Source organism: Chroicocephalus ridibundus, chromosome 1 (assembly GCF_963924245.1).
Source record: "Chroicocephalus ridibundus chromosome 1, bChrRid1.1, whole genome shotgun sequence".
NCBI classification, from domain to species: Eukaryota; Metazoa; Chordata; class Aves; order Charadriiformes; family Laridae; genus Chroicocephalus; species Chroicocephalus ridibundus.
This window is the reverse complement of record NC_086284.1, coordinates 106,340,041-106,412,129: the sequence shown is the minus strand read 5'-3', so window position 1 is coordinate 106,412,129 and position 72,089 is coordinate 106,340,041. Positions and strand designations below refer to the sequence as shown.

At 44.0% G+C, this 72,089-nt stretch overlaps 1 protein-coding gene across 1 annotated transcript; it reads right to left on the bottom strand.

The window, feature by feature from the left end:
- Positions 1-44,473: 44,473 nt before the first annotated feature.
- ADAMTS1 (ADAM metallopeptidase with thrombospondin type 1 motif 1) lies at positions 44,474-52,943 on the bottom strand. The gene is made up of 9 exons (XM_063347142.1): positions 52,398-52,943; positions 51,672-52,018; positions 51,082-51,214; positions 50,478-50,645; positions 49,694-49,980; positions 49,263-49,449; positions 48,990-49,165; positions 47,925-48,100; positions 44,474-47,550 (listed from the first exon to the last, which is right to left on the bottom strand). Exons 1-9 carry the CDS (start codon positions 52,933-52,935, stop codon positions 46,809-46,811), a joined length of 2,754 nt encoding a protein of 917 aa, XP_063203212.1. The 5' UTR covers positions 52,936-52,943; the 3' UTR covers positions 44,474-46,808.
- Between the last annotated feature and the right edge of the window lie 19,146 nt (positions 52,944-72,089).

Genomic DNA, 72,089 nt, shown 5'->3' with positions numbered 1-72,089 from the left:
AATACCTCACTTCCTTTTTGTCTTCTGAACAGGTAAACGAAGCCAAATACCCAGCTATAAGAAACGCCTTATTTCAGTCTTGCTAATTCCAGGTGTTTCAAGTTATGAATTTTTACTTTCTTATGACCACGTGCCCTTATTGCCTTCAAAAGGGAAATGTGATTATTTTAGGTATATAAGTAGCTTTCTGTTTATTTGTTTGGTTTTTGGTTTTTGTTTGTTTTTTTTTTCCTTTTGTACGTTGAAATGTGGTCTTACTTTCCAGTTTCTGTCCAGACTCATGAGGTTTGGAAATTTTTATTTTTATTTTTATAAATGAGATTCTCATATCCACATGATCCAGGAGGTATGATATCAAAGCAAAAAATGAAGCCATAAAACTCAGTAAAATTGGTGGATTCAATCACAGTACTGTCAATCAAAGAGCAGATATGCTTACAAAACTGATTTCCCAAATGCACTGAGGTGAACCAAAAAAAGTGTGCTATAAATCTCTGGTGCTTTTAGGAATAATGTGTCTGGTCTGATTGCACTGTTGAGTGTTGCAGAATCCTTTGCCAAAATGAACAGAGTTAAATGAAAGGTGGCTGTACAGGATTACCTAAGGGCAACCCCTAGGGAAGGTGAAAAAATGGACTCCACAAGGAGCATTCCCGTACCTCTAATATCTGATGTTTATAACCACAGAGAAGGCCTCCGTCTTGCCCTGTGACAGTGCTGATTTACATGAGAGAAAGAAGGTCAGAGTGCTCTGTTAAAAACTGGGTCTGCAGAACAGAGGAGGCTGTAGATATAATCTGGAAGGCTGGCAAACTTTCTGCCAGCAGAGGCAGCGGCAAGCTTGGAGGCAGAGGTGGGACAAGGCAAATCTGCCTCTGCTGCTGCTACGGAGTTCAGTTTAGGAAAAAGAAATTATTAACCTTGGTCTTTCACTTCATGCTGATTTTATTGTGCTTTGTTTTGAAGAAGCTGTCTATGCCACCTGGCCAATTGTCATAGCTCTAAAGGGAGAACATGCTGCTGACGCTGGGCCAGCTGAACTCATCTGCGGCTGGAAGCTGTAGGTGGGGAGGGAGGAAGGTGCAGTGGACAGTAAGGCGGGAGGTGGTTCAGGGCTCACAGCCAGTGAAGATAAAGGGATGCAGTCCTGTGACTGGAGGGGTGTGTTTGGTGGCACTCAAGGAGCAACATGCAACAACCACTGCACTTCCCCTGTTACCAAATATTCAAAACTTTTGCAGATTACAATATTTAACTTCCCTTCAAATATGAAGTTGCCAAATTCATTTTGTGTATGCTCAGGTAAAACAGAGAAAAGGGCCAGAAAAGTTCTTCAATGTGGAATTAATAAAGTGTTTCTTTACCCTTTCAGGTAGCCTAAATGGAGTCTCCTCCACAAGGCGCCCTGTAGCCGACAGAGGCTAGCACGCATAGATGCAGAGATTCTGTGAAGTCCAACGTAGGCATAAGTGACCTGAAAAGAGACTGAATAGTGAAGTGACAATATTCATTAAGGATATAAAAATCAGCTTCAAGGTAGTTAAAGAGCAGCAGAGGAATTTCCTAGCATGGTGATTTAAAAAAATGGCAGCTGACATTCAGTATAAGTGAAGTACATGTAAAATGAAATAACTCAAACAACACATGTATAGTGATAGGTCCTCAAGAAAGAAATGGTCATTTCATGGAGACCTTATAGATGGTACAGATGGTTCTCTAAACATATCTCATTGCTGCACATTGACCAAAACATGAGCACAAGGTCAGAAAATTTTAGGAAAGAATGGAGAATAAAACCAGAGGACAGTGTTATGCTACTGTTCACATTGTCGGAGAGAGGAAGAGCAGCTTACAGGAAAGATGGCTGGAAGACAATACAACAAAAGTAGTTTATAAACTCACAGGTGATATGGGCAAAGTGAATATGGAATTTGAAAAGTCACATGAAGAGTTAGGGAGCACCAGTGAAATTACAATGTAATTACCAAATAATTTCTAAAATTAATCAGTGAGCTTGATATGCAACCCAATATAAATACCCTTCTGGTCTGCAGCCTTCCCATACTTGAACCTGCAGAAAAATAGCTCTGCAAGACATGAAGCTACATCTCTCCCTGCCGGCATAGATGTGTGCCTGGCCTTAAAGTCCGTGTCTTCACCAGAGGTTTGGCAGGTAACCCGGGTAATGGGTATGGGGTTCAGAAGGACCATCTCCCTGGGCAATTTTCTCTGGTTCATGGGTCCTCAGCCTCATGCACCTCCCCTTTAGCAGTCCTGGGAAGGAAGAAGATGTAGAAGAAAAGGACTCCAGAAAAGGACTTAGCCAGTCACCAGAGGTGTCCCTCAGGGCTCAGTTTTGGGGCCAGTTTTGTTTAATGTCTTTATCAATGATCTGGATGAGGGGATTGAGTGCATCCTCATAAGTTTGCAGATGACACCAAACTAGGTGGGAGTGTTGATCTGCTTGAGGGTAGGAAGGCTCTACAGAGGGACCTGGACAGGCTGGATCGATGGGCCAAGGCCAACTGTATGAGGTTTAATAAGGCCAAGTGCCAGGTCCTGCATTTCGGTCACAACAACCCCAAGCAACGCTACAGGCTTGGGGAAGTGTGGCTGGAAAGCTGCCCAGCAGAAAAGGACCTGGGGGTGCTGGTGGACAGCCAGCTTAACATGAGCCAGCAGTGTGCCCAGGTGGCCAAGAAGGCCAGCAGCATTCTGGCTTGTATCAGGAATAGCGTGGCCAGCAGGAGCAGGGAGGTGATCACGCCTCTGTACTCATCACTGGTGAGGTCTCACCTCGAGTACTGTGTTCAGTTCTGGGCCCCTCTGTACAAGAGGGACATTGAGGTGCTGGAGCGTGTCCAGAGGAGAGCTACCAGGCTGGTGAGGGGTCTGGAGACCAAGTCGTATGAGAGGCTGAGGGAGCTGGGCATGTTCAGCTTGGAGAAGAGGAGGCTGAGGGGAGACCTCATTGCCCTCTACAACTACCTGAAAGGAGGTTGGAGAGAGGTGGGTGTTGGCCTCTTCTCCCAGGTGAATAATGACAGGACCAGAGGAAATGGTCTGAAGTTGCGTCAGGGGAGGTTTAGATTAGATATTAGGAAGAATTACTTTACTGAAAGAGTGGTCAGGCACTGGAACAGCCTGCCCAGGGAGGTGGTTGAGTCACCATCCCTAGAGGTATTTAAGAAATGTGTAGATGTGGCACTTCAGGGGATGCTCTAGTGGCAGAGATTGTAGGTTGTCTGGTTGGACTCAATGATCTTAAGGGTCCCTTCCAACCATGAAGATTCTATGATTCTATGACTCTGAAACAACCTGCCAGAGACTGAGTAAATTAATAATAGGATATCTTTCTTCTAGCTGTTCTCTCCTAGCTAGAAAGTCCAGCTCCACGCTGTCTTTCTTCTCAGGCAATGTAGCAGCAGACTGCATGAAAGTTCCTCAGGGTTTTTTTTTTGAGGTAGTTTCACCTTCCCAAGCAGGAGGGAGGAAGAACCGTGGCACAAGATTTCCAGTGTTTGCCAGGGCAAATTTTCAGATACTTTTAGTCTCAGTGAACATCAGCATCAGATTCCTTTTTTAAGGAACAAGGACTGTCATTGTGCTTTATAATCCATCTGATTTGTAAAAATCATTTTCCATATGCTGAAAAACATTTTATTTTCCACCATACAACAGAAAACAAAGAAGTCTCTTCCTTAAGATCCAAAGTAGGAACTTTTCAGCTGTAGATTTGCTACAGTTTAACTACTTCAAGAATCATATTAAGTTTCTCATTAATAAACATCTACATTTAAGATGTCTATTTTACCTTTATGTAGAAGTCATTTGTCTTCTCCTTAAATTGTAGAAAGTCTGAGCAAGACATAAAAAGTGTTTAATAACTACAATGCCTAAATACGAAGAAAAATCCTAAATCAGAGGTCAGAATAAAACTTTTCCTTGGGGCAAAGAAACATAGAATCACAAAAACATAGAATAATTTGTGTTGGAAGGGATCTCTGGAGACCACATGGAGCAATACTCTGCTCAGGGCTACCTTCTTACCTGGCATTGGTTGCCAGGGCTATGCCCTGATCATCTGGTTTAATATCACCAGTCACTCCGGAGAACTGTACTGATATTAAGGTTAATAGATTATTTTAAAATAAAATTTCAGCAGGGTAGATGACATTCAATATAAATAAAGTGCAGCAGATGGAAAACGAAATAACTTCACCAATACATGCACAATGATAGGTGTATAAATACCTTAGTACAATGGCAGGTACCTAAAACGGGTGGCTCTAACATGATTCAAGCTCATCCACTCTCTAAAAAGAAACTTTAGAACAGTGTAAGCTGTAAATAGGCTAAGTAGCACATGGAGTTTTTCTGATTAAGCTTTTCAAAAGCACTAAAGCCTGAACAATTCCAGTCTCTCTGCAATGTCCAGCAGCTTCCCACTGGAGCGCCATGTCAGGTGGCAATGTTCAGCAACATTTCAGTAGGGGTGAAAAGTGTCTTCACATTTTATAAAGGATACATTTTGTAACTGTAAGAAGATTTTTGAATAGTAATGGAATAAAAGTCTTTGCTATATACCAATAATTATTGCAAAAAGTGCCACATATGTTTAGGTTTAGGGTATCATTTCCTATTAAATATGTGCATGATGTGACTACAAAGAGACACACTCTTTTAAAGAAATAGCTGTAACAAATAGCTGCGTCTTCAGAAGCGATCAACAGAATGTTGAATGCTATTGTTTAATGCAGGCAATATCCAAATCCAAACATATGTTATTAATAAGATCAATCTAATTATTTCCATATCGTGACAATATGGAAATGATTGTCATATGAAAACGACAATAATTTCAGAAAAGACCATTTTAAAAGAGAGAAGCTGTAGCAGTAGAAACACTGAAAACAGAGATCTGCCAGCTTGAATGCAAATCTCTCTGTCTCACAAGGCAGGAGAGAGGGATGGGATAAAGCTGTGTCATGCAGACTGCCTGTACAGAAATGCTAACATGGCCGAGGCAGGCAGGCAGGCGTGCTTTGACGCTGCTCACATGAGGCCACTGGGCTATAGTCTCTGGAGTTAACCCATCCCAGAAGGAAAGGCAAACACTTACAAACATCAGTGCCCCCAAGTTACTTCCTACTTGGCTCAACGCAGCGAAATGTGGGGCATCCCCCCCGCTGTCCCCCGCCACTGTCTCCCACCACAGAACCACTGATCAGGAGGGGAAGGCACGTGTGAAATCTGCCCGCAGCATCCCTGCCTTCATCCTGAGCCGTGCCCGGGCCGGTCAGGCAGCCCGGGCAGATGCTGCACACGTAGGCACTGCCGTACCCATCCTCAGCCCCCCGCACAGCTCTGCTCTCTGCGGCAATGCTCTTCTCCTCTACTCCGCTCCTCTCTGATTTACCCATCGGACTGTTTCCCCTCACCGCTGACAGAGAGCCCGTTAATTAAAAGGGCCTCTCAGATCGGTCATTTCATCCGAAGGCATTCAGTGGTCAATATTTACCCGTTGAGGTGGCGCTGGACTCGTGGTATTTATTCGGCACTCACTGTAATAAGAGGTGATATTTAAAGCTCTATTGATCACTGCAGCAACAGGTCTCGAGGAGAGGGACGGTATCCCGTGTCACCGCATTCAGCTGAGTTTGAACATTGTGGCCTTTATGCTCAAATACATGGAGCCACTGGTGTGTGTAATACACTGAATACAGCACATCTGCCTGGCTTCAGTGAAGCTGGGAAACATATACGCTTCAGGAAGGAAAGCTGGTGGAGTTATAGAAACTTGATTTTATTTACGTCCACCGATATGGGATGAAATTTACCATCACTGCTACTAATGTGGGTTCGTTTCTGTTGCACTGAACTAATTAAGGGCCTCATCCTTAGCCCTGGTATCAGTGGGAGGGTTTTCATTGGTCTCAGCGAGCACTAAATCCACAGTTCCCACCGTGCTTTTCTCTGCCAGAAGAAAGCAGTTGCAGACATTAGACATTCTGCAAGGGCGGCCGCGGGGCCGGGCACAGCATCTCTTGTCATCAGTCGAATATGAGAGAGCAGTTCGGTTTATAAAAATAGCCTTCCTGTAGCACAAGGATCATTTTGCTTGTGTGTAAGCTTCGAGACAGCAAAGTCAACCTTCATCTGAAATCATGAGAAAGGAAGATTTTCAGAAATGAACAGGGAGTTTTGCAAGATTTTCCATGAGAAACAGCTAACTGTCTTTGAAAATGTACCCCCAGAAGTATATGCTACTTTTTCCATTTTCTTTCCCCTCCCTAAGCTTTCCCTTTTGATCAAATTAATCAGCCATTTTACTAACAAACAGCTGTGGAAAATATCCTTACGTTCATTTTCAATATTAGTTAAATCAGATTAATTAGTTTTAACTTTCTCTCCTCCATAACCCTATCAAATTCTCTTTCAAAGATGTTTTTATCTTTAGCATCTGTCTTATTATATTTAAAATGATCTGTTCTCATCCATTAGAATTTTATACTGGGAGTCTTACATGTCCACTTGTTTAGAAGTCTGTCATATAAGCAACCCTCTGAAATATTAAACGGGACTAGATGTGACCTGACAGTTTCAAACTGCCAATTTCTTCCTTGAGCAAAGGGATTTTAGTTAAGCAATGCATTTCTTTCTCCTCCCAGCTTGTAACAAAGCTGCCTCTTTGCACTTGCCAAGTTATCAAAACATTCGGAAGGACTTCTCCTCAGCTCCGCTGATGTAAACAACTGGAGTGCCAAGAAGAGGAAAGCAATTATTATAAGACAACTTAAAACATCTTATCGAACTGTAGAGCTGTTTCCCAAATAGAAGACGAGGGAGACACATTACCAAAGTCATCTCAGTACGGACTGGACCAAGCATTTAAGAGTACACAACAAGCACCAGACTTCTCGACTGGGTGGCAAGTAAGGAAATAGCTTCATACTCCCAAGTCTTCTCTGTCTGTTGGTATAGTCCCATGGAAGTTACTATGCACTTTATTTGTGTAGGCACATCTCCTGTGTAAAAAGCTTGGAGATGGATGCTATATCAAATACCTAATCTATATCTACGTCTGTATCTAAATATAAAATATTTAGAAAATGATGAATATACTTAAATTCATTACACGATTTTCTTGAAAGTGACAATCAATACCAGTGTTGCTCTCGGCAGTGAAGAGAGGTGGACAAGGGAAAGGTGCCTCCCAATAGACCACTAACATTTTCCGGTGTTTCATTGCCATGCTCCCCATCGCTAACTTTTTTCTGAAGATTTCTGTAGCACTGCAGAAAGAATAGATCAGTCCTCTGAATATCACCACTGCTGGGTATATACCAGGGACACCCAGGTAAAGTGACAAAGTTTGTATTTCAGCAGGGAGTTCTCAGTTTCCCTTGTGTCAATGCTGACAGCACCTTCGTGGCGGTGGTCCTGACAGCCCTTATGTAGATTGATGAATAGGAGTTTGATGGATTAGTTGTTTAGTCCAATGTTAAATTATTCCTGAATGTCTTTGCATGGAAGAAATCACCACTCCAGCAACAGAGTAGGTTCCATCTATCACTCAGTCACTTTTCCTACAACTCAAAAGAAGATCATCTGCAGACAAGAAGAGATGCTGGGGAAGAAAGGTGGGGCTTGACTGGTGGGCAGCCTTACCACTTGGTTAGGGAGAGAGGGAAGGTGAAAATAAAACACTCTGAGGTTATTTTACCAAATATTGTTTCAAACTGAAAAGTCAAAATATTTCATTTTCAGTTTGTCAAAGCAAATTATGAATTCCTCCTTTCCACCCTTGGTTTCAGAAATATTTGATACATATAATCTCCATGAAATGGAGATGGGGGCAAGAAAAATTTGGTACACAATGATATAGATATATTTTTACTCAGTTCTGTTTGCTCCTAGCAATAACGGATAGTTCAAAAGCCAGCTCATACATTAGGTAGGGACAGAGAGAGGGTGAGAGGACCCAAGAACAAAAAGCATTACTGCTGTTCTGCAGGCTGTTTAGAGTAAAGGAGTGGTCTTAATACACATAATTACTTATTTACTTCAGTTAAAAAAAATGCAATGGCACCTAAGATGGCCATGAACAATGTCTGGAAGCTAACTACCATGTCACAGGATGTCTGTCACCTGTTGGAATGGATTGGGAGGGTAATGTTGAACTGCTAACAAGTGCAGAGAATGGCTATCAAACACGTCGTTCCTTCTTTAGCCTATATGCAATGAAGCATGCTCTCACAAGGTAAGGACTTAGCACAAATGGTAACTGAGTCTAAAAGAGCGGGAAAAGTACATTTTCAAAAATGGTAGTTAAGAAGGAAAAAAAAAGGAAAAACAGATCACAGAATGGTAGAATGGTTTGGGTTGGAAGACACCTTTGAAGATCATCCAGTCCAAATCCCCTGCCATTGGCAGGGACGTCTTTCACTAGATCAGAAAATATAGATATTGGAATAGGGACAGAACACAAGGCTTTAGGATTTAATTTCTCCATGGGAAAATCTTAAAGGAACTGTCTCTTTCTGTACGCTATTCCTGAAATGCGAGCTCGGGAAAGTGGATATAAACTGGCAGAAAGGCATAACCTTTCACATAACCATAACTACTGTAGAACATGCCCCCATGCATTATGTTGTAGTACAGATACACCAAAAAAACCCCAAACCAACCACAGAACCTACTCCAAAACTGAAAGGGGGAAAAGATGTCTCTCAGCTTTGAAGGGCCTTTACCCTAAACCCTTTCTTAAGCCTCCACGATCCAGAGAGCTGTCACAGCCATTAAGACAGGAGCCCCTTCAAAGTTCACACGCACCTTTTGGGTCTCCCAGAAGGCTACTGCTAAATGTTTTACTCTTTTATTCCTTTAAAAAAATCTCTTTTTCCCAGCAGCAGTACTTTTAGTGTTTCTAAAAGAAAAATATTCAAAAAAGGATAGAATAGCTAAGTTTTTACTATGCATGACCCTACAGAGTAAGTAAACTAAACCCCCAAAAGTCCATGCCTGCTGATCAGCTATTATACTTAATTAGTCAATTCACTCAGCTGGGCTAAGGAGGCTGATATGACCAGCTTCTCCAAGATGAAATGGGCCATCTAATTATGCACTTTTATCACTCATTATACCTCCTTTTCAACTTGAAGCACAAATTAATTCCGGGGAATTCAGTGGCTGTGTTAAACTGAAGGCCATGTTATTTAATCATGGAAGCCCTCACTGATATTAAAAATACATATCTCTGAAGCTATCATAAATGGATATACCCTGACATTTAGCATTATTGTTCTATTTTTAACCCTTTCCTTGAACCAGTTCTTTGAAGCTGCAGCCTGGGGGTCCCTGGTGATGCAAGTGCAGCGTGAACGTGCCTGGCTGGTGCAGAGACAGGCAGCCCCTGTCCCAAAGGGTAGCCATCCGTCACTGAGTGACACGGGAGAAGGAAGGCCAAAGGGAAGGAGGGAGACTGGCATCTCTCCATGGCTGTGCCGCTTCCAGACACATCCATGTTGGTTTAGTGCTTGCACTATGGGCTGGGCAGGTGTCCCCAAGATACCAACGGGGTGGCCAGCCACTGCCTGGCCCTGCCACATGCCACTGACCCCCATGGACTGTATCTCCAGCAGGGGAAAAAGTGATCTTCCTACCCCTTGGGCCCTTACCCCCCCGCTCAGGTGTGCTGTTGAGGGAAAAGGTCAGCCATCTGGGGAGGGGGTTGTGAGCGGCAGCCGTCAACCCCGGGATCGAGAGTAGGCTGAGGGTTTGAAGGGACTAACGGACATGGAGGAGGATGGCTCTGTATGGTTTCCACACTGTGCTCCTCCAAACCCCTGCAAGCTGAAACTGGGACCCTGCAAATATCAAGGGCAAATTCCTCCAGAGCCAGGGATTTTGGGGCCAGAGCTGCCTGGGATTGGCCATGCGTTTTTTCCTCTGCCCACGCAACGGGGCAGAGGCAGGGCTGACAAGATCAGCTTCTCTGCCAGCAAAGGGCCCACATCTCCTGGGGGGGATACAGAGCCCAGCGAAGCGGGGAGACCCAGAACAGCGGCCTGGCTTGGGATTGGGGCCCGACTGGGACACCCACTGCTGCACTGGTGGATACGGCCAGCCGCAACCCCAGTCTCCCAGCCAGCAGCCTGGGCCTGGCCCCCGATCTGCTCCAGCAAAGCCAGGTGGTGGATTCACATCAGGCAACCACCAGCAAAACTGATTTAAATAATTTCTATTTAGGTATGTAGTAATATAAAACCGGATTTTGTTATCGTGACCAAAGACGTAGCGATACCAGATATTAAATCAAAGATTTTTAGTATCGTGGGAAAAGATTTACCGAAACATATATGAATGGATTGCCTTCCCATCAAGTAAGCTAAATGTTTGAATTTGACCGAAAGCCCAAATTAATTCATTTACCCTTTGCAAACGTGCACCTAAATTTCCTCAATGCATGCGATGTTCATCGCAAATTCCTACATCAGCTGAACTAAAAAAAAATAAAAATCACCCCTAGCCTTTATTCCAAAGGCCTTGGAAATGCAGACCATGTTTGGCACGTGGAAGACGGTCTGCACTTCACCACTTTTTTTGACATAAAACGAAGATTTGAAATAAATAAATGGGGTTCTCTGGCCCGGCGGCAGCCGCCGGCGCGCGCTGCCTGCCACCCAGCGGCCGCCGGCGGCAGCGCGCCCCCCGCCGCCGCAGGGAGGGGGGACGACCGGGGCGGGGGGGGCACCCGCGGGTGGGGGTGCGGGTCTGCCACGGCAGCCCCTCGGGAGTCAGGGGTGCTCTCCCCTCCTCCTCCTCCTCCTCCTCCTCCTCCTCCAGACACCGTCAGTGATCTGGTGCCTTCCCGTTCACAACGCCTGGAGATGGCTTTTCATTCAGCCAGTAATTCTACATAGATGTTAACGAAGTGCTTGCCCAGCCAGGGACGTCGATGACATAACTCTGCCATAACTAATATCCTTCCCCTACGCCAAAGTCTGCTTGGACCATAAAAATGCTATATATGCCCTCTTTCATTGCTGGTAAAAAAGGGAGTCAACTTCTTATCTGTTACTCAAGTGGCTTCTATGCCTGTTTATGTATTTATTTCTTATGATTAATTGAATTTGTACTGGATATTATTAAAGAAATTAGTGGATTCAGTTTCCTGTAATATCTACCTGATTATACAGATTAAGGAAGGCTAAAATGGCAAACTTGTCACCACTAGAGCCATGTGTGTATGTGTGTCTTCCTATGAGCTTTTCTTCATAGAATCATAGAATGGTTTGGGTTGGAAGGGACCTTAAAGATGATCTAGTTCCAACCCCCCTGCCATGGGCAGGGACACCTCCCACTAGACCAGGCTGCTCAAAGCCCCATCCAGCCTGGCCTTGAACACTTCCAGGGGTGGGGCATCCACAGCTTCCCTGGGCAACCTGTTCCAGTGCCTCACCACCCTCACAGTAAAAAATTTCTTCTTGCTATCTAATCTAAATCTACCCTCTTCCAGTTTAAAACTGTTACTCCCCATCCTATCGCTGCACTCCCTGATGAAGAGTCCCACCCCATCTTTCCTGTAGCCCCCTGTTAGGCACTGGGTCCATTGCAGCCATTTGCGACCACCCTTCAGTAGACACCAGCCCGGCCCGTTTCAGCAAGCTCTATGCAGTGCATCTGGACACCTTGGGAGAGGATTTATTATCTGCCCACTGCCTATCTGTGCTGAGCACTCCCTTGGATTTCCTTTTCTGCTCTTTGCCATGCAGAGATTGCACTAACGTATTTTATTGGTTACTCATCAAAACAACAGAATGCAGCTGTGACCGGATATTTCATTATTTTACATTAAAATAGGTTAGTCAAAATATACAACCAGCCAGCAATTTGAGGAGCCTAGATGAAAATTTACCAGGAAACTCTAGATGTCCACCTTGCAAGTAAAGCTTTTTGTCATATTTGATTTAAAAGCCACACTGCTACCATTAACTTCCCATTCAACTACGTCAAATAGAGGCTGAAGAGCAACCAGCTCAGCAATTAGATGCCAATGAGCAGAAGTGAATAGAACATCTGTCTTTCTTATCATACATACGCTTCATATTCATGGCCAGGGGTTTTGTGCTGTTTGTGCAGCCATTCAAGCAAATAATGAATCAAATTCCAATGTAGAGGAACCTTTCACTTTATTTACAGTTTTACAAATCATGCAGGAGCTTTTATTTTGATAACATAGCCATCGGATGCTGATGTTTACCAAATATCCTGTATTCGGATTATTTTGCTAAAAATAGCTGCAGAGAAAGCTACATCACTGGTAGTGATTAGTCTGACAAACCTGCTACTTGGCTACAGCAGATGACGCTGCTTCGGAAAGCCCAGATGATCCTTTCGCAACCTGCAAACCTCTCCACAGCAGCACCATTGCTATTAACGGCACCCGAGACCCAGGCGCTGCTGAATCAGGTGCCGTATGTGAACACCTAACGATGGCCGTGCTGCGCTTCAATTGATTAGTTGAGGAGGGCTTTTGCTGCTGAGGGGAAACCAACCAACATTTTCAAATTTGTTCAACCTGCTTTTGAGTAATGAGCTCAAGCCACTTAAGTTCTACTGAAGTTCCTTGTAGCTGATAAATCTACATTTGGTCTGAAAATTAATCCAAAAAAACCACCTGAATCCCTGTGCCTTAATCTGATTTTTGAGCCGTTTGTTCACGCTTTTTCTGAGAAGCACTCTGAAGCCAGAAAGAAAAGCAAAGGCTTTCATTCCCTGTCTCGTGCCTGAACGGAGAGCCACCTATGACTTCAGGGACTTGCAAGCTGCTTATCTGCAATTCCCAGATGTTTCATCAGTCTGACCTGGGTGAACAACTCACACCCGTTTCCATTAGTTACTGAACGAATTACTTTATGCCAGCTGTACTAGAGGTGTTGCTGCCTCCCTCGCTGCTCACTATCCAGTGACGTGGCCAACAAACATCACTGAGCAAAAGCACTGAGATGACAGGGACTGCCACAACGCCGTGGTACAGCCCTTCCTTGTTCTTTTTTCCCCCCTTCTCTCTCGAAGAGTGTTGACTTTGTTATTCTTCGATGTATAATCATCTATATCTACAAAATTAAAAACTCAGCGTGTCTGCTCAAACAGTTGATTTCTAACTATCCCCAGTAAAAAAAACCCAACAACCAAAGCCCCACCAAACATTCAATGCTGTCTCAATGTCCTATTCTGCTCTTTCAGAGCTCTAGGTACTCACATCCAAAATAATGTGCACAATGTTGTTATTGGCTGCAGGTAAATGGCTGTAAAGGCAAGTCTAATAACACACTGCTCAGATTTCTACAGATGCAGTTTTGCCTTTCAGATGAAACATATTTCTCAAGGCTGTTACCGTAAAAGTTAGAATCCTTCTTTTAAGATGCACTTAAAACAACCAAAAACCCCCCCACCCCTAAAACCCGCAACCCCAAACTTCAGACAAGCTAATTAAGGACCTGTATCTGACATTTCTTTAAGAGTTTCTGCTACTGTTGAGCTCAGTTTTCCCAGGCAACAGCAGAAGAAACCCCTGGATACGATCTCAGCAAACAGGCTGTTCTGGAAGAAGCCTGTCACTGCACCAGAAAGGGCAAGAAACAGCGAATGAAAATGAGTGCATGTGTGGCTATTTCTCAACAGATCCGAGGAGTCAGCACTTCAGCTTTTTTACTTTCTCATTTTTTCTTGTCTTTCACTTCTATTTTCTTTCACAAACAGGCTCGTAGCGGTCCGCCTTTCGAAAACTCTGCAGGTAGCCTCATCCAGCTTACAGCAAGCGAGACATTAGTCTGTCACTATTAAACCAAAAAGAATGACGATGCAGGACATTCCTTTGAAATCCATGAAAGATGTGTCTCTGGGCACTGTACTGCTTCCCTCACATTCCTCTCCTAGTGCCTACTACATGACATGGTTTGGCAGAAGCAAGTCAACCTCTGGCTTTTCTCAGCTAACACAGAATGCATCGTCCTTCTCCATAGATTCCTCAGCTTTGCATAGCTAACAACTTCCCCTCTGAAAGCCTGCTCCTATCACATGCATAACGTCTTCCACCTCCCAGAGGACGGAAGTTGAAAAGGTAGCATCTGTCAGGGGATGAAGACTCCAATGCGAATTCCCAACAGAAAAAAGAAAAAAAAAGCATATGAGAAATTGGTAACACAGAACTATCCCCCGTGTTGTGTTCCTGCCTGAAGAATTTGCTGCCCAAACAGAAGGTTTTAACAGTGGCAAGTGGATGGTCCTGCCCTGACTTGTTAATGCTGCAAAGAGCAACTCTCACATTCACTTTCTGAAGCATGCAGAAAGCTATAAAATGCATATACATCCGAGAGGAATGATTTTTCAAGAGCCGTTTGCTTACCGAGGCTAACAGATTATGGTAATAAACTATCATCTATTTATTCCTGAAATCTTGAAACAGAAATCCCGTTTTCTAAAATGCTGAAGCAAAGCCTTTGATAAACATTTTCAAGTCACATTACAGAAATAAAGGCGTTCACAGTATTACTTATATGCAGACACAGAACCACGATGAACTATGATGGTAGGAAAGGCTTGTTGAGAGAGGCCATATCTTTTACTGGAACAATAGAGAGCTGGAAAAAAACCCACACAGGCTCTTCTTTGGGTCTTAAATGTGTAAAAACCTTTGCAGTTCCGACTAGAGTTGGAAAACTTCTCCCAGCAAATTCTTTATTTGTCGAGAAATGTAGTTTTAGGGCAGACAAAACTCTTTGCCAAATCTGAAGTATTCACAGTGAGTTACAGCCAAGAAGAGAAAGAGCCAGAATGTCAAATGGATTTATCCTATTTCTTCTGAAATGGAAACAATGACGGAGCTCATAAACAAAAGCCCTGACACAGGCACACAGACACATGCAGGCGGTTCACGTTCCATTCACAGAATAGCAGGCAATCCTCCACAACCTAAAGCAGGACAGCTGGCAAGATTGGCCTCAAATGTCCTTCTCACACTTGGTACATCTGAGTTTTCCACATTCTAGAGAGCATCCTCACTGTCTTTTGACCATTCTGAGGTACAGCTTTCTTGCTTGCACTGGTAACCTGTGTTATATTTTCACCTCACTAGATCGGTGTAGGGGACTGAGCCAAAGTCAGACTTTGTGTGACCATATCCAAGAGTGCGGGGAAATAAAAGGAAGAGGAAAAATTCCTTGCATTTCCATGCCACAGCTTTTAAAAAGATAATTTGGCTTTAAAAAGAATAACAAAAAAAAAGTAAAAGATTATTTAGACTTCCAACTCTTCACTCCCCTGTGTTCAAAATATGTGTTTCGACGTGATGTTCTAATATATGTGCAACCAAACACCCATATGCAGCAGTATTTCTTGTTAGACTCAGCAATAAAGATTTCTTTTTGGAAAACATCCCATTTTCAAGCCAGTATATGATTTTGAGCATTCTCATATGATTGGAATCAAAAGGGAGCCAAGGTGAACTAAGAAACAGCATAAACAAAATAGATGCTTAGATGACATGATTTATTGAATGAGACTAAGTGATTTACTGTTTGCAATTTGTAAAAAGGAGAACAATCACAACAACATTACAAATCTCGATTTCTGCTGTATTTTTAATCTCAAGAGATAAATGCTGTGCAAAATGAATTGAAATAAGAACACGCAGCTCATTCAGTAGTGAAATACAGCTGCCTCTAGGATGAGAAGCAGCAAATGCTGATGGGGACAGTAAGAACAAACCTCAGAGAAAAACAGGGATGGGGAAACTGTAAATGCTGTATGGGGTGACATCTGCTTCCGTGGTACAGAATTGAGTCTGACTCCAATAAGCCCAACACTAACCCAAAACGTTGGCAGCATAATGGCAGAGGCAAGCTTCACTCCCCTTGAACCGTTAACTCTTCTTCCTCATCTAACGCCTGTCCCAGCTCCAACACTGGTGAGGTCTAAAAGGGATTAAAAGCTCAGGAAAACAGATGCAAAAGTGCATCATGTTTTTCCCTGGGAAAATAGCAGGAGAAACTGCCAGGGATTATTCCCCACAGCTCAAAGGGTGAAACTGTGAGCATCTTCCCTGGTAATGAGAGTGCCAGACCCCCTGAGGACAGGGCTTATGATCTGAAGTGTTTCTAAGACAGACTGTAGCTGCAGCTGAGCCCATATCTCCTTCTCATCACCCCAATCCCCAGCTGCGCCTATTTAACACACCATTTTCCAGCATTTGCAAGGGGTCAGATCAAATCCATCTCTCTGTGGTGTAAGAATTAGAATTATTGGGGAGAGGATCTTACCATGCTGCTGTGTGGTAGTATGAGAGGAAGAAAGGGGAGCAGTGATACCGGACACCAGGGACCCCCACCCACAACTGATGGATCAGTCGCACTCCTGGTGTCTTGTGTGTCCTTCTCCCCTCCTGTACGCTGGCTGGTGCCCCTTCGGATACCTGAATTTGTGATGCACGTTCTCTCCCTTCGGGTTAAACACTTACACGACAACAAGAACACAGGAAAATATCAGTTAGTAGAGCGGGCTGCTTGCCTGCGGCAGTTTTGCCCCAGAGTTTTCTTCTTGGCCTCCAAACAGCTCATTATCAGAAGGGAGAGGAACGATGCAGAAGCCATGCAGCAACATCTTGCTCTCAACACCTCCAGCCTACATCAGATGGGGAAATCAGCTTGCAATAAGCAGAAATATTTCCTGACCCAGGTTCAAGCATTTTATAAACTTCGAGCCTCTTTCCAGCTGTAGAGATAAAACACTGTACTGAAGCAAGAAACACCGAGAGCTGTCAGAAACAGACGTCTTCGCCCTCCCTCACTGTGTGTGGCACAACCGTTAAGGAAATTTGTATGGGATTTCACAACAGAAATGAACGCATGTTTTGGTTCCGAAAGCCTCTCTACTTGATTTGTCTCACTGTTTCTGCCGAGCAAGGCAGCGCTGGCTGCATAGCCCTGCTGCAATGCAAAACGTTACACAACAAGGCATTTGCCGAGCCCTCTGACAAAAAGACACCTAAAGTAGAGAAATAGTATCCTCCCAACTGGAACGTCCTCCTGCAGGAACCGGCTGGTGCCTCCAGGCTTACTGAAAGGCTCCCGCAGTATCTCAGCCTGTGCAGCCCCCGTTGTGACCCTGCATAGATGGCAGCTCCCAGGGAGCTCCCAGGGGTTCGAAACCCAGTGGCACAAAGTACCGCGGTAAAATCCACAGTGGCACTGAACTAGGAAAGACTGAGAAGTCTTTGAAAGACAAATTCAAGTTTCGTTAAAAAAACCCAAAAATACATGTTAAATAATCCCCATTTGCACCCAGATAACAGCATTCTGCAGAGAGCAAAAATACAAATTGCACAAGACTGTGTTATACCTTATTTTGAAGTTAGGGAATACATTTAATTCTACCGTACTTGAAAATTTCCTAATGTCTTCTAAGAACAGATGTTCACTTTTCTGAAGAAGTCAATGTGGTTCATTATTGTCCTCCTTCACTACCCATAACAAGAGGGTCTTTATACACAGCTACAGCACAAATGCTAATTGACACTTGAGAATAACGTTGCTAGAGGGGGAAATTGTATGGAAGCGCTTCAGAGGGTTTTTTAAAAATTAATGAAATCTTCTAGATTTATTCCCTTTAAACTGAAATGGTTTCTTATGAAATTCTGATGACAGTTCTGAAGGTAATTTCTCCCAGACCATGCCCCTCAAGTGAGCAGGCGTGCCATTGTACAGCCACAGTGTAGAGCCACTGCTCATGGGACATGTTTCATGGCATCTGTGACACCAGGGTTTCTGCACTGACACTGTGCCTTCCACTCAAAAATGATGCAAAGGTGATCAAAGTGCAACACTAGTTGTCAACCTTAACTTCCAATTGCTCTTGCTGATTTTAAGATTTAGATGGTGGGGTAGTAGTGATGTTACCAGGGCATCTGGCATACTGAATTTTTATTCCTGTTGCTAAAGCAAAACATACCCCGTTATCTAAAATAACATGAATGATAAAGTTTGGTTTCCCTCTTCCGTGTCCTCCATTCTTTTCCTTTGTCCTGTTGCAATTCCCTGTGTGTTCCCTCTATCAAGTCCTTACAGCTGTTATCCCTATGCAGAGCACAGCCCCGTCTCGGGTGCTGCCAGAGTCCTGGACAGCAAATCCAGGAGTTGGGGGTCATCCCTGTCTCTCTGCACCCCTGGAAGCACCCTGTGGGCTGTGCAGCCTGGCTCTGCTCAATGGAGATGGGGGATTTTCTGGGCGCTTCCTCTCCCCTCCAACCTTGGGTGGCCGAGGCCCAGCTCGCTTTTTGTCCTGCGTGGGCTGAGCCGGACAGCCCTTGGCCGGCCGAGGGGAGCCGGCGCCATGTCCCGGCCCCGGCGGGGCTGCAACTCTCTCACCCGCCTGTGGTTTCCAAAGGGGACCCGCCAGATTCCTGAGCCTTGAGGGTCGCTGGAGCAGAGCCATGAGTCAGTGCGGTGAAAACTCCCCTCGCTTTCCCCACGGCAGGGCCATGTTTTTTAATAAATGCAGTAAAAAACCCAAAAATGCGGCAGGGGTTGAAAATGACCCAGCTGAAATAGTATAATTGGATTTGGAGAGGGGAAGCCTGTTTCAAAAGAAAATTCCTGGGATGCTTGTTTTTAAAGTGGTAGCAGCAACCTCAAGAAAACAACGAAGCATCTGCTGAAAAATGCAGGGTAACACAAGGTCTGTCCTCAGGACTTACCCTAGCGCATCTCTGTTGCCCTGCAAATATCTCACGTCTTTGAGAGCAAAATCGTCTTCAGCACAACAAAATCAAGGTAAATCGCTCCAGACATTTCTGAGCACAATTTGTCAGAGGGTGTAGTTCCCACTGGGGTAAAAAGGGCATATGTAAAACTGGACAGGAAGACAGCTTTCAGCCAGCTAAGGCAGGTAATATTTTTGGGGCAACTTTTTAATATGATTTTTGAGATACTAGTAACTCAACCAAGTCCCAGTGCTGCTTAAAGCAGGTTGTAATTGCGCTCTGCAGATGACGGAGCGGGACTCTGTTTATACGACAATGCTATATGCTGGCTTCAACTGAGCCTGGGGAACCACTGCGCTAAACACACTACAAAACCAAACCTAGAATAAATTATAAATCTGAACAAAGAAGACAGGCAGAAAAAAGTATTACTAATAATGCTTCATCTTCAGAGAAAGAGACTGAGACAGAGCCTGTCTTGCATCTGAATCAAAAAGACTGCACAATTTTGTTCATAGAGAAATAGGGTGAGCCAAAATTAGAGGCAAATTAAGAGATGGCAAAGTTCTGAATGTCTCTATTACCCAAGCGATTTCTTCAGAGGGCCAAATTATTTCTAGCCTCTGGGGGAATTTGGTCTACTCTACAGTATCCATACTCCGTATGAGAAAGCCACCGTTAAAAGCTGCCTTGCTGAGGGATTCAATGAATGCTTCTGCAGATCAGTGACTTTTTTTTGAAGTGGAAATAGTTGCTCTTGTATCAGTTGATTTGCTTTCAAATCCTCAGATCACATATGTTAATTGTAGAGCTTTTTTACACTAAGAATGTACATGAAACGCACACATAGGAAAAATTTGTTGTTATTTGGCTGGATAAATGTAGGGAAAGACTGAGTTTTTCTCATGATATTCATTCTCCTGAAGCCATCACTTGCAAGTCAACTGTATCTGGCACAAACTGTGCAAATTCATAAAGGACATGCAAATGAAATAATTGCTGCATAACAATTTTCAGTCTGGACATGAAGATACCCTGTGTTATTGTACTGGGTTTGTGTGGCAAGGTTTTGGTAGCAGGGGGCTGCAGGGGTGGCTTCTGTGGGGAACTGCTAGTAGCTTCCCCTGTGTCTGATAGAGCCCATGCCAGCCGGCACCAAGATGGACCACAGGTGGCCAAGGCCAAGTCCATCGCTGACGGTGGTAGTGTCGCTGGGATAACATATTTAAGAAGGGGGGAAAAAAGCAGTGCAACAGCAATTGCAGCCAGAGAGAGGAGTGAGAACATGTGAAAGCAACAACTCTGCAGACACCAACATCAGTGAAGAAGGAGGGGAAGGAGATGCTCCAGGTGTTGCAGCAGAAATTCCCCAGCAGCCCATGCTGAAGACCATGGTGAGGCAGGTTGTCCCCCTGCAGCCCATGGAGGTTAACGATGGAGCACATATCCACCTGCAGCCCGTGGAGCATGCCATGCCAGAGCAGGTGGATGCCTGAAGGAGGCTGTGATCCTGTGGAGAGCCTGTGCTGGAGCAGGCTCCTAGCAGGACCTGTGACCCCTTGGAGAGAGGAGCCCGCTCTGGAGCAGGTTTGTTGGCAGGACTTGTGGCCCCATGGGGGGCCCACGCTGGAGCAATCTGTTCCTGAAGGACTGCACCCCTTGGAAGGGACCCATGCTGGAACAGTTTGTGAAGAACTATAGCTCGTGGGAAGGACTCACGTTGGAGAAGTTTGTGGAGGACTGTCTCCCATGGGAGGGACCCCAATCAGAAGAAGAAGTGTGAGGAGTCCTCTCCCTGAGGAGGAAGGAGCAGCAGAGACAATGTGTGATGAACTGACCACAATCCCCATTCCCTGCGCCACTGCAGGAGGAGGAGGTAGAGAAATCGGGAGTGAAGTTGAGACCGGGAAGAAGGGATGGGTGGGGGGGGAAGGCATTTTAAGATTTGGTTTTATTTCTCATTACCCTACTCTGATTTGATTGGTAATAAATTAAATTAATTTTCCCTGAGCCATGTCTGTTTTGCCTGTGATGGTAATTGGTGAGTGATCTCCCTGCCCTTATCTCGACCTATGAGCCTTTCACTATATTTTCTCTCACCTGCCCAACTGAGGAGGGGAGTGGTAGAGCAACTTTGGTGGGCACCTGGCATCCAGCTGGGGTTAATCCACCACAATTACATAATATTCACTAGCACCAAGAGACAGCAATAAAAGAAAAAAAAATAAAATACTTAGGTATATTGCAAATACAGAAATAATAAAAAAGTAAAGGCTGATAAAATCTCTGGATGCCAGCAGTTCCAGTGTATGGTTTATGTTCACTTTTTACTACCCCCTCTTCCTGTTTGCCTGAGAGCTTATCTTTGATGAAAAACACAAACATTGTTTAAGGTCTGACTAATACCCACAAAAACAAGGACAGGCAGAGAAGGACACGAGAACTCCCATTTCTATACGTTCTCTGATGTCTTACAAATTGGGTAACATTGCTGAATGAAGCATTACACTTACATCTGAACAAGTGATGATCTGCAATTGCTCAGGTTAGATTTTTTTTGCCTAGAATAGGATCACTTTTTAGCTGTATAGGTAAAATTTATCACCAATTATACACAAGCAAACAGTTCTTGCAATGGTTACTTGCAATGGTTACGTGCAATAAGGTTTCGGTATCCCTACCCCTCTTTGGTCTGCATTTAGGCTGACATATAAAGCAGGCTTTTTCTTTTCTTTTAAGGGCTGAGTGACATTTAAAATCAGGCATCTCAGCAGGCTCTTCTCCTAAGGATTTCAATATTTGCTTTCCATAAATAATCTCTCTAAAATTTTCTGTTTCTTTGCACTTCTCTGCAGGAAAAACAATTCGCTAATATCAAGCATTAAGGAAAATTTGCACAAGGGCAGGCAAAGCAAATTTCTGTTTTATTCAAACAAGACACTCCCTCAGTTTTTGACCTCTTTTCTTTGAAGACCCATAAGCTATTAAATGCGATCTACATCTTTCATGTTGAATGAAACAGAATTTCCCACTTACCACTTCCAAGTACCTAACTTTGGGAGTAACCACATAGAGATGCACACCAAATCATCTCAAAATTTATTTAAAAAGTTAACTTCACCTATTGCACATTTGTCTTCAATGGATTTACTTGTGTTTAAAGGTAAATGGGTCCCAAAACATCAAAAGAATGAGAGGTCTGAGCTGACACTAAGTTCACAACAGTACTTCTTTCCTGCTTTGAAGTACTGAATGTGTCTGAGCACGCATTGTTCTCCATCATCGAACACTGAGCTGCAAAATCATACTGCAATGTGACTTTTCTATTTGCAGTCCCTTTGACAGGTTTGTTACAAGGCGTATCGTGAAAGCACCAAGATACTTCACCAAGAGTGAAAAAAGGGTTTTACAAGAGTTCTGCAGTCTGGTTAATTGGATCATTCATCACCGAAATCTGTCTGTAGAACACAGTTAGTATTTGCTTCACAGCTGATCATTGATTATTTTATGTGGATGAATACATTTATTAAAAAAGATCATTGGCCTATAATTTCACAGATTTCTGCATGCAACCAATTATGTAACTGGTAAGTTTCTATTAATAAAACTCTCTTCCATAAATCAACCAGCTTGAAAAAATATTTCAGTCTAGCTTCTGCATTTTAACATTTCTAATGTTGGTTGTTCTTTTTTTTACTCTGCATTTGTGCAACCTCTGTTTTTGATGGAGAAGGAAAAGCAGGACTCTGGCCATCTACGACACATTTCCAGAGTTGAGATAGCTAATTCCTTTAAAGAATAACCTAACTGGTCAAGGCACCCCTATAGCAAAGCAAAGACTTAGTATGCCAACTTCATGGTGCATCTAGCCCCATCAGTTCAAGGGGCAAGGGACCAGAGGTCATTGCTGAACCTTAACCTCTCTCACAATGGCATGCAGAACTGCCTGGCCAATTTCCTCTGGGTTTTATTTAGCAGGCATGTGGCCAGCATGGGAAGCAGCCTTTCCCACAGATGTTTAGTATAAAAGAAGCTATTTATCAGTGTGAGTTATACAGTCAGGCTGTGATCAGAATAGATCAGGTCTCTATGTAACACAGCAGTTCCCATGTTCTCTGAAACAATAGGTTACAACAGCTAAATTAAAACTAATTTGTGCCTGGAGCCTGTTTTCCGCATTATTCTCTTTTGGAGCACACTGATTTACACCCATTTCTCACCAGGACTGATGTTTCCTGGGAGAAAGGGAAGGGTCGCAGGGCAAATGGTGGCACTGTACAAGGTGACCATCTGAACGGACCTCGGGCAAACACCAGGGTTTTCTGACAGCCCAAGTCCCACCTCTGCTAGCCACTCCAGCAGTTCCCTTTAATACAAGCATTTTTCTTCCCCCAAAGCCTTCTAACATGGTGCTCTTGTTGCTTTCCTTATAAAAAAACCAAACTGATATTAGGTCCTTTCCCAAAACAACTGGACTGTCTCCTCTCACATATTTGCCATTTGTTAGGAGAAGTACCACTGCACTTGTTTCACGTGCAAAAAATACCTCAGACATAAATCATTAGGTTCTTCTGGGACCACAAGGACCATGGGTATTAATCCATGGTAAATTGTTGGATTGGACAAATTCTCCATCAGGCCTATGAATGTCTCTGAATGTAAGGCTTACTTCTCTCTAATGTAATGAGACAGATTGATTAGATATGTTTTTTGATGTATATCTTTGCAGCACATTGGAAAACATTTGGATTCAGCCTCTTCTGTCTTCAGTGATTTATACTTACCTCAGACAGAAAATTTTCTTCCCTTGCCGTACCTGTGTGACAGCTGTGGTCTTCAACAACCCCACAAGAACTTCTTAGCGTCTTCATAGAGCTTTGAGTATTCTTAGTTCTGTCCTTGACTCTAAAGCCACATGGATGCTTTATAACCTCAAAGAGCAAAAAAGTTTCTTTTGTAAAGTTTGCCTTGCAACAGTAATAAATATAATCAAATTTACTGATTTACTGAACTCATTAGAATGAAAACATTGTAAAACAATCATTCCAGCACTTGCAATTAGAAACAAAAATAATATAACCTTTCTGGGGCAGGCAGGGGGCAGCTGACATGAGTTTAAGCAGCACACTTCATTTCTGGGACTGTAACTGAGCCATCCTAAACCTGGGCACTTCCAGAACCTGGGTTTTAAATCTAGTCCTTGCATAGGAGTCTGAGAAATGGATGTTTTAATCCTCATTTTCTTGAGTTCTAGAGCTTTTCTTAAATTCTAGAGCATTTCAAAAGCCTCCAGGCTTTGGTTTGAGTCAGAAAAAGCCGAACTCCTTGGATCAGAGCTACAGAAACCTCAGTCTCCTCCCCCAGTCAAACCAGCTCTATCCCTTTTCTTCCCCAGGAGTCACTGACCCAGCCCATGCCTGTGTTCCCCACGCTGAGGCCAGATGGTCCCAGGGCCGACAAGGGGATTGTGAGACCCAGGAGAGCCACTGGCTGCTCCAGCCCTGGCTCTGCTGCTGCATCAGCCCTGAAAACTGCTGGATGCAATGTTGTGCTCAACTCTGAACCCATGGAGCCCATGGAGATGGAGCGTCAGAGCTTTCGCCAAGAAACCCTAGTGAGTTTCAAATTAGCATAGGAGAAGAGAGATGCTTCAAAGGCTTACGCGTTTAACCACATTTGGGCAAAATTTCATGAGCAAAGCAGTTTTTCCACAGACACACACGTCTCTCCCTGTCCAGAAGTCAAGTTGCTGCTACAAAGCATGACGATCTTGCCCTGTCCCAGTAGAACACTTTTAAGAATTCAGGGACATGGGAAAATGCATCATGCCACAATTATCTTGAGAACAGATGACTTTTTTTTTTTTCAGCAGAAATGTTAAAAAAACACATCAGTAACTGTAAAATAAAACTGCAAGTGTTCACCCTGAGGCAGAGGCCTGGCATAAGAAATTTCAGAGCACTGAAAAATAATTTACCCCAGCAGAAGCAGGATTTTACAAGGGAAATTGTTGGCCAAATGTAAGTATTGGCAACATTGCCAGCTCTGCTTATAAGAAATAACACGCCTATGCAAATCAGCCAGTTCTTGAAAATTTACAAACCCCAAATTCTGTACCTCAGTCATATAGCCAAAAGGAAAGTTTATTACTTCAGGAGATGTTACCCATATTTTGAGTAATGTCTTTTCAGGAAAAGCTTATAAAAGATTTAAGAAAAAAGAGAACTCAGCTGGCACAGTGTTACTAGAAGACACTTGGTGATGCCTCCAGCTGCTCTGCTACCACTCTTTTGTACTCCCCCAGTTTCAACTGGAGTTACATCTTTCCCAGGCAGGGTGAGGCCCCTTCGGGTCAGGACTGTTACCACATGTTGTCTGTCTCCTCAGTTTCAGCATCGTTCTTTCAGCGCATCTCCAAAGCAGTCCTGCAGGCTCCCTTTCTGCTCTAGCCTCTCCTCAGCATGCGCGTACTGATGTCACTGCAATGTCACTTCACAAGGGACTGTGGAGAATGAGGGCTAGACCGTGCTTTCAGCCTCTTTGCATGCAGACCTCTGCCATGCCCACGTCCTTCATGGGTAGGGGTTGATGTTTTGCTCAGAGAGAACATGGTGAACATCTTAATGCAATCCCTTTGGCACTGTGAGAAGCGAGATAATATTATCTTTCTCTTCTTTGCTCTACGCTCTCTTGTAGTATGTGTAATAGAGGAAAACATTGTGAATTTCTAGTTGTCTTTATCAAATGTCAGAGGATACACAGGAGCTCGCCTCCGAGACACAAATCTATATGAAAACAGACTTTGGGGGTTTTGCTGTGCACTGCGATAACTTGCTTGTTGCTTGGGAAATGTGATCAGTAGTGCTGTAGGCTGGGTGTGCACTGCACTGAAACCTCTATTTCACCCAAGCCTGGATGCCAAAAATTTTGCGTTCAGTTATCACAGACCAGAAAGCAAGAGCCCCAAGTAATAATTTGCGCTGCAAGATAGAACATTCCCACTTCTTTGGCAGCTTTCACACTGGCCCCTATTTCTCCCCTCTTCTAATAATGAGGAGTTGGTAAAAACCAAACTTCTTGGATTGACCCAGCTTAAAATACACTTTTGCTGTCTTGCTTCTAGTAGACTCAGTGTATCAGGCACCCTGTCTATAGTCTCCACAGCCTGGACTCTTCTCCATTCGTGCATCCTGGAACAGTAGAAGATCTCTGTCTTTTGACATTCACCTAAGTATTTATTGTATGTGTCCACATCTCTATCCTGCTTAAAAGAGTCATCATACAAAAAAAGTGAAATAACAGGGGAGGGGAAGTCAATAAAGGGAGAGAGTAAAAAGAAAAAGAGGAATCAGCTAATTTTTGACAGATAGGAAAATGCAGCACACCTAAAAATCTCCTCAGATCCTGAAAGCAAAGAGAAAAATTTGACAAAGATATAGCTATATATTGCAAGGGTAAAATAGGATGCATTTTAATATTTTTAAGCTAGGTCACATTTCAAATTTAGTATTCTTACAATAGACAGATGAGTATTCTAGCATTAAATACATTTTCCCCAATATGCTCTTTTATATTTTACACACAATTTGAAACATCTGGTAAATGACTTGTTTTCCTGAAGCACAGCAGAGAGCATGCTTGGATGATCCGCTGCTGTTTGTGAAATGTTTCTCTCTGTGGAACACTTCCCTTCTCCCATTTCCTCTCCATTTTTGCTGTTTGCTTATTCTGAAAATAATAACACTAATCTGAAAGTACCATAACACATTAGAGTATTGATTGTGCTGTAAGAACGAAACAATAATATACAACAGATGCAATGTTTTACTATCGAAAGACCACAATGTTAATAAGGTGGTGTCTTTAGAAATAAGTATGGTTCTCTTCACAGTGATGAATTGAGATGCCACACTACTGTAGTACAGACCATTGTGCCATAGCTTATTTGAAATTTGTAATTTATTTTAAGAATGGCTATTTTTTGACAGGCAGCTTGGTATAGAGGTGTTCTCTGACTCTTATTATTCAGCAAATGTAGTTGAATTCCGTTTATCTTTTAATATATGCCCTAGTTTTCAGTTTTCAGCTACAGTTATAAGTAGCCCCTAAAACTGGTTTGACTTTTTGTTGCACTAAAACATACAGCCCATTATAGTACCATATAGCCTTCTAATGGCTGCTGTTTTCAGGATGCCATCATCAGCCTTGCAATAATTGAGAAAGAACATAATCATAAACAAGATAGGACTTCTTGCTAGCTCAGATGAAATATGTTAGACAGACATTTCAGGAACTGTTACCTTCTGCTCTTTGACTAGAAACACCATAAGAGATAACAGAACAAACAAATCTCTGCAATGCATTTATATATCTAGCGAAGCATTATGTTGAGTGCTCACTCCAATTCCTAAGCCTTCCAAGCCCCATACCTGTTTCGTTTTCTTTTAACAATTTTAGTTCTGAAATTAATTACATTCTTAGCAATGGAATTATAGCAGTCAGCATGCTCAAAGAAGTTGCATTCAAGTACAGCAAAATAATACTGACCTTACACAGGCCCATATTCCACTGGGCCAAATTCATCCCTTCAGTCGTTTCAGTGCCATCTGTATGCTAGCATACACATTTCTTGTCTAGAAGAAATTAAGAATGAGGTGAGCAGAAAGTATCAGCCACTGCAAGCCCAGTCTTGCAATCCATCCAAGAATGGTGCTCTCTTGAGATGAATAATTTATAGGAGTGGGTTTTGCATATATGAGTCCAGTGAGTGCATAATTTGAGTGTGTAGATTTCTGGAGTGAAGACTATTTCTTTTCCTTGTATCTGTGTGAAATTATTTCCAGGGTTAACTAGCAGTGAAGGCTTTTACTTCCTCAGTCCTTAAAAAAGATATTTTAATTGTTTATTTTGCACTTGACACCCTCAGCTGGCTCAGGAACTAAATGCAAAATGCAGAAATACAAACCTTTCTCCCTAATGCAGATGGCTACTACATCAAAAGCAAAGCATTTTTTCACATGATAATCATTTTAGGAAGTCTGGGGTGGGGGAGAGCTTATAAAAAGATATGGCCCCTTAGGCAACCTATCTTTCAAAAACAAAAACTCAAAACATTAATTACCATGAAATTCACCCAGGCTGAGTAATGACCACAACTATTCTCACATTATATCACAAAATATAAACATATGTTCCGAAGTAGAGCTGGACATGAGAAGTGATGGGGTTATGGAAAGGTAATGGGGAAAGGCTCAAGGAATCTCTCCCTCTATAGACCACAAAAATTAAAGAAAAATGCAATCACAGAACTGGAGTGCATTGTCTCTTATGAAAAAGAAACACAATCTGTGGAAACTTGTCAGATTTTCTGACTGGCAACTATTATCTTCAAAAACATAATGAAAATAGCACTTCAGACAATAAGTAATTGGTACGAATTTTATTTTGTAAATGATAAAGTTATTCTCTCACTGAAGTCTATAATAGGCCTACCTTCTAAGTGGAAATTTGAGAGTCTAGAGGAGTTTCAATTACTCCAGATCTTTTCAGATGTTTTGCAAGAGCAAAGAAGTAATCTGACAGCCCTAGGTCATTGATGGAGAAATGGGCAAAGGGAGGAAAAGGAGTGAGGACATCCACAAGGACATCTGGCCTTGGAGTCCAGCTTCCCTCATCCCCTCTTCACACCACTCGTCACACTAAGGTCAGCAAGAAATGAAGGTCAGGAATAAACAGAAACAAACAGAAGAAAGCATAAAATAATAATTTCAAGCTGTATAAGAGATGTGAAGGGAGAACGCCATATTCTGCATATTTCTCTTCAATAACTGGAAATTACACTGTCTCGTGACTCTTGTGCCTCCCCTTTAGGGAAAAGCAGATTACAAATGAATCAACACCCTTATTTTATGTTAACTTGAACCATTAGGTAGTTTCTTTGCTGTTATGACAGTTTTTCTCCTCTAAGAGGTCCTTATTAATATTTTTATTCCAACAAGTCAGGATGACAGTTTATTACTTCATTTCTGTTAGAAATAATATCTAGCAATGTGTAGTCATCTAAGACTTACAGAATCTGTAGATGCAAATTAATATTGTGTGGAGTACGTGATAGATAGAAAACTAAACTGCTGGAATCTTCTACATGAAAAAAAAACCCCTCAAACACACAAACCTAGGAGGACTTTGATGAAGGACTAATAAATCTATAGATACTTCAAATGTCGGGGTAATCCCCCAAACTGTGAACCTAAATTACACTAAAGCAAGATCAGAATTTATCCCCTTACTGAACAATACCAAGCCAACATCAATAAAGTCTTCACTTACTTCCAAAGTGAACGAAAACTGGCTTCTCTGATGTTGAGGGTATCTCACATGAAGCCGACCAGTCACAGTTCCTTGAAACTGATGGCATAAATAATATATCTACCAGCCTTCATTTGTTTTATTTTGCTGTGGAGGATAGGATTGAAAGGACTTGCTTTCCCAACTGAACTGGGTAAGAACAACTCTCTCTCTGTCTTCATGTCTGAAAGTATTCAAGGGCAAGAGACAAGTGAATTTTCTGTAGTGGCAGTTATATGAAAGCCTAAATGTATATTTGGGAAGGAGTGAAGTCCCTAGGTGGCAGCTGCGTTCACTGACTAAAGAAAGATTTGATCATTGGGAACTTATTGTGATGACTTGTAAGCAGAAAACCTCAGCTCATATGTTCTTTCCTTCTTAACACACAGATGTGGAAACTCTAAAACAAATTTTCATTAAAATATCAGCTAATGCACTGAATGGATTCAAAACACTTAATGAACCCTGTCAGAGTCGTCACTGGCCACTTATCTCCAAAGAATGCAGAAAGGAAAATGGAAATTGCTGTCTGAAACACAGGGTAAAACCAAAACTTCTGACATAATCGGTCAGTCACTGTGGAAGCTGTAGGAGCACATGAAAGAGGATGCTCAGAAATGTCAATAAAACAGCAGGAGGGAAAACCTATGGGGCTTCATAATACCCAGGACTTGCAGAGGGGAGCCACCGTGGGCAGGTATGGCAGAACCTTATTTGCCTCCTTAGAGAACTGCAAATGGGAGAAGGGATTTAGGCAAGGAATAAGAAGTTACAAGGACTCTCTGCTACATGTGCGTACAAGCCAGACGCTCTGCCCCAAGAGGATGAGGACTGTGAAATAAGTACTCAATTACACAAAATTAGAACCAGTGACATAGTTAACTTATTATTCTGCAAGCTGCTGCCTTAGGACATGCTTGATATTGAGAAGATTCATTTCTATTCATGTATTTTAGTCTACCAAGCAAAATTTTAATAAATAAAAGTTGTGGCCCTGAACTTTCCTATGCTTTTATGCAGATTTGAAAAATCAGTTTGCCATACTGCATGGGTAGAAGCTTACTTGAAACTGAATGCACCGGAAAATTGTGCAAGACCAAGTGATTAAGAATTTCATATAAGGACAGGTAAGGGAAGAATAATTATGTAACTAAGCTTCCTGCATGCCCTTCATAAACCTTTGTAACTGGAAATACTGATACCTTTTAAGGAAAAAAAAACACCATGGAGACTGCAAGTCGAAAGATTTTATGAGAACCATTAAAGGCCCTTTCTTCTCTTCACATCTGGCTTGGCCTGTGTTGTAGATTTCATGCTGTTTAGCTAAACCTAAAAATATGGAGACAGAATTGCTTAAAATCAAGCAAATATAGTATTAATGAAGTCTAGGAAAACAACTGATGTATTATAATATTACCTCAGAGGTTGCTTATTCATGTCTATATATCCTTAATTTTTAGTATTTACTGGAAAAAGAAATCAATGCCGGAAAATCAAATACTGTCTAACCATACATGTGCGATCCCTACTACTTGCCCACAGTCCTTCCATGGGCTTGTCGGTTTTTAGACAACTCTGAACCAGAAAGGGAACTGGGGTTAATCACTGAAGGAGCCATAGTATTTTGCATCAGGTTTTTGGATATGAATTTTAAAGCTTGCCTTTCACGTGTTGATGCAAAATCATTCTTTCTGCAGTTGTTTCCAAAAAGATCCATTTTGCCAAACTTTTACCTCTTTGAAGCAAGTGGAATTAGGGAAGAGAAACTGAAGACACTAAGGCCTAATTCTGCTCTCAGACTTTCTGCAATGTCATATTTCACTCTCCCTTGCTTCTGCGACCATACCTTTAATGTCAGCGGGATGGAGGAATGGGGTCCAACACCATGGAGACACCGAGGTTTGAGCCTTCTCTGTGAAAGGAGGCAGGGATTTGCGTGTCTGAACTCGACTGCAGGTAGCTACCTGTCACACTAAGCCTGAGCAGTGTGACCCCAGGAAGAGGAGACATATGAGGGGAGGCAGGAGTCTTGATGGTTTGAATTACTACCCCTCCTCTGCTACCTCCTTCTTCTTCCAACATGCCCATTTTTTTCCACTGAGCATACTGGGAACTGCAGTTCTCCACGGTGCACCTAAATACATCGCTGAGAAGGCGTTCACAGTGTCTTCTTAACAGGCAGGACTTTGCAGAAGATGTTTGGCAAGTCCATGTTTTCTAAGAAGCACTAGACCTTCCTTCTTTTATACAGACAAGTGCCCTGGAGTCCTCATCACCAGTCTGGGCACACAGACTTTTCTTTACAGAGAAATTAAGCCCCTATATGTGACCTATCAATTCTGCTTGTATTGCAATGGGCTTTGAGCTCAATTCATGTTAGCTGTGTGTGGCCTGGGGCATCCATAATGAGTGCTCAGCACCAGTAAACAATTTTACCTTAATTTTTACCGAAATTTAAATTGCTCCTGAGTGATCGAACTGTGCTAAGGCATGAGGATCCCAGCTGTAGGCTGACGCATCTTGGTGCTACGTGCCATACCATCACACGAAGGGAATTCCCCTGTCCCAAAGACACCTGTCCTTGCCATTTCATCTAAGGGCAATGAGTATGCCAGCACTGCTCAGCCTGGAGTCAATGAACTGGAGCATTAATTTTATGACAGTCATGTAAGCTTGTCAGTGTGCTCATCACGCCGCTTAGAGCCATGGTGGGTATGTCACTAATGCAATACAGGAGTTGGCAGAAGGAACCAGAGTCATGGCAATATCATGTAACAAGTTCATCTGAACTTACTGTACATGCTGTGTGGCAGATGACTGGAGTCGTACAGATGTATCTGCAAGAGGTCTGAGATGTGATGGCCACTAGCCATCTGGATCGTGCAAAATGCAGACTGGAAAAGCAAAATATATTCACTGTCAACATGGCTTTTCTCCTCACAGAGTTCCGTTAGCAGGAAACTAAAATATTATCAATGAAAACAGACAGAAAAGCTGCACGTTAGGGCCTAGTCTGTCCTATAATCCCGAATGTGTAGATAGGGTTCCCCCAAAGTCTTTTCCACACTTCCCATGGAGCCATTTAATTAGATCCTCTCCACAGGGCTTGTGTGTGCAAGGAAAGGGAGCCTCCCGCCCCCTGCAGTTGGTTTAACTCTTTGCTCACAGGCCTCCCATCCTGCTCTGGAGCTTTTGTGCAAATTTCTGTCCAGTGGAAATTTTTATTTTTTTTTAAACAGCCTTAACATTATTCTCCAGAAGAAAGAAAATCCTCCATGTCCACCCATCCATCCCCCACCCCCCCTCAAAAAAAAAAAAAAAAGAAAGAGAGAGATATCTCTGCTCTCATAGCTTCTAAGTGGAGCTGTTTGTCTATGAAATTTAGAGGCGGATAACTGGTAGTTACCTACATCTCTGAATTAAAACTTGCATCTGAAAAGCCAACTTACTGCTGGGTTTCATTCATTTGTGTTATTACCTAAACGTCTCTTCTGTTTAGGACTGGAATCGTTACATACCATCTGTGCGTTCCCCCCCTGCCGCCGCTTCCTGAAACACTGTTTACCCCTTGCCTTGCTCTCCACTCAGAAACAGCAGAAAGAGACTTGTTTCAGTGCTTCCTCTGTCCTAACGGCTTGATCTGTGTAAATAACGACTTGGATGTTGTGTTTGCTGTTTCACCTGAACGCTTTGCAGAAGATAAATACAAGAGAGTGATGAAAATGCCTCTCAGGCCTGCAGCCGGGTCTCTCGGCTCCACTTCCGCTGCTGAGAGCCCTCTCCCCAAGGAGACATGGCCTCCTGCCTCCTCAGCCACGCTTGCCCTGCTGTCACAGGCTACCAAACATACCACCTGTGGCTGACAGCCCTCAAACATTTCTGCACAGGCCCTGCTTTACGCTCACTGCTTTCTCTGTGGCTGCTCAAGTATGAGATAAAGCGCGTGTGCCTGCGGTTGCCGAGGGAGATTGACCCTGGCCTGGCTGATGTGGAGAGCAGCCAGGGGTGGGTATTTGCCTGTTTGGGTTCTCTTTGTGTCAGCCACATCTCTGTTTACATGGCTGACATTGTCCTTCCTGACTCTACAGAGCTATAGCAAACCAGGTGGTCTGCCCTCTTCGGTTAGGGGGAGCCGACGAGATCCGATGAGGGCAGAGATAAATTACTCCCCAGCAGACATGGAGGAAAAGCAGAAGGCTCTCTTAGGCAGGGAGGAGGCGACCTGAGGCCTTCAGGTGGCCAGACAGATTACTGTGTCCCAGCCCTCACCTCGGCACAAAGCACCAGCGGCCTCCACCTCCTCTGGAGAGCACTAGAAGCCTTCTTCTGGGAAGGGGTGGACGGACAGGGGTGGCTGCCGAGGCGCCTCTGAGACACCAGCCCCCCATAGGCATGGTGTCCATCCCTCTGCGGGCTGGGGGCGAAAGGGCCTGTGCCCATCAGAGTGGGTGAAAATCAGGGGTGTCCTCTCTGAGAGCCCTGACAAACCCATCTCTGAGCCCCGGCATCAGCCGCCAGGCATGGGAGAGGGTCAGGAGCCATGGTGGTAAAGCCTGCCTGACCACTGACCGCAGGTGGTGGTGGTGGAGGAAGGTTACAGAGCGCAGAGCTACGTAATTAATACGGATCTTTCACGAATGGGGGAAAGGTGAAGGTATGAGGCAGGATCAGTCAAGATGCAAATTAAAAAATGAAACCTTAATTCTTCTAGGGTGCTGCAGGGACTAACATCATCTCATTGATTCTGAAGTGAAACTCATCCTTAATTTCAACAGGGAGTTTGAGTTTTGCTTCAAAACAGATATCACATTATCTCACCCATTAAATTAACTTGCTCTCTCTCCTTTTATTTTAGCACTCTTTCTGCCCAGGGAAAGTTCACATTTCATGGAGGGAAAAAAAAAAAAACGCAAAAAGATAAAAAGAAAGCAAGCGTTTCAATGCAGAAAGAGAATGGAGAAGAAAGAGAAGACCATATGGCCCACATACTATAGCTGCTTATTGTACAGCATGCAGAGACATGATTTTATGCTCTGCTGTTGTGCTTGAATAACACGAGGTCATTTATTAATGTAGAGCCCATCACATTTGAAAAACATACTCTGCCCTTGGCAAATAAAAAAATAATCTTGTCCATTTTTAAACTAAAAACCACAATAAAAATAAAAGGTTTGCTTATTTGTGCAACTACTGAGATGAAAAAAAGTTACAGATTAATATAAACAATAAGGGATAAATTATTTTTACTCTACTCAGCCATTACAAATAGTCTACTCGATATTTCTTGTAGCACCTGCTAACAGCTTTTCAGAATTCCTTTCTAACATTTGCAACACATACACCATTGCACAATATTTACATTTCAAACAAAAAAGCAAAACTTCCTGCTTTCAAAAATAGTTGTTTCTGATAAAGCCACTTAAAGTAATATTCTACCTCTCGATCTTGAACTTGCCAACAGCATCATTTCACCGCTTATTACACACATAAAAGAACATGCAGGCTGTAAAGATAAGTACCCCCAAAGCAGGAAATTTAGTAATTAAAGAGTGCATCACAATATGCCTTAACCTCCATCACTTACAGCGAACATTGGCCTGTAATTAGCTGTGTTATTGTTGCACTATAGTACAAAGCATTTTACAGGCAGAGGAAAAGAAAGCCGCTACCCCAAATTCAACCAGCTGCAGCTAATTCAAGGGCTGCAGCCAACATGTCCCACTCTGTCTTTTCTTCTCAGGCATATTTCTTGCATCTGCCACCTGGGTCACATTAAACTAATCAGCATGGACCAAGCAGGGAAGGTGCAGGCAAGCTCCTGGCCTGGGACGCCTGACCCTTGCCTGTGTGCATGGCTTTCCTGGCACGCTGCTGGTTGGGGAGGAGGACACAGTCATCTCTCCAAAGCAGTGGAATTACCTTGGGGACAGCCTTTTGGTTTGTGGGACAAGGAGAAAAAGAAGACGCTGACCCATATTTACTGCAAAGAAAATGTCAGTGCTAAGAACTGCTTCTTTGAAGACCACCCTTCTCACCTATGTGTCTCTCTTGTCAGAGCTGGCCACAAGATTTTCCCAGTCAAAAAGCCTTATCAGAGTCTGTGGTCTTGCTCAGCGGAGATAGTCCGCAATTAAGTACTAGCAAACTATTAAAGCTAATAAATGGGCCAAATGCTGACCCGTGCTGCCATTGCTTCCCCTCCTTCAGCAGAAGGAGTCTGTGAAGCTGCTGGATCTTCTTCTTCCCCATCCCAAGCACTTCCTGCCCTCAAGTGACGAGGAACAGCTTCTCAGCAAAGATGCTGCACATCCTTAGCGTGGAGGAAGCCCGCCAGAACAGAGGCTGGGTCCCTCGTAGCTCTCTCGGACCGGGGGGTGCCTGGCCACTTGCCTCCGTTCACCTGTGATGGAGGAATGTGGTATAGCAATACAGTTTCCTGCTCCTTCCCTGGGGCTGTGCCATCCTCCCTCTGCATGCAATTTGGACAGATTGGGGAATCTGGAATATTTCAAACTCTACTTGATAAGTGTTCCCAGTCATAATTGTGACTTCAACGGTTCTGGGCCCAACCCCCCCCTGCTGTGACTTTTCTAAGAGGAATGGACTGATCTTAGCCTGCTTATAAAGGGAATCTCATTGACCTCACATGGCTCTACTGTTATAAGTATATCCTTAGGGTTGGACCCCTGAATCAAGACACTGAGGTTTGCATTTATTGTTACTATGTACTACAAGCAAATGCATTTCATTCCCCAGTCCCTCTTCATCTGCCAATATGCTATAAGAGCAGAGTGTTGTGGAAAATCACTTCATCAGGAAGGAATCAAACGCCGTTGCAAAATTTTCCTTAGAGTAATCCCATAATCTGGCAGTTCTTTGAAGAAGTCGTGCATCTGTAATGTGCAGACATCTTATTGCTAGGGAACAAAGCTCGCCTGTGATGACTATTTGATGTTAAATTTAAGCTTAAACAAGACTGCTGTAACTGTTGCTTCTGCATGACCTGCCTTCACATTTGGATTTCAAAGGATTGTAATATTAAATTGTTTAAAAATAGCATTTATTGTTTCCAAAATTAATTCTGCCATTCTCAGATTTTAAAGTGCTGCTGACTGTCCTTTGTCTTCTGAGAGTTTGTCAGCTTTTCCATCACAGACCCTGCTGAGAAGCATATGGGGTGGAATTTATTATCTTCAGCCAGCTGAAATGGCATGTGAGGCAAAATTTTTACTCTCCCGCATATTGGATGCTTATTTGTGTAAAGTTACGGCCATTAAGATGGTTTTGGTGGAGGCATCAGTAAACCACGCATACTACCCAGTTCCTGAAATATTTTGAAGTCTCACCAAGGTTTCTGATGGCCCAAGTATTTAAAGGTAGTGGATAACTAGCAGGGGCATGGGGGTATGTAAGAGAAGATGTGTGACAGCCAAGCTCCTTCCCAGCCCCACCACGTGGTAGTTTGAAATGGGGGAGATAAGCAGGAGCGCTGGCCTTGTCATCTCCTGCACCTCTGAGCAGCAGGGAGAAAACAGAGAGAAAAAAGAGAGAAAACAGAGTTATTGCCTCCCCTTTCCTCACACCCAACATGAAAACCAAGGGTGAGAGGGAGACTGATTTCCTAAAGCATGCAAGAGAGATAGATATTTAATGCTATGTTATGTCTGTGTGTAACTGGGTTTGCCAACATGGCTTTAACCAGTGGTGCTATTTCTGTACATGTGAAAGTGCAAACCTAATTTAGATCGGCGAATGAAATTTCCTTGTTGGTATAGCTTAGATCAGTTCTCAGAATAGAATAAAGGACTTAGGCCAGTATATATGCATCTTCATTAGGATTTTTTGCTGTTACAGCTATAACAAATTGGGTTGTGTTTTTCTTTTCCATGTTCTTCGATGACATTACTATGCCAGCAATGCTTTTAAAAGCAAGCCTTACTTAGGCAGGTCTTGCGTGAGTCTGTCAAACAGCCCCTAACAGAAGCAAACAAGCTCTCACTAGTCAGACGCGTAGGCAGACCCGAAGCAAGAAGAGAACTGGCTGGCTACAGTACACATCAGGCTTCACTGAAGGACAACGTGAAGTAGATTTAGGCCACTTGACATTCAGGATGTCAGATACTCAGGTAGATGGAAAAACCCATGGCCATGTTAATTGTGGCGAAAAGCAGCTAAGCAGCATGCCTGTAAGTTAAAAAATTCTCCTCTAGAGTCACAAGCATGTATGTGCCAAACACTTATCTTTTAGTAGTTCAGGTCTTGAGTAGCAAGTAATTTCCATTCTTTTCCGGCATCTTCCTGGCATCCAACTGAAAGGGAATGCAAATTGTAGGATCCATTTTCCTGGCACTGAAAAAATCCACCATCTTTTCGTTTTCCTCTACGTAGCTCCTAACACCGCTCCACAACAGGCCAGGTCTTCATGGTGCTGAGCTGGGGCTGCCTAGATAACACCAGGTCAAATGTCACTCTTCAACCCACTCTTCAACTTCAAAGGACCCTCCATAGCCACTGACATTAAAAAGAAAAGTGATTCTTCCCCAGAGGCTGAAAACACCTGCACAATAAGTATGGTAGCTTTATGAAATTGTATTTTCTGTTCTCTGACACAGTTTTTCTCTTCAGGCCAAGTCACTAAACCAAGTCTCTGCTGGAGACAATAAACTAGATGTTGTCCCCTCCTGATTTAACAAGTTCCTTTGTAGTGCTGCCATTGCAGAGCTGTTTGAGCTGAATCACTGGGACCTGCTGTCTCTATTCTTGGAAGTTATGCCCTATTCACCCTTACAGGCAGCTTTGTTGTTGCACATTAGGTAGTCTGCAAACAATCATTTCCAATAGGAAGCCCTCTCCTGATATCTTTAGGGAACGTAGTGTGTAAAGCTTGGCTGTATTTTTTGTTCTTTGAACAAGTAATTTGCATGCTACCAGCGAGAACGCGTCTCGAGAAACCAGTGATGTGTAGAAACAGTGATGCCAAACAAACCAGTTATTTTGGTAGCTCTGAGCTCACATCAGATTCACCCCAGCTGTGGGGGCTATGGCTGTGCTTGGCCCCACGGTGGAGTGGGTTTCGATCGGTGTGTGGCTCAGCAGCGGCCCTGGAGACCAAGGGAAATGCCAGTACATGCAGCTGGGAAAGGGGAACTAAAGATGCTAGAGAGGCTGCTTTGCAAAACCCCAGAGCACCGGTGGCACCAAGATGATGTCACTAGCTTACTTTAAACTAGCTGATGTTGCCAGTATCTTCGTCATCTTCTTCAAGTCTTCATGTGACCCTCTCAGTACTAGAAAGTGAAGCTTCCATACTGCTGTAAGCAACCCAGAGACTGTTTCAAGTGCTCACAAACCAGTCAGATCCCCAGTAAATATTCTGTATGTGTCATCCAAGAACTTTCATCCAGAAACTCTCAAAAGCCCATCTCCCAGATGGAGAGTACAGCTGTGAAGCCCCCTCCTACCCTCCCAGCACCTGGGGTCTCTTCATCATGACAGTGTCAGTCTCTGCCTCCTCCTCCTCCTCCTCCTCTGCGCTACACCCCCAAAGGTAAGAGCTCTCGCATTCATTCCTTGCAGTTAAAGCTGTCATGCAGCACTGGGAACATCTGTGGCACAGACTTAAATAATATCAATCTACTGATTTTTAAAGTCAGACCAACAGGAATCTAATTTAAAACCTGGAATAAAGTTGTAAGTATATGACTTAGCCTCATCAAAGCCAGTGTCCTTATGTGGGTAATATCCATTACTTGAGACTGAGTTTTGGAAACGGGCTTATACAAATTTTTATCCCTATGCAAATGGAAGCATTAGGTCTGAATTGCCTGGCTTTTGCTAGCTTATATCAGATTCAAAATTATTTTATGCAGGATTTTTACATTTATATTCTTTAATGCCTCCGACCTTCTTGTCTGCCAGGCAGCTGTTTAGTGTCCCTTTGGATCCCCTCCAGCTGGAGCTGAATTTAGATGTCACTCTGGGGGCTCTCCTTTCTGACATCAACTATTATTCCTTTAAAAGTGCAAATAAATAAAACTATAAATTAAAAGGATCAAGGGGAAACATGTGCAGAGGTATTTTTTAATTTTTTTTTTTTAATATTCATCAAAGGCAGCTGAGTCCCTCTAGTGCTTCCGTGTTGTGCTCTGCTCTTGTTCCAGCAGAAGGATAATGAGACACGGAAAACATCAGTCTTCATTATTTTAGCATATCCCTAAATGTGTGTATTGGTTCACTGGGAGAGAAAAAGGAGATGGACATTACATTGCATTCAATTCACTTTAAATCTGCCCAAGCCTGATTGTGAAATCTAATTTCCAACATATGTTTCAAAAGTTTCCACAATTAACAATTCCACAAAAGTCCTTTCCTTTCCTTTCCTTTCCTTTCCTTTCCTTTCCTTTCCTTTCCTTTCCTTTCCTTTCCTTTCCTTTCCTTTCCTTTCCTTTCCTTTCCTTTCCTTTCCTTTCCTTTCCTTTCCTTTCCTTTCCTTTCCTTTCCTTTCCTTTCCTTTCCTTTCCTTTCCTTTCCTTTCCTTTCCTTCCCTTCCCTTCCCTTCCCTTCCCTTCCCTTCCCTTCCCTTCCCTTCCCTTCCCTTCCCTTCCCTTCCCTTCCCTTCCCTTCCCTTCCCTTCCCTTCCCTTCCCTTCCCTTCCCTTCCCTTCCCTTCCCTTCCCTTCCCTTCCCTTCCCTTCCCTTCCCTTCCCTTCCTTTCCCTTCCCTCTGCCAGAAATTGCAGAATCACCCACTTTTTTGTGCTTAGCTGTGCCGTCAGTGTATGTCTTTGAGAATCCCTTTTTCTTGATATGGCAGCATCCATATTTTTTTTGCCAGTCTGGCTGTCAGAAAATTGAAGTAAACAGAATAAGAAAACCAGAAGTGAATTGTTTTAAAGCTTCATAGTTTTTGTTTGCATTTGTTTTCAATTAGAATAAAAAATTAGAAAAGATTCCCCATTAACACGTGTTGATTGACAGAGAAATTTTTAACGCAAATAATTGAATTCCAGTTGTTTTCTTATCCCTAATTTCATCTCCAGTTTTGTATGTGAAAAACTTACAAAGTGGCAGCATATTGTCTTAGTTATACTGAAAAATATATTGGTGCACAATTAAAATGGCCACTGCTTTCAGCTTGCCTGATTATAACCATATAACTTCCCTCTTTCCTTAGCTCCAATTGTTCCCACTATATTGGAACAACCAGCTCCTTTTTGTGCTTGTAGGAAAATATATTATAGTTGAGTGCAAATAATATTGGAGAAAATATTAATTTTCAAATGGAATATCTGGGAAGAATCACGAGCTGGTAGAAACTCAAATTATTTTTGTAGCATTCTTGCACAAATGTACAGTATATTTAGGATGGCAGATTTTGCATTGATTCAACATAGATTTGGGGTGCTTAAATTTAAATATCATTAGCTTATGGTCGTAGGCTGCAATGTGACAAAGGACTATCCTTTATCCCATTGAAGCTATCAAGCCCATGTAGCCAGCTTGCAGGCCAGGGTGCTGTATGAAACTGTGCTTCTGTTGCCCGACATTCAATGTCTTTTGCACAAGACCCTCTTACACTGTTGGGTACTATAAAATAGATCCCCGAGTCCAAACAATGCTGCTCTCGTCTCCAGCAACAACCAGTCTGCCCCAGGCTTTGGGAGCACAAGCCTTTATTAAAACACCATGTCCATAGCACCACTTGTGAACATAACAACCGTGTTTTGACTTCCTTTCTGTCGACACAGGTTGTTTTGCGATTTGAGGGGGAATACCAGGCATGAATGCACGTTTGTAGTGGCTGTTTTACTAGGAAAGCATCGTTGGTGCTGCCATGGGAGAGCTATCAAGCGGTTGCTGCTAGGAGAGGTGGCAATCTCCTCCCGCTCTGTTCTTTTTCTGCCTCCTCATGTTATAACAGCGCACTCTGTTTATGCAAAATGGGGCAAAATGCAAATGTTTGTGCAAAATGAGGGCTATCGCTGAATGCTCACTTACAGTCCTGTTGTAGCCTAGACATGTCCTAGGGATTTGCTTCTGTTTTCAGGGGCTGTGGGGACGAGGGATCAGTTTGCTATATTTGGGTGACCTTTGCTAAGGAAAACTTTTCACCTAGTTATACCCTCTTTGCCTGGAGGACTAAGGAGCCGTGACCATATCACACAGGATCTGATCTCTGCTCCAAATGGTGGTTGGTAGGCATGTTTGCAATTGCATGGGATGAAAAGCTTTCCCAGGTGTATGAGGCCCAGAATAACGCCGGGCTGTTGAAGCAAAGCTGTGAGAGCAATTTCATAGCCAGTTGATGAGCAGAAGCCAGACATGACGGTGGGAGTGTTCACTGAGGAGTCTGAGCTGTTCTTCTGAAGCTGCCTTTCTGAATTTCTGTAGGAGCATTTTTTTCTCCATTCCCTAATCTAGCTATTGGGTTAAGAGATTTTGTGTAAAATTTTCCCCCCACCTAGACCGTATCACCTCTTTGTCCCGCAACATGCAACAAATCACATTACTTTTCATCTGCTTACCCACTTGCGATGTGGCGATGATGAAAGCAAAGGTCTCGCTTGTTTTTCTGTACAAGGTGTGCTAGACTTTTACTGAAACATAGACAGTGCTTGGAGATGTGGATTTGAAATGAAAGCTACCGGGAAGCTACAAATGAAGGAATCCAGTTGCCACATCACAAGCTACGTGGAGCTGCATTTCAGAAAGTGAAATGCCAGATTTGCTAGTACCTGGCAAATCAGAGTGTTGTTCGTATACGTAACTCTGGGGCCTTTATGCTCTAAGTCAGTGTGCTGACATTAAATTACAGCTCCGAATATACTCAGGCAACTGATGGCTCTGAAATGCAGGTGGCAGCTGCTAAAGTATATAGCAGCTCTAGACAATTTCAGGATTTTTCCATACCAGATATATAGAATTATTTCTTTACTCTGAAAGCTCACATGGAACAACTTCTATAGTAGCAACCAACCTTTCTCTGCTCTGAAACCACATGTATTGCAGTCAGTGGCAAAATAGCTATTTGGGCAACAGCAGCATCTGTTGATTTTACAACAACAATTGGACTAAAGAAAAGGGAACACGGCAGCTTAAGAATTCTATCACATACTGGTGTTATTTCCCCAGTTTTCTGTTAATAAGATTTCAAGCAGTAAATTATATTATTTATGATTTTAACAGTGCCACAGGAGAACAACTACTTCAAATTTTCTAGTAGCACCATTTACAGTGCTTACCTAGCATAGATACCATGATTTTACATCTAATCAACCTGGAAGGTAGTTCTCCAGTATAACTGTTTTCCTCTTCAAACTCCCAGTTATTTTCTAACTTAGACGGTGAAGTTTGATGATCAGGTTCTGGAGAACTAGCCCTCAGACTGGACTTCTGTCCCAATGCCAAGCTCTTTCAGGCCATTGAAAGGCTGGAAAGAGTTTTTCCTCAGTGTCATGATGCCTGAAACAGCAAAGAACTACTCACTACATTGCTTTCATTTGCCGCACTCTGCCAATAGAGAGGCTTTAGCCTTACCGTGTACTGGAAGATCACTCAGCCTTGAAAGCAATGAACCCAAGAGTGATTAAGGAAGCTGCATTTCATTCATGTAGACACCTGCCTCTCCCCACACATCTGAAAAGACTTGAAGATACAGATTTCATCTACCAAGCCCATGCTACTCAACTAAACCCGTTTATCTTATGACACCAAAATGTTAAAAAAACCCCAGGCTATAATCTGGCTTCTCTGAACCTGGGAGGAAGCCATACAAATTTGGCTCCAAACTGAAGTGAGGTTGTCCTCAGCTGAAATGCTGGGCACTGGAAACCTCCTACCCAACCTGTCAAGCTGGACAGCTGAGACAACCTGGTTGAAAACAACTATCTTCATCTAAGGTTTGAAGCCCATTTGGGTGTCAGTGGAACCAGTGGCCCTGGAAGAAGGAAGGGACATCTGGGCTAGCAGAAAGCACCAGCTCCTACAGTCGCCCCAAGGCAAGCTTCAGTGCCACTTCTGCTCCCAAGAGCGTGCCTTATGAGTCAGCAACAGTGTGTTGTGATTCCTGCTCACAGTAATGAACCTGCACACAAAAAGCACTTAATTATCCGGTCCTCTGTAATAAAAGCTATAAATCGCCAGTCTCCTACTGCAAGGGATGCGTTTAATTGTGATCTTGATTGCTGCACAGCTAAACTATGCTCCACTGTTCTTACCTTTCTTTTTTTTTCCCTTTGCTGGGTCACCCAGAGCGGCAGACTTTCTTGTAACTAAAGGGTGCTTTGGAAGGGAGCGGTTCTTTGATTGCATAGCTTAATTAATACGCTATTTGGAGCAAGTTCTCTATAACCCAGCTGTATTAAAAACAGGATATAATTTCATGAACCGTATTGCTGTATAATAGAGGCAACTGCTGAGAATTCATGATCTAGTCAAAGAAAAATACGCAGTCAGTAAACTGTGCCTTGGAAATGCAGACTTGGTCAGCTGCGCTACAAATAAGGGTAGCCAGTTCACCTTCTGCAGCTATGTTTACGCTCTCAAGAAATGAACGCCACCGTAGCAAATAGGCTGCCGTTATAGCATGACTTTTTATTAGTTCATCACTCATTTTATTATGCAGTTGTTCACAGAAGTGTAAAAAAAAATAGTTGTTGCTACTGTAAAATACTGAATGTTTTTGATCTCCCTCACCCCCTCCGAGTTCTCACTTAGGTCTAGTTAGGCGCGGGGATGACTGACCTAGTCTGGGTAACACGGGCTGAAGCATTTTGGAAATGCAGAACACTTCAGCGCCTTTTTGTTAAAAAAAGAAAGAGGGAATTTGCCGCATTTGCTTGGATCCAAATTCCCTTCAGCACAAAAGGCGGTGCTTGTGAAACACCATTTTTCTCTCCCAAGAGCCTCCTTAAGCCCTACTGCAAGAAGTCAGAGCATGTCAGCACCTTGGGCTTGCTTCGGTTGATACCGGTAGGTCTGGGAGAAGCTGTTTCCTCCGCAGGGCTTTCTTAGCCTTGCCTTGAATGTTTCTTCCAGGTTGATGAGAGCAAATCCAGGCAGTCCCCATCACCCAGTAGGCACGGGACCTCACCGATCCCATAGATATGGGGGGATCTTGCAGTTTCAGGACTGTAGCTCCTTGGGCTCTCAAACGGAGAGTGTTTCAGGCAACGCCAACCAAAAGCTACACGTTAGGATATGAGGTCTACAAGCAGTAAGAACAGCAGCAGAAAATGCAAATAATTTTTTTTTTTCTCTTGAAAATGTATATATTCCTAATTTTAACCTGCTGTAGTAAAACATACCTGTGTATATATACATATATGCAAATAAATAATTATTTGTTGTATTTATAAATACTCCTAAGTATTTATAAAACCAGGAAATGATTGGCTCCCTCCTAAATAATGTAGAAGTAAAATGTTCCCCAGTATTCTTGCATGTCAAAGACAAAATAATGCTCAATGAAGTGTGACGTGATGAGAATTTTTCTATGTGCTTTAGAGGGGCCAGGATTTTATCCGTGGAACAAAGTGGGAACTATTTCTGCAAGACAGAGTCCAAACATTGGCAAAGGAAGTTTTAATAGATTTTTACATGACACAAAGCCAAAAGTACTCATAAATGACTGATGTCTCAAATTCCATGGCAAAAATCCTACCGAGTTCAACAGAAGATTTTCCCTCTACTGCAGTGGTCATGAGATCAGAAATGAGGGAGCAAAATCAGTTTCTCGATGCTTAGTATGTATTTTAACATTATAAAACGTGTTACCAACAGCGTTAGAACAGCTCATTCACACAGTACTTCTAATTAGAAAAGCATGATCAGGAGGCCCTCCAGAAATTTGTGAGGGGAACCTCTGACTGCTAGTTAACGGTTTTGAATTTTGAATGCTTCTTTCCCAGAAGGGTAAGGTTAAGTGGAGCAGGTAAAACTGCTACTTTTGTACATATTTTGTTGGTTATAAACACCACTGACAGCAACACTCCCTCTGTAAGCAGTTATTAAAACCAGTGGCATCAGTCTAGTTGCACTCCATTTTTTTAAAAGATGAAACAACAATGCTGAGCACCCTGTTAGTGGTTAAGTAATAAAACACAAAATTACCCCTTTTTACGTGGTATATGACATTATGGGTAGAGTTTTCCAAACCCCTTCACTAACACAGTCAATTAGTAGCCTAAGCTACCAGTCAGTTTGAAAAATGTGGTTTAGCTCTTTTCGTAATGTTGCCTTAGATTCCAAACTCTTTCCGCTCGATGGACTAGTTTTACTCCAGTGAAATAAAGACGCTCCATTTCCAAAATTTATAGGGTTCATTTATTACCTCTAGTAACATATTATACTGTATAAATACTCTATCCTTGTTATATGTCCTTTTAAAAAAGCGATAACTTAGAAGATCACATTAGACAAGACGTATAAAAATAAATACGTTCATTATATGCATTTATTACAAATTATAACCCTTCCCAGAAGGGAAAGAAATATAAAATACTTATAAAGTATATAAACTCTATAGTAATATATTTTACTATATACATATGGAAAGCCATATTCTCTCATTGTCTATGGACTGGCACAAACTTTAATTAGGCGACTGTTGGCGTATTGCTGTGGATGGACCTGCTATCCTTCAGCTTTGTGTTCCCGCCTTATCAGTGGTTTGAGCACTACAAACCCATCAGAGGCCGCAGAGGAGAGGTTCCCATTCATGGTGGGATTCCTTGGATCTTTTCTTTTTTTTTTTTTCAACCCAAATGCAAATAATTTCCATTGGCTGGGGCAAGTAAAAGATCTGAATGTGGAAGCACGACTCAAATGCTCACAAATGCCATCAGTCTGTTTGACGGGATGGTAGGACCAAGCTTGAATCAGAAAAGCCAGTGGAAGGCATGCAGAAGGCACAAAGAGCAACTGCTCAGAGATGCTACCTGCTCCATGAAGATTTCCACTTTTTCTAGCCTCTGAATTACATATGTCACTGCAACAGCATTGGAGTGGACGAGAGAAATGGACAGGCACATCGGGATGACATAAAGATACTTAAAAAAAAATTACATTCTAGTTATTTGTGGAGTTGACAGACTGTTCTTGGTATTTCTTACTCTTTACAGGTAGAGAATATGGCTTTATTTTTATATAAAACTATTCTCTGAAACAATAGCAGCCATGAATGACATAGTTAAAGCTCCTTTTCTAATTCGGTTTTTGCCCTTTGTGAGGTAGGTAAGCCCTGACCAATTATTTTAAGCTATCTTTTCCACTCCCCTTTCCCTCCCCTTCCTACACATGGGGACTTGATCAGTACCACGATATAAATCCAAAAGAAGGGAGAAATAACTGAACCCTAAAATGTTTGCTTAAACATGTTTTGGACACTACTCACATTTTGTTTAATTTGTAACAGACGTAAAAAGAGGCGATTATAATGCCCTCGAGCCTTATCTGCTGAAGATGAGTGAGTGACACGGGTCTGCTATCCTATCAAATTTTCAGTTGGCAGGGTATTTTTAGGATGCAAAGCCAACTAAAGGTATTTGCACTGTCCCACCTCAGCGGGTCCTCACCATGAATTTTGTATGCAAAAACACATGCGCTGCCTCTAGCCCTCTTTTTTTTTTCAGTGCATTGTTCTGTAGGAAAAAAAAATAAAATAATTAAAAAAAAAAATTTAGCTTTCCCAACTTATACTATTTAACTGCAGTCCGTAACATTGCAGAAGTCTATTAAGTGTTTTGGTTTCTTGGAAGGCTCACAGCTTTCTTGCGGCAGCACGCTACCGTCGTAAGAAATACATTTCAACAATCTCTTCTTGAAACCTTTCCCGCACGTCTTAGAGCAGGGCGACCAGTCCCCCAGCTGCCACTGCGGGCAGGGCACATCGGCGCAGGGACGGACGTCGCTGGGCTTCAGCTCCCGGGCGCAGTCGGTGGCTGGCCGCCCCCGGGGGTCCCGGCACTCCACCGCCCGCCTCTGCCAGCCTGAGCCGCACGACTTGGAGCACTCGCCCCACTCCTCGATGACCCACTCGGAGGAGATGATCTCCCTGATGGCGTTGAAGGACTCTTTCTTTCTACTGGGCGCCTTCTCCGACCCAGGCTGCGCGGGCTTCTTCACGAAATAGGTGAACTTGATCTTGGGCTGCGGCAGGTCCCCCACCGTGAGGACCTGGATGGTCAGAGGCTCCTTCAGAGGGCTGAAACTGCGGATCCTCTCCAGGGCAGCGGAGGAGCCGCTGTACCTCAGCACGCTGCCCTTGTAGGTGATGTCCTGCTCCAGCGTTGACAGAGTGTAATCGCCATTGAGGATGTAGGTGCCATCTGCGGCTTTGATGGCAAGGAAGCTGCCATCGTGCCTTGCACCCCTGTGGTTTCGCTGCTTCACCTCGATGTTCGTCGCCCCAGCTGGAATGGTGACAACGTCATGGTAGCCAGGTCTGCCCAAGAGAAAATAGAAAGACTGAGTCCTCCATGCTTCCCTGGGAAAGGGAAGAAGCTGCCCAGCACAAGACTGCATTTCATTTGAAGCCGAAGCGTTAAGCTCATGAGCTCCCAACCTAATCGAATTAATGAATTAAGAGATTTGCAAAGTCACATCCCATGTTATTGCTACAGCAGAGGCGTCCCCACATGTAAGGGGCTTTCTTTCCCTGGGATCTCACTGTAAGTTACCTTCTGTGAGTTGGCTCTGACAGATCAAATCTCAGTTCCAACGATAAACTGGGGCAACATCTCACTGACTTGGAACCCCAAAGCTTACACCCACAAAACATTCACCACAACAAAATACTAGCAGCAGTCCTATACTCACTTTGCTCTAACAAGTGTGCCAGACACTTTCTTGCAAGTGGAGCCATTGCCGCCGCAGATACCGCATTTGTCAAACTTCTTATTGGATCCTATCATACGGTCGCAGCCAGCCTTTACGCACTGTCCCTGGACGCAGACGGAGGTGGAATCGGGGCTACATGGGGTACCATCCACAACCTTTGCAGGAAACAAGCAGCAGGGCGTTTGATTAGAAGATGCACATTGCTTTGAAATTGTGTAACACACACACATACAAAATGCAAAGGATGGACAGGTAGAAGACCTGCAGCACCTGTATTTTCAGAGTTTTTGAAACTAAAACCTAAAGCAGCCCACAGATAGTCAGAAGTATGTAGCGCTACTTCATCTCACTTTCAAAAATGATGCCATGGTGACAGGAGAAAACAACCAATTTCAGTTTTTATTAACATCCCGCCCCCTCAAAAAACCCCCACAGGATTGTTTTACTGATTTCATATAAAGAAAGAACATTGTTTTTTAAATGTCACTAGAAGGTAGTCATGTCTTCGAAGTATGGGACCAAAATTGCTTTTAATAGTGTGCAACGTATCGTTCATTTCTAGGAGTACTGCTCTACAAAAGACATCTGTGTCATCGCCCTGGTAGTTATTGGCTCTCAACATCTTATGACAGTGAGTTCAAGTAGCTACGCAAGATGAACATTTTTCCTTTTATTTTAAGCTGTCAGCGTATTAGTAACTGCTATGAGAAATCACCAATGTTTTGGCAAAGAACCCCCACAGTTTTCCAAATGTATCTCGATGCAATCAAATCGGTGAAAGGAGAGGAAAGGAAACTAGGGTGGAGTGGGTAGAAGCAGCGGTACGTGTGAAGTAACTGGAAGGACTGTGCCAGAATATTTAAAGCATGCTTGCACTGATCAAGCTGTACGTGTAGGAAGAGGAGAAGGAAGAATCTACCTTAAATACGAGAAAAAACATAATTTCAGATTTCTACACTGCTTGACTCTTGACTTCACATAAAGAAATAAAAATAAATAAAAATCCTATTCACAACTAGACGGAAGAGGTACAGTTTGAAATACCTTTGGCTGTAAAACAAAGAAGTATCCTGTTCCTTTTGCTCGGCAGACCAGCTTGCATCTGTCCTTCGGAGAGACACCAGCAAACTTGGGTGTCCATTCCACTGCAGGTCCACTTCCAAAGGGAGACTTGGAAAACTCATTGTGCTTTTCACATTGTTCCTCCCTAAAGGTTTTGCCTGCAGGCAAAGACAGGTGCATATTAGATCATCTTCTGTACATGCTCTTCCTCTGCAAGATACCCTTCCTCCCCCTCAAAAATGGGGAAAAGATTACCATCATTGTCTGGACAGTCCTCGATGTTACATGATCTGTACTGCACCCGCTTCCCTTCACAGTACTTCCCCCCGTTCCTGGGGACAGGGTTGTCGCACTCCCTGAAGGAGTACTGCACTCCACCGCCGCAGGTCCGGGAGCACTCTCCCCATGCTCCCCAGGAGCCCCAGCTCCCATGCACCGGCGTCTGGAATGACAAGCAAAAGCAGAACAAAAAAAGTTAATACAGTAAAAGCAATATAAAACCAAACCACAAAACCCACAACCATGCTCATTTTTACCTAAGACACTTGTTAAAAAAAAAAAAAAGTTTTAAGTTCATTTTATTAGCTATCTGCCTCCATTTATTGAAGCCCTTTTACTCCCACTGAAGCATTATCCGTGCTACTCTGCAACCCAAGATACATTCCGCTTTCTTTTTTAATACTTACATCATAATGCTTCTTCTCAGTTTTATTCACACACTTGCCATTCATGCACCACTTCCCTTCCCCGCAACTGGTGCCGTCTGCCCAAGGGAAGTGTTTGGTTTGGCACACCAGCAGTCCTCCAGAAGTGCCAGTACACCACAGCGTCGTACACGTACTGGCTGCATCGGGGCAGTGCTTGGACTCATCTCCAAACGTAAACTGGCACTGTCTGTTGGCATCGTACAATGTGCCAGGCAAGTCAGAAGGAAGCTGGATTGGTTTGTGGGGCTTGTCCAACAAGCACTCACCTGAAAAGGAAGAAAAAAGGGGAAAAAAAAAAAAAGCAGGTTTCAAAAGGGAACTGCACGAGCCAATTTGTGCCACCATTTTTGCAAAACTAAGAGTCTCCTAAATTCATTGGCAGCATGTAAAAGGTTAACTCTATGCTGTTATGTTGGAGAAAGCACTCTGTTAAAAAAAGGAAAAGAAAAGGAAAAGGAAAAAAAAAGAGGAAAAGGAAAAAAAAGAGGAAAAGGAAAGAAAAGAGGAAAAGAAAAAAAAGAGGAAAAGAAAAAAAAAGAGGAAAAGAAAAAAAAAGAGGAAAAGGAAAAAAAAGAGGAAAAGAAAAAAAAAGAGGAAAAGAAAAAAAAAGAGGAAAAGAAAAAAAGAGGAAAAGAAAAAAAAGGAAAAGAAAAAAGAGGAAAAGAAAAAAAGAGGAAAAGAAAAAAAAAGAGGAAAAGAAAAAAGAAAGCAGTAAAGTACAAGAGCTTAAATGCCACATGAATGGAAAGCTTAATAATCTCACCATGACCGTTATCCAAAAATGTTGTAATCATGTAGGCACTACATGGAGACCATGGCTGGCTGCGATCCAGATTGGAAAGCATAGATGCCATCATGTGGAAATCCCGGCTTATTCCATTAATACCAGCACACTGCTTTGCATCGTCATGAGGCATGTTAAACACGTGGCCTTAAAAAAAAAAAAAAGAAAAGGAAAGTTTTGTGATTTTAGGAAGTCTGTCCTATGCATTACCAACACTATTTTAAATATTTCTCTAGAGCTGCTCATAGCCTGGTCTTTAAATAATAACCTGAATGTGAATACTGCCAAATTTTAAGCAGATGGCAGTGTATCTTCACTCCCCTCCCAGGCTTCTCACATGCTTTTTTTTTCTGCAGTCAGACACACAGCTCTTGCAGACAATGCTGTGCAGGCAGCATTTGCTTTCCACAGTTTGACCCTGCTACAAGGCAAAGCTTTGCCTTCTCCCGACTGCGCCGGGGAACGCAGGGTGCTCTGCGCCCCGCAGGGTGATCCTGCCGTGTGGGCTGGGCAGCTCTTTGCTTTACGGCATCGAGCTGGCTTCAATTAATCACGTGAAACTGCCTTTCAAAGTTTCAAGTACCTAGTTCGTGGGCTGTCGTAAAGGCAGCCTGCAAACCGTCGTCTTCTATGATAGAGCAACTGCGGTTTAGATCACAAACTGTTCCCACATCGGCCATCCCAAGAGTATCACATGTCTTGGCACCACAGAGGTCCTGTAAAAAAAAAAAAAAAAAAAGGCAGTTTCATTATTAATCAGATCAGAGACTTAACCTTGGCAAGAAACATCCAGCCCTGGCAGTTTGCCTTTACTTATGGAAAGAGCATAAATATTCAGCACTTCAATGGGTATGATGGCAAAAATCTGTCTTTGGAACATACACAAGGGTTACACGTAGAAATAAAACGCATAATTTCCATACTGAATCTGCTAAAAATATATGAGGCAGAAATATGTTGCACATACTGGGAGTTTCACCTGAGATGGTGCACACAGCAAAATAAACGACTAAATAAAAAGCAGTTCATTTCATTTTTAGCCTACTTTGCTGAAGCTGTGATGACACAAGACCGCCACCTCTGAACACTTTTTCGGAGGTCTCCTGGCAGAGGGGGCCTCCGGGGGTGGGGAGCAATGGGTGTGGGGATGGATTTGACTTCCCTGTCCCTCACCTGCCTGGTGAAGAGGATGGCCGTGTCGTAGTGCTCCGCATGCCGGTCACTGGGCGGGTTGTGCTGCTTCTGCCAGCTGCAGAAGTTTCTCAGAGTCAGGGCGGCGTTGGAAGAGATATCGGGTCCCTTCCGCTCCTCGTAAATTACCATGATTTTCACCACCACCAGGCTGATGGAGTTGCGGATGCTGGGGTGCTTGTAGAGCTTGGCCGCCACGGAGAACAGTGTCAGGAGATAGTGCTTCAGCCCGCTGCCGTGGAACTCAGCCATGGACTGGTCGGCGACCAGCATGGTCTCCACGTAGCGGGGGCTGGACACGAACCTTTTCTTCCTTCTGCTTCTCGTTTCTGCATTAAAAAAAAGAGAGAGAGAAGGAGGCAAAGCCCAGGTGAGCACAAGAGAAACGCTACTGAAGGAGGCTGTACTGATGGAACCCAAACCCCACCGATACCCCAGATTCGCACCTGAGGGATGCACCCCACGGCCCCACGCCGCGCTCCCGCCCACAGACTTCGGCAGCGCCGGCTGAATAACCCCTCTAGATGCCCCCTGGGCGGAGGGGCGATACCCGCAAGGGGATGGGAGCAGCCCCCCGCCGCCCCTCGGGGTGGGGATGAAGGGAAGCACCAGCCGGGGCTGCGGCGCAGGTGGGCGCAGGGCGAGGCAGATTCCCCCCTCCCCTCCCGTCCCGTTCCCGCGGAGGGCGGCGCGGCGCCCCGACGGTACCTGCGTGGCCGGGGGCCTCCGTCCCCGCCGCCTCCGCCTCCCTCCCGGCCTCGGCCTCGGCCACGGCGCAGCGGGCGGCGGGGGCGGCCCGCGGGGTCCCGCGGAGGCGGAGGAGGTGGGGTCCGCGGCGGTGCGCGGTGCCGGGGGCCGGCTGGATGAGGTACTGTCGTCCCCGCAGGGAGAAGGCGCCGCGCATCCCCGCGCAGAGGCTGAGAGCGGCGGCGGAGCTGGGGTCCCGGTTGACGGTGCCGGAGTAGAAGCAGCGGGAGAGGTCGTCCTCCGGCGGCGGCGGCGGCCCGCCCAGGTACTGCAGGGTGAAGTCCGGGGCCAGGAAGCTGCTGTCGGGCTCCAGCTCCAGCGTCAGCCGCTCCCCGAAGGCCTCCAGGCGGAAGCGCTCCCGGCCGCCGCCGCCGGCAGCGCCCAGGCGCCGCGGCAGCACCAGCGCCCGCCGCTCGGCGGGGACATCGGCGCGGCACCGGCAGAGGCAGAGGCACAGCCCCAATAGCGCCGGCAGCGGCAGGCGCCCCCCGGTCCTCATCGCGGCCGCCGAGCTCGGGGTGGGGAAGGCTTGCTGCTGCGACCGATGGCTTGGCGGAGCCCTTGTTATGCCTTTATTTGCTTTTATATATATATATATAAATTGAATATTTTTTTTTTTTGCTTTCAGATTTTGGGGGTCTCTCAGTTTCCCTCCGCTGGCGGAGGGGCGGGGAGGGCTGGGCGGGCGCCGGGTCCCGCGGTCACTGCGGAGGCGGCGTCGGCTTCCCCATGGCCGGGGCGCGGCGGCGGCGGGCAGCGAGGGTCTGCGAGGGGAGCAGCCCTTCCCCTCTGTCCGTCTGTCTCTCTGTCCGTCTGCTTTCTCTCGCTGCCGTTTCTCCTTCCCGCCGCCTCCTCCTCCTCCTCCTCAGCTCTCCCCAGCAGCAGCAGCGGCGGCGGTCGGGGATGAAGCTCCGGCCAGTCTCCGCTCGCCCCTCTGGCAGCCCCGGAACGGTCCCGCCTGCACTTCCACGGTCCCGCGGGGCGGGGGGAGGCGACCGCCAAGAAACCTCCCGTTCTTGCAGAGCGGAGCAGAAAACCCAGCGAACGCCACCGCCAACGCCCCCAGCCCTCCGGGCGCCGGGACCCCTCCGCTGCGCTCCGGGCGCCTCCGCCGTGCGGGGTGACTGCGGCAGCCGGGGCGGCCGCTGCCGCCCTTTATGGGGTTTGCCCGGGCCGCCCCCACCCCCGCCGCGGCCGCTGCCGCCCCCCGCCGCGCCGCCCCTCGGCCCGCGGGCCGCTGAGCTCACCGCCTGCGTAAGGCGGCGGCGGGCGGCCCCCGCCCCGTCCTTCCCCCCCCCCCGCCCCGGTCCTTCCCCCCCCTCCCACCGCCCCCGACGGGGCGGGACGGGGCGCGGCGCGGCAGGCAGAGCCCCCGGGTCGGCCCTCAGCTGCCGGGCGGGCGGGATGCGACCCTTCCCTCGCCGACCGTCCCCGTCCCCGAGGTCTGTGCGGGGCCGGAGGGGCATCCCCGCCGCTGCTCCGCGCCCAGCTCCGCACCGCGGGGGCGTAGGGCCGAGGGGCTGAAGGACGCCGCCGGCCCCCACCCCGCCCGCCTCGGGGGGCTGGGGTCTCCGGCCGGGGCTGGGGAGAGGCAGGTGGACGTCCGGAGCTCCCGGGGAGGGGGGGAGGAAGGGCGGGATATCCCTGATGGCATTCGTGGCTTTTCCTTTTATTTATTTATTTATTTATTTTAATTAAAGCAATTCTTGCCCTTTTCAGGCCCTAATAGCTGCAGTCAGCTGTGCACCTGTGCTTCTGGGAAATGGTTCCTTTTAAATCACTTAAACAGAGACATTTACGTAGGTGCAGCCAGCATTTTCCTTTGAAGCCACAACCGACCATAGGGGTACAGCTAATCCCCTTAACTTTTTTCTGTGCGACACGCGTGTGATGTGCGCAGCCCGAGCAGCACTGCTTCCTCCTCCGTGCTGGGGCCTTTCTGGAGGATGAGGGCAAAGAAGCAGTGAGGAAACGTGTGAATGCAAACAGGAGCTCTGTACCTGTTGGTGGCAACTCCTGGACTTATAAATTCAACAAAGATGCTTTGGTGTAAGTCGACGCCGCGTTTTACACAAGTGTAAAGCTCAGAGGTTGAAAACAGAAGTGGCGAAATATATCATCCTTGTGACAGAGCAAACATTTCTAAAATTTTATGTATCTGCTGTTCTTACAGGATGGAGTATCCCCATTTATGTCCCTAAATCTAAACCAAAGGGTTTTCTCCCTAGTTTAAACTGTGTGAGACAAACCTGGAACCACGCTTCTGTGTCAACTGATAGCCTGATTGCCTGCTAAGTTCCAATAATACACTTATTTCCTATGCTGTCCTGGAAATCATACAAGTTTAGAAACATCAATTTTTTGAAGCTGTGCAAAAAGTGTATGAAAGGATGAACCCGATTTTCCAGTTACTTATTCCACAAAAGTGCTGTTGTCCCGCGTAGTGATGAGCAAAACCAGCACTGGGCCTTGGATGAGGGATTTTCCCTGGTATACCTCAGGAAATGCTGGACTTTTCGAGCAGAGTCTTGGCTTTGGGAGGCTGTGGCTGCGGTCCATTAATATGTCAGGAGCGGAAATATCCATTCAGTTACAACAGAGGCCTAATTTTTTCGCTTGAGTCGGAGATGCATGCCAATCTCTACCCTTGTCTTTGAGATCTGGTAACACGTACCCTGCTCGGTCATGCTTTTCCTAGGCTAGAAAACTCACAACAAAGATATGGGTCATTCATGTTGTTAATTTTGCGTCGCATACACTGCATAACTAGCAGTTGTATGTGTTCTGAATATTTAGGGCATTACAAGTTTAAAAGTCTAGAAGTATGGTATATAAGACATAGAATTTAAAGGAAAGCATTTTTATGATTCACTTTTGGATGTACATTAATCCAAAATAGTTACGCTTGCAAATATATTAATTAAAAACACAAAAAACTCCTAGCCGGTCAGCATAATCAGTGTAATGCACAGATCAGCAGGGACTGGAGCCAGGCCACTTTGGTGTCCACCCGAGGACATGTCCACCCAGCTGCCGGGTGCACCTTTGTGGTAACATTTTGCTGTTTCGTTTTGGTTTGAAATCTCTGATTTGAAAAGGTCCTGACCACCTTAAAACAGTTTTTTTGGTGTGCAAAGCCTTCCTGGTTTTCCACCAGGTGGCACTCGCCTATAAAAATTTTTTGCTCAGAAGCGTTTCACGGTTCATCTCGCAGGTTTCAAACTGCGCTCTGGTGGAAAGGCTTACATTTTAGTAGTGCTCTTAACAGATCCGTGATTAAGAGAAAAGTTTCCCTGGGCTTTACATAATATCCAAGAAAGTGTTTTAGTGAAGAACTCGGCAATTGCCTTGTTTTCCCCTTATTGCTAGGTGTGCTGCCCCGAACGCGCAGGCAGGCACATAAATGTGTTGTGAACATGTTGTGCAGAACATTTCCAAAAGGTTTGCTTCCTCACAAACGTGCGGTGGTGTCACCTTTCGTGCAAGGGCATAACTCTGTTTCTGTGAGTAACCACAGCGAGCTTAGCTGGGTTACTCACTAGAAATTGCACGTGCACGCCTATTTGCAATCCGTGTCATATGGACTCCGTACCAACTCCACTCTTATTTTGTGTAAATCAAGAGTTAGAAAGCTAGACGTACTGAACTTTGGCAGAATTTCACTCAGCGGGATAAAAAAAAAACCTAGAAAAGGCATAAATCTTGCCTTTTAAATACGTTTCCAGTGCTTCTTGGGGAAAAAAAGAACTATCCAGGAAAAAGACAAAAAATTGTAATGCAAAGTAAGCCACCAGATGGAGCTAATAGATCATCGTATTTTAGTCTACAGTGCAAGAAGAGGTTTTTTATGTCCGAGACACAAGTGTCACCAGCACCTGAGCAGTACGAACAATGGTGCCGTTTTAATTTCTTTGCCAGAGTTTGTATAAACTGCTGTTTCCAAAGAAAAAACCCAAACAACCAAAACCAACAAACCCCCGCTTTTTCGGTCTATCTGTTGAAATGCTGCAAAATGATAGCTTCCTTCAAAAACAGTTATAGTTAAGAATTAGAACAGCAGATGGCACATTAGGCCCACTGAATAGGGAATTAAAGACCTGATGCTGTTAAAAAAATCCTCAGAACACCACTTCCAATAACCTTAAGCCATTTTTTTTTGGTGGGGAATTCATCTGCTTTTGCAGAACTCTTTTCCCATCGCTGCTTGTGACTACTGAAAGTTTGCCTGTAATCAGCACTTCTGTTCTAAGCACTCTTATTACTCTACTCAACAAGATTATTTACGGATATTATTCCTCTATGACGTCTTTTGTGATATGCATGATTAGCTCATTATTTTTTTCCATTTATTTATTGATTTTGATGTCATTAGCGGGTTTTTTCTTATTAAGCAGGATGACAGGGATGAGAGAGAAAGCCTCTAATTTTGCCTAAGTGTTTTGACAATCAGCAGTACTGGGAAAAAGCAAAACAATGTCTGTCGTCACTTCAATGAGACGTACGCTTTTTTTTTTTTTGGAGGAGAATTATGTGATTTGACGTAGTTGTCTGTTTCCCCATTATTTCTGTTTTTATATAAGCTAATTATCAAAGTGGGTGAAAAAAACAGATGCAGAAATCTTGGGAGCTCCCAAAGTTTATTCCTAAATAGCCTGTATGCACTCAAAATCAAGCACTACCAATTCTTTCTGCTTTCCATCAGCAAACTTTTATCAAAATTGGATTCAGTGGGAACTTGGTCTACCTCTGGCTGCTTAAGTCAAACATTTTATTATCCAGCAAATACAATGCGCCAGACTCTGGGGTTCGGAATTTAGGTTAGTTCAATCTACAAAGGCAAGGGCAGCCAGGAAGCTTGATTTAGTTTAAACTCAACAACATCTGTAGAAATAAGAATGCATTTATGTGTTGCTGGTCGTTATTTAGATCACAAAGAAATTTTCTGCAGATATTTTGCACTGACTAATGTAATACCACTCCTATGATTTTAATACAATTGCAGGCATTATAATTGATGGCAAAATTTCTCTCTCAAACAGTTTTTTACTGTGCACAGGTAGGAGCGTATGTAATCCAGGTCACCTTACACATCTCCTAAAGACTGCCTAACTATCTTTCAGCTGAATTTTTCTTGTGGCTTCCTCATACAAGTTTTTACATCTGGTTTATCTGTTTGCTCCTGAAATAAGCATGGTGAAAAATGTATTGAGTTTTGTCCATGATTAAATATTTTCATCCATTTTATCATTGGGCAGGACTGGAAGAAAAGGAAAAACAGGGAGAGAAAGCCAGTTACAGAGCATAGGGACAGCAGCCCTGGGCCTTTTTGTTTCCTTATTGTTTGTGGGGCAGCTATAAAATCCCCCTCGTCACCTGTGGCTCTCAGCATCCTCCTCGTGTTACAGCCACAAGCCATAGTCTTCTCCTGGCACTAGCAGTAGGTCAGATCCAGTGATGAAGATGGTGATGTGGGTTGTGCTGGGACTGATGTGGAGCGCTTTTCCTTCTGTAGCTGCCTGCGCCCCGAGGAGGATGGCCATGCATCTCAAATAGTCAACACTGGCTGGTGCGGCTGAGCTGAACCGGCTCTGTGGGGAAGGGCAGGCCTCGGTCTTGACCAGGAGTCGGCCACGTTCGTAGCCACGTGTATAACTGTCTTCTGTAGCATCCCTATCTGATCCGAGACATCAAAGGCTGTTAGCACCTCCCGGCTGTTTGTTGATTGATGTACTTGTTAGAACCTGTGAGCTAATGCATTTCAAGTGATACGTTCCAAGAGCAGTGGAGGCAAAGCTGTGCATATATTTGATACTGGTTTTCTGGCTGGATCAACACCTAGGGGATGGCCTAGCATTTAGTTTTATGTTAACCTCTCCCCCCAGCTATTATCAGTCACATACCATAGCAAAAGTCTGTTATCACCACACGCTAAGTCTGAAGAGGGAGGTTTGCATAAGAATGTGAATTCAGACATGACTGTATCACACATAAATCCACAGGCAAGTGGTTTAAAAGACTGTTGAGGTCTGACACGCCTATCTCACTTTCTGGTGGTGGAAGTATTCCTGCTGAAGAATTCGTGTCACCACCTAAATTGCTTGTGAACAGCTGACCTAAATCCGAATTTTCATGGTCAAAACAACTGCTAGTGTCAAATATACAAAAAATCTCCCTGGAAAGAAGGGATCAAATAAAAGCAATCAGGCAAACCAAAAAGTTGCATTATAGTATGTCTGCAAAAGTGTTTCAGAAGCTAAATATAACTGTAACGTTGGCTGCAAAGTCCCTCGGCAACTGGCAAGGAGTACGTTCATGCATACCCTGAGCTCCATGACATTTTGATATTTTTATCACACTGCGATTTCAACAGATACCACACTTTCTCCATCTACTTTGGACAGAGGATTTCACAAGCACTGCAAGAAGTGTTACAGTTTCCATGAAAGTCCTCATAATGAAAACTCATCACTGTACCTATTAATAATTTTTTACCTTCGAGACGTCTGTGTGATGTAGGGGACAATTACCATCACCATGCAGATGTGGGCATTGGCAATGCTGAATCCAAAGAGATTTCCATCTTGCTGGACAGTGTTTATTGCTCTTCTGGTCTACCTGGACATGCTGGTCATTCTTTGTGACAGAGCCTACATAATGCTGATACTCCTTAAAAGAAGTGTCAAGAAATTTCAACGAAAATAACAGACATTTTCAGTGGAGTTAAATTTCAAGCTGGGCAGTTCCCTCACCCCAGTCCTAGCAAAGCCATGCAAACAATGGTGGTGGCTTAGCGGAGGGTGTGATCCATCGCCGCAAGTGGTGGGAACGGGCAGCTCGGCCTGGCGGGCAGGGGAAGGGCAGGAGACCCTCTGAGCTGGTGTTGCTGTCCTACCATTACTGGGTCTGTTAGCTCCTCTCAATACTGCTTCCACACCTAAATGCCACGTATGCATCGCATCTTACTGAACTTAACATGGATGAGGACGTACTAATATGAGGATCCATTTTACTAACCTTCCTTTTTTTTCTTCACATTCTCCCCGTATCATTTTAATAGCCTCATTTGCATGCCTTGCCTTATCCATATTTTTATTTCATTCCCTCTTACCCCACCCTTCCTCCCTGTTACGCTGGATAATCAAGAGCTGGCAGTGTATGTAACAAAGGGCAAAAAACATTGAGCAAAGTGATTAACCACTTTCCACTCCCCAAACAATTTATATACAGGTTTAGACTCATCTAATCTGTGCATTGCTAAAAGCTAGATTAAATGGGGTTTCCTCTTGGTTTGCAGGAATGGGGCTGGCCCTCTCGAACTGCAGTTCTTGGGGGTCCTCTGGGTCTCAGATTACTTGTTCTGAGAGGGTTTTTCTTTTCCTCCCTCTCCCTTCCCAAAAAGCCTCACTTTTCCTATGTTTGTCTGAAGATGGCCGCCGCTGGATAAATGGCCTTTGTCGTAGCATTTGTGTGAAAACTTTCTTTTTGCTTGGCACAGCTTTTTTTTTCCCCTCTTGAATAACCATGACATCTAGGGAAGAAAGTTAGACCCTTTCTAACTGTGGTTATAAATTAATGTGTGTGGGGTCAGTGTATTGTCTGATCTCCGTTACAGTCCAACACACTGCTTGAAGTTACCTAAAACACAGTTTTCACAAATACAATCTTGTATTAATTATCAGGTTCTCCATCACCTCTGACAGAGATACTGGTAATTGAGGTAGCGTTCAAAATGTTACATTGCAATTTTTCCCCTTTTCTTTTTCTTTAGACATGGGTTTTGCCTTCCTGCACCTTGTGAAATGTTTTTCTGCACTTACTATAATGAAGGGGAGTTCCGCAGACAACAGTCCTGGGGGTATTTGGTATCCTTTGTATCCTTTATCCTTGCATTTTAACATCCAGATATCTTAGATCACCCTGTTACCTTTGCTGATAATAAATAATGGCCAACTTGCACCACATTAGTGTCTGACACGTAGTTGAAGCCCTGCTCAGTACAGCCAAGGGTAGATTTTGCTATATGAGCAGGCCAGAAGCCCTCTGCCACCTTATAGAAAGACTGAAAAAGAAGAATTTCAGTTGCTTCAAATATGTGAGCCATCTCCCTATGCTGAGGACATAGTCCTTGAATTTATTGAGGCACTGACCTTGCTTCCGTTGCCTTTTGGTAAAATAACAATGTTTTCTTGTCTCTGTGGTCTGACATCTGGATCACTAAAACCGGAATATTTGTAGACTGTGTGGAACCAGAAGATGCTACTCTTTCTGCCAGCGTTGGCACAGAGGTGGCTGTTATGAGCAGTCTTAACCTTTTTCACATGTATTCTAGTACCTTCTCTTACATACTAGGTCATGGTTCGTATTTTCCATCTTAAATCCTGCTTTGATTTTAAATAAGAGCCTATATTGGCTGAGCAGCAACTGCCTTCCATGAGACTTGCATCACAAAGGGGAAACGGCATTTATAGTCTCCTCAGTTTACAGCTGGGTTTCTTTGAAGTCTGAGGCTTCAAACCAACACACAACAGTAGCCATTTGAGGAGTAAACGGGGAAATGCCTTTATTACTCCAAAAGCACAGTGAAACTTTGGGGAAAAAGGGGTACAGAGTGCAGCAACAGTTACCCATTTCTGAATCCAGCAGTTGGATAATAAGCCTCAACAGCTCTGAGCTTTCCTCTTCTAAAGAGTTGGGGTTTGATATGTCAGTGCAACTTTTTTAAGGACAAAAGAGTTGCTAGTCTCACTAATTAGTTTCACTAATCTCAGCACTACCTGCAAGCGATTGCTAATGGAGATCGTCTGTTAGCTCCTCTCTGGCTGCCAAGCTGGACTCTATCACAAGTGGAGAAAGTGCTTGCCAGCCAAGTGCGAAATACTCTTGCCTGCATCTTTTATTCAGAACTGATGGAAATAGCATGTAAGGGAGTACATATCTCAGCAATACGTACCTCGAGAGAGAGAACCTTAAAAGGCAGCTTCCCTTAACAGCAAATTTGGGGATTTGCATCAGGATCTTTATTTAGATGCTTTAATCCAGGCATTCATCAATTTATCCTATGACCTAAGCAAATATTTCAGAAATGCTGCAAGAGATTAGAATGCAAAGTCATGGTTTTAAGTACAGTTCTGTGTGTCTTTCTTTAATATTTGCTGTATACCAAAATAGGGTAAGATATCTCTGTAGCTTTTGGGAGACCTAGCCATGCTACAGCCATGCTCTCCTTTTGAGATGAGGAGAAAATCACCTAAGTTTAAGTCCCACAAAATCCATAAATACGTAAAAATCAATTAGTGAATCCAGTAGCTGAGTCACCTCTATTTTTTAAAAATGTGTTGGCTTTCAGGAGCCCTCATTAATTACCTCCTTCTAAGCATTATATTTTTGACTCCCTCATTGTGCTTATATGGCTTTCAAATGAGCAACTCGCAGTCATTAAGAAGTATCTCCTCAAAAGCCCCTAGCAAGTGTTATCCTTATTTAACAGGTAGAAAACTGAGGCACAAAGAGATTCAGCAATTTATTAGCAGTGAGACAAAATACCTTTTTTACATCAATGCAATTCACAGACATTTGCAGAGTCTCTATCTCTGCCATAACTTGTTTCAGTTATTTCAGGATAGGGCTTGTGATCTGTTCTTGCTTTTTGACTGTTTTAGCCACATTTTGAACGTGACATGGGATGGCTACCTCTTATTTTTTTTCTGCTTTCTGTCACCCTTGTTTTCTAATATTTGTCTGGAACTTCAGATTGCACTTCTTTAATGTTAGGGAAAAAGTAAATGAGAGATCCTTGTTTGCTGTCAGGTACAAGGGCATATAAGTCAGTAAGACTTGTTTAGCTGTCTTGGGATAGAACAGATACGTAGAAGGTCTCCCTCGGTTTTGGATATATCTACACGTCAATGCTGACACCTTGTTCTAATCACAAGGTCAGCTGAGAAGGGGGCAAGACTTCATCACAGGTTTTGCCTGACATACTGGGATGCTTAATATCTCCATTTTATCAATGAAATGAGTAAAGTAAAAGGTTGTAACACTAATGTTAGGCAAAGAACTATAGGGTATTGTTGTGGGTTGACCTTGGCTAGTTGCTACCTGCCCACCCAGCTGCTCCGTCATTCCTCCTCCTCAGCAGGACAGGGGGAAGAAAATAAGATAGAAAAGCTCAAGGATCGAGACAAAGGCAGGGAGATCACTTATCAGTTACTGACTTGGGAAAAATTAATGTATTGCCAATTAAAATAGAGTAGGATGCTGAGAAACAAGGACAAGATCTAGCTCCCACCCTTCCCCTACCTTTTTTCCCTAGACTCAATATCACTCTTTAATTCCCGACCCCTCTACCTCCCTTGCGAGCAGTGCAGGAGGATGGGGAATGGAGGGTCGTGGTAAGTCCATGACAGTTCCTCTCTACCACCACTTCCTCCTCAGATGTTGTCCCTGCTCCAGCATGGGACCTCTCCATGGGCTGCCATCCTTCATAGCAAACCTGCTCCAGCATGGGTCCTTCCCACAGGCTGCAGGGCATCCCCGCTCGGGGGGCCTGGAGCCCCTCCTCCCCTTCTCCCCCTCCTCTCATCTTGCTGCTCGGGGGCTGTGTCTCACCCTTTTCCCCTCAGCCCTGGCTGCCGGGCAGCGTTTTGCCCTTTCTGAGAGAGGCTTTCCCCGAGGCGCCGCCACGGTGGCTGCGGGGCTCAGCCGTGCCCTGCGGGGGGTGGGTTGGAGCCGGCTGGAACCGGCTGTGTCCGGCTCGGGGCAGCCCCGGCCGCTCACCACAGGGGCCGCCCGGCAGCTCCCCCTCACAGCCCGGCCCGGGCACCCACATCCTAGTATAGTTACTGTGAATAAAAATGCCGCAGAAAGGCAATGCAGAAGGATATCCTGCGGTTTTAATTTTCTAACTCGTTGTCTCCACTGTCACTGCCTCCTGCTGTCCTTTCCCTTTGCCTTTTCCCTCAGACAAGGGAAGGGCGCCAGGGAGGAGCAGCAGGGACAGGGAGAAAGACCTCTGCAGCGTTGCCACTGCCACAGGAACTAACACCCTCGTTTTTTCTCATCTGCCTATTCACGCTGTAAGGTTTTCCCAAGCCATGCAAAAATCCAATACCAGGCTCTCTGTTAAATGCTTGACAAAACTGATCAAACCATTTTTCCTAGGCTTGGATTGATGACATCCCATTTTTGGCTGTCCCTTGGCGACACCTCCTCCGCTGCTCCCTGAGGAGGGCAGGTACGGCAAGGAGGCCTCTTGCTGCCCTTCATTTGCCTCCCCCCCATATGCACCTGCGGCTTTTCCGCCATCACGGAGCTGGACCAGGCCAGCAGCTGCCATCAGGGAGAGTGTGAGCGTGGGGGGCGGCGTGGGCCTCCCCCTGCTGCTCCCTCCGTTTGGTGGAAGGTTTTAAATCGCTGTCATAGTTCACTGCAGAGTCACGCTCGCTGTATCTCCTCGGCCGATCTGGAGCAGCTCACGCAAGCCGCTTCTCTGGCACATAACCTGGCTTGCACAACTCTGTATTAAGGCTATTAATACATTTTGCCCACGTGAGCAACCCTCGCTGCAGCGATGTAACACGTAGCTCAATCACATAATGTTAACAAAGAGAACTGGAGCAGACACGTAGGCCCCAGTCCTGGAAATATTTATAGTTAGGCTTAACTTCTAGCATCTTGCTAACCCCTCCAGTGTTTGCAGGATTGAAAACTTAATAGAATGTTGGCTAAAATATTCTGTTTACAAATGATATAAAGAGGAAGCATGTGCAACGGCTTATACAAGAAATGAAATTTTTAAAACAAAACACCCTCCCATCCATCCTCTGTGTCAGTTTATACTATAGACACTATAAAAGAGCGTGGCCAGAAATAAACAGACATTAGTAAACCAATACCCAGATTTGCATTTGCACTCTTGCTACCGGTAGGCCTTCTGGAAAAACATCATTCCTGCTTAAGACTAAACACCAAAAAGCCAGTCAACAAAACTTTCTGTTTTAACTTCCGTTTAGCATTGCTAAATTGATCCTCTTGGCTTTGATAAGCAAACCTTTATGCAAAGCTTTCACTGTCATGGTGTAGACAGGCGCTTTGATTTCCAGTGGGTATAAAGCTAAGCATGGGAACACAGGTTTGCAAGAGGTGCTTGGGGCCCTTGTTGCTGTGCTGCCTTCGCTATGTAAACAACTCTTTTTTGCACAGCATAATACAAGATATGTTATTATTTTGGGTGATAAAGAGCTAAAATCAGGGAGCAAAGGATGTCCATGAAACCTTTTCATTCAGTATTATTTCCATGAGTATCATGGGTAAGTCACAGCATGTTTGACTGAATGGTTCAGATTGCCAAAGGCATGCTTTAAAGTTAAAAGCTATACTTAAGGCAAAAGTAGAGGTCTGAGTATATGATTAAGGTTGATCAAGGAAAAATATCACAGGTTTTGAAATGTCTCAAGTCTTCTAGGAATATATCGGTCTAAGAAGAGAGGGAAGGGGTAAAGTAGGCATGGGGAAAGCTTTTCTCGATATTATTTTATCTACCAATTAATCTCAGTATTTTGACTCCATGTCTTACTGTTGAGTTCCACCTTCTGTTTGTTTAGAGGATTATAAATTTTAATTCAAAATACATTTAAATATGTGATTAAAATATTGCAGATAGAAAAATGCATAATAGTTTCACATGGAATCTTTTTTTTTTTTAGCAGAATAATTAATTGTATTGCTTGCACAAACTCAGCTGTCATTTCTGATCATAAACTGGGCATAACTGGAAGGCAGGCGTCATATACCATTACTGTTACTGGCAATGTCCTCTCCTCTTGGGAAAGAGGCCTGGGTCTGATGCCTAGTTTGACCGCCGTCTCCCTAGGATCCGTGGGGAGTACAGCTGAGGCAACCCCAAATTCCTTGGGTTGCAGTCTCCTCTGCCTGCCTCAGCTGCGTGCCGAAGCCTGGGCAGAGGGACGTCTGCCTACCCCTTGCAAAATGCAAGTGGGTGAAGAGGCACGTGAGTGTCCTCCAGCTGCTTGTGGCCAATCCGCAAGCTGTGACTGGATATTTCGGGCTTGGAAGAGCTGCCGGTCGGAGTAATGTGGCCACCAATGGGCTGCTCTTCAGTGGTGCATTGGCAAGAGCAGGGAGGCGCTGGGCTGCTCCAGGGGCAGCCCGGGATAGCCCTGTGGAAGTTAATGAGGGACATGGACTGGAGGAGACTTTCTGGGCTTCTGAGGGTGACATCCCTAGGGGAAGCATGGTCTGGTTGTATATGATGTGGCTTCAAAGGCATAAATGAAAGCAGCTAGGGAAACCCCTTCCCTGAGACCTCCAAGGTCCCATAGGAGGGCTCCCTCTGAGTCTGGGCTTATTCTTACACTTACAAAACAGCACAATCCCTAATCAGCTGGAAAGAAGAAAAAAAGTGTTATTCTGTGCTGCTTCTCTCACCAACATTTGCTTTTCTGATTATTTAAAAATCCCACAGGTTGTTGCTCAATAACATTTATGCACTTGGTGTAGTATAAAAATCCAAGCTACAGCACAAATATGCACAGCTGTTACATGTAGCACACCTTTTAAAACCACAACATCATCGGGTATTTTAGCAAACAGAGAAGTAAAAAACTTCCACTTAATAAAAGCATACATTTATATAATTCTAGTGATGCCAACTGAGCTGTCATTGCTTTATATGGTAAATACATGAGCTAAAATAGGTTGTGTAAAGGAATTGCTAATAAGACAAAAAAGTGAAAACAAATTTAACTGAGAGGGCCCTGGCAGCTTTATTAATGTGGATTTCAAAGCTCTCCAAGAAAAATGTTCTCTTTTTACCTTTTCAAAAGAATTCAAACTCAAACACGGTTCGGAAACAAGCTGAAAAACTATAAACACTCAAGCTATGACATAAGACACTAAAAGCTCAGAAACTGTAAGAAGTGACAACATTAACTCGTGCTGTTTGCTTCAGGGAGGGCAGAAAAGCAAAAGCCAATTAAGGTGAGGACACCCCCTGCCGAAACTGCCAGCAATTGTGGCTTTATGTTAATCTCTGTGGCCCAAATCCCACAGTACTTTTCATGTATCGGCAGACAGCTGCGCTTGAACAGAGGCCCATTGACTTCATGTCATTTGAGCATCTCTTTTGCGTTCGAGGGCTTTGATCCCTGTGGCTGGAAGTATCTTCTTAGCTTCTGTCTACAGCAGCGCCCCGGCACACACCTGCCGCTTTCTTAGCACAGCGCAGTTCTTCTTGACTACTGAAGTCCTGCAAAGAGCTGTGGAAATATGTTATGTGTTTAAGCCCCATCAGATCATTTGATCGTACAGTTATGATGTGCGGAGCAGCAAAAGCTATTCACTATATTGTAAGCAGTATAAATGGTGGTTGTCCACAAGCCAGACAGTTAATTATTGGTGCCAATGAAAAGAGGCCGGATTATTGATGTTGGAGCCTATGTGGCCTCTCACGGGTGCAGTTTCATGATAAGGCCTGCTGTAGGTGCACACCTGCTTTCCAACAGGAGGGATGGAGACAAAGGGCACAACGGCTGTAAAATTGAACTTGATGAATTTCTGAACTGAATTACACGTGTCTGTCTCCTACTGCAGCAGAGGAAGGGATATGCTGATGAAGGAAGTACCTTCCAGACTCAAGTCCCTAAAATGCTATGAGCCATACATGCATAAACTCTCTGCTTGGGCTTATTTCAACATCCAAACAAGCTTGCAAGCAGTGTTTGATTATCCAAGAGTAGGGGAATGCAAACCCTCTGACACCTCCAAAAAGTCTCCAACAAGCACTTGGACTAGGAAGCGGTGCCTGGGGAACATTTCCACAAAGAGATAAGTTTAATTGCAGACATCAGCATTTTGTTGGGGAGGCTGCCTTGTCCAAATTTTTGCTGTGTGTGCATGTCATTTCAACCCTAACAGCTAGCAAAAAAGGATCAGCTGGTGCTCTAGACTCCAAGGCCAAGTGCCGTAAATATCTACAATAAAAGCTGTTCCACACATGAGTAATTCCTTTGGCTCTGCCTGTGCTGTCTCTGGGACCATGAGTCAGGGAGCACAGTACAAACCTTGACCTGCTCTTTGTGGGCCTATATTGCTGGCAAGGGGATATCCAAAGCCCAGCTACCTCCAAGGCCTGTACTCTCCCTATCACATGTGAAATTAGGCTTTGCTTATGGGAAGCAGCTCGTTTGTCCCAGGGAAGAATGAGATAAGGGGTAGAAAGGCCCGTCATCTCATTAAGGGAAAAGGAAACCCTGCTGAAAGCATTACCTACTTCACTACACTGAATTTGTTCTTGCCTAGGGTGAAACCAGTTGACCAGTTTTCAAAGGGACCTTGTCATCTAATCCTGTTTTAGACAATCTGTGGAAAAGGCAGGGGTTTATGGCTAGATTTGGTTATTAGTTACCACATACCAGGTACCATGGGCGTAATATTTCATGTATGCTTTTAATTCTATGGCATCTCTGTAGGTGTTACGTTGGATTTTTGGATGCTTTGGGTTTTTTAATTTTTGACATATGACCTGTTTTTGGAGCTAGCAGGGAATACAGAATAAAGACAGAATATAAACAATTAATGTAATGAGTTTACTGTTGGTCTTATGTTAGGAGTCAGAAGAAAGAAATTTGGTGATATAGGGCGTGACTGGGATACATAGATAATTATCTTATAAAATAGCATGAACATTGGCCAAAGTTGGAAAAAAACAATGTTTCTAAATAGGAAAATATTTTGCTGCTGGGGATTTGGGGATTTGTGTGCTAAGAAAGGGCTGGGGGATTTCTTTATGCAGCGTGGAACACTCGTAGCAATTCATCCTCACATTGAGTTTCTCTGTCATCTGATTACTGCCACTCAGCCGTGGATGGTCTTCATGTAACTCTGGGTGTGGGGAGGGCTGGAAGCATTTTGATGCTGTAAGAAGACTGAAATCTCATAATTAAAGCCACATACCTTTTTAAACCATTACATAGGTGTCTGCTGCCTATCAAGATCATTTCGTGGAGATCATGAACCGAACAATGTAAACAGAGGGTGAAATTTGATTGATTTTACGAGTGTGCATGTATACTCCTGCACCACAGGAGTACCCTAAAGAAACTGCAGTGCAAAGAGCTCCTGTGGGCAAGGCTCCTCCAACACATTTGGTACGAGAGTTGTTTGGTACGATATGGATACACGCACTTCCCATCTCCAGCAGTTCCACAACAGCCTCGCGCCAAGCAAGAGAGGCCTAAGTGTGGATTTTCTCACGCAAGCTGGTGAGCATCAGTCTGCCTCTGTGGTGTAATTGCACCTGGTGCCACCGGTTGTACTCCTTGCCTTCGTTCCACTGATTCTGGCAGGTTGGTCCCACGGTGGCAAACAGTTGCCCCGTTCCTGCACCCCCAAATAGTACAGCTTGAAACAAGCACAGCCCCCTTCGGTGCTGCCCATTTGTTCTTTAGGGAGCTCATACACATTAGAAAGCAAAATTTCTGGAGAGCTGTAGTCTAGGATTAACCCCCCAAATTCTCTAGAAACAAGTTTAGGGAACTAGTGACACATGGCTTCCTAGCCACGTGAATGACGGCAAATGTGTAATTGATCTGATTAAGCTGTTCTGTAGTATTAGGACCACCCAAAAGATGGCACTAAACAACTTTTAGTCACACACACATACACTCGCATGAAATTTGCTAATAATAGGCAAAGAAATAGTTCACTAGCTTAATTCCGTAATTTTGTGTGCAAAAGTAGAAGTCATCTCTCCTGGTTTGAGATAATTCTATGTTAGACCAACAGGAATATTGTGGACAAACACTTTTATATAAGCAGATGAACTTTGCACTGTAAATATTACTTTTCTAGACCCACATGAAAGCATTCGTATTTTTGTAAACATGACACTGTGACAGTTGGTGAGCAGTGCAAATGTGTTAGATTTACTTGGAAGTGGGGCACTGCACTTAAAATATTTGTTTCTTTGGGAGCTACTGATGCCATTGCTGTATACTGACCTTTGTAAATCTGTGGTTATTGGGCCAGAAGTGCTTTTATTTATGCGAGTGCAACGTGGAGTCATTCCACCGATGCCCACAGGGCTGCATGGAATAACAAGTGTTAGCAAGGGGAAGCTCCGGCATATCGTCACTACCTTTTTTGATTTTTAAATTAGCTTAGTTGGTCTGTAGTGGGAAGAACAAGACACGTTTCTACTAGTCACTTTCCATTTTATGATGGAATAGTTGAAGGGGGGAAAAGAATCCCTTTCATATTTCTAATCTCTGTACAAAACTCAATCATGGGATCTAATGTATAATAAACCCTAAAGATGAGAGCGTTCAGAAAAAGTGCTGGAGGAGGAATCCTCACATCCTGTAGGAGTAATTTTTTAATATGGCTTCGGTTTCATGATTTTAATCAAATACCACATGTTCATAATAAACAATACAAATGAAAGAACACCACCTTTGCTTAGAGCAGAAATCATTTGGGTACCAAAAGGAGTTGAGAGAGCTGGTGCCTTCCACAAATGTTTGATTCCCCTGTATTATGAGGCTTCTTTTTTGAAGGTGATTGCCTGTTAACCTACAGCTAGAGTAGAAGGATAAAAAGAAACTTCCCAGGAACTGGGAGTGGGAATCAAGCAGTATAAAATCTGCCTGGATACAGAATCTTCTTTCACCACATTCTCCAAAGCTTGTCCCCTTGACAAGTCTTTAGTATTTTGCTCAGGTAAGGCATATGGCTCATATAATCATTTGTTTATAATATGGCTATAATAAAAAAAAAAACAAAACACCTTGAATGTCGGGGTTTTCTTCAGGGAATGAGCTGGAGCATATTCAAGAGAATTTGGTGGCACCTGTGGAAAAGCTGTGCGCAGACAAGGAAGCACCAGCTGGCTTGGTTACTTTTAGTCACCAGAAAGCCAAAAAAAGAAGACACAAGGGAAGTATACACACAATGTATAGTGCGTGTAGTGTGCATACTCCTCCTGTGAGGAGCTGGGTTCTCTTTGTGCTTGTAGGACAGGAACGAGATCTACTCACTGCCAAGTAGGAGATTCTGCACAACGCCCACTGTTCAGAGCCACTGCGGTGGTTTCATAGATTTCACAGTTACATTTTGGATCTCGTTGTCACAGCTTGTTGAAACTAAAGGCTTACCAAGATTAGATGTGTAATAGGGATACTCAGTTGCTATAGGCACTACTAATATAAAATTCAATCATTAACTTTAAAAGGTCTGTATTAACATGCAATTTTAATATCTTGTATTAAGCCTAAATGAAACAAATACCTTTGTGTCTCCCCAAGGCCTTCATAATTTTATTTTAAACAACTTCATATTAGTAAAAATTACGCAAGTAAGTCTTGGAAAAAAAAAATTAGATCACTCCACAGGAATACATTGCAGGGGGATGTGAGGGGCGGGGAGCAAAGCATTTTTCTGAAAATCATTGCAATGTGTATAACCTTCACATTCTGAGGGGTTTTGAATTCACTGCAGATATTTTTTGTACCAAAGAGGATGTATAGTTTCTTACACAAGCTTAAAGATAACTTTGCAATGAAGTAAGAGCTGGAGGACGTAAGGGGGAGGGATGATAGGGAGGGAGAGAGTTTGAACTAGAACATTACTAATTCTCACAATGGTAGCTCAGTGAAAAAAAATGCTGCAGAACAAACCTGCCTTCATCCAGTCAATTTTTGGAAAGAATTATAGCCATTTGGAACGGAGTTTTCACTTGAAAACTCTTTGGAAACAGGATACTGCTCCCAAGTACTTTCAGCCCTTTTGAGACCTGGAATGAGATTCATCTCACTCAGCTTCAGACATCTGCACTGTAGCTGTCTACATCTGAACCCTATGTCCCTTTGTCACTGGAAAGAAATACACGTTTGTAATGGGGAATTCATCTAAGCTATTATGGACATCTACTGTAGGGTGAAATGAATAGCATGTGTGAAGTGCCCGTTTTCTCTCTGTTGAATCTGAAAGGCACCTATAAAGACTGTTTCAGATGCAGATTCAAAAGTCCATGAGAGAGGAAACCCCTACCCAGTTTCAAAATATTTTTTTTTTAATTTTTGAAAGGCTATGAAACAGTTGCTACAGTTTTATGTATTTAGACTTTAAAAAATTAATAAGAGGAACAGTGTAATACACTCTTGGCAGACAACATGCCACCGGAATAATTTATGACAGCACTGTTTTTCTTCGTGGACCAGCTTGCATAGAAGTCAACCATTGTATCATAAAGCAGTCTGTAGAGCAGTCTGAGGCCAGGGATGGATTTGCCTGATCAAAGGTGGAAGCTTTCTCCACATCTAACAACCTAGATGCTCTCCACCCCCTTTACAGCCAATGGAGAGGCACAGCTCATCTTATCCTAAGCTCAATGGCAAAAGCCACAAGTCTCATACTTTTCAAGTGCCTACTTTTCTTTGTCAATTAGCAAAGGTGCCTGGGCTGACTAATTAAAGGCACTTCAAGAATTGCTGTAGGCAGGACCAGTGCTTCTGTCTGCCGTGGGGAACTGCTTCCGTGGATGCAGCTGCAAGAGGGGACTTGAATGAAAAAAATAACTGAGAACGTCAACTTGATGCTGAGAGCAGCTGTAAAAAATCCTGGTAAAAGAGGAACAGT

What these genes read in the sequence shown, in the direction of transcription:
- ADAMTS1 (XM_063347142.1), bottom strand. Translation starts at nt 52,935, where the DNA reads ATGAGGACCGGGGGGCGCCTGCCGCTGCCGGCGCTATTGGGGCTGTGC. An exon ending in GGACTGTCCAGACAATGATG is followed by an intron (nt 49,166 to 49,262) that starts GTAATCTTTTCC and finishes CTTTGCCTGCAG; the next exon opens with GCAAAACCTTTAGGGAGGAA. An exon ending in GGCACACTTGTTAGAGCAAA is followed by an intron (nt 47,551 to 47,924) that starts GTGAGTATAGGA and finishes TCTCTTGGGCAG; the next exon opens with ACCTGGCTACCATGACGTTG.